This window comes from Scyliorhinus canicula, chromosome 1 (genome assembly GCF_902713615.1).
Source record: "Scyliorhinus canicula chromosome 1, sScyCan1.1, whole genome shotgun sequence".
Classification (NCBI taxonomy): Eukaryota; Metazoa; Chordata; class Chondrichthyes; order Carcharhiniformes; family Scyliorhinidae; genus Scyliorhinus; species Scyliorhinus canicula.
The window spans coordinates 3,285,797-3,357,885 of record NC_052146.1 but is presented as its reverse complement, the minus strand read 5'-3'; the positions used below and the strand labels follow the sequence as shown (position 1 = coordinate 3,357,885).

General features: G+C 51.6%; 1 protein-coding gene across 1 annotated transcript; it reads right to left on the bottom strand.

Annotated features, from left to right (window-relative positions):
• Positions 1 to 31,366: 31,366 nt before the first annotated feature.
• On the bottom strand, positions 31,367 to 67,638 carry zgc:113436 (uncharacterized protein LOC503528 homolog). Its single transcript, XM_038801528.1, has 8 exons — positions 67,440 to 67,638; positions 64,218 to 64,411; positions 63,274 to 63,385; positions 63,058 to 63,196; positions 53,176 to 53,230; positions 51,554 to 51,811; positions 34,523 to 34,639; positions 31,367 to 33,521 (listed from the first exon to the last, which is right to left on the bottom strand). Exons 1-8 carry the CDS (start codon positions 67,564 to 67,566, stop codon positions 33,312 to 33,314), a joined length of 1,212 nt encoding a protein of 403 aa, XP_038657456.1. The 5' UTR covers positions 67,567 to 67,638; the 3' UTR covers positions 31,367 to 33,311.
• Positions 67,639 to 72,089: the final 4,451 nt, after the last annotated feature.

The following is a 72,089-nucleotide window of genomic DNA, read 5'->3' as shown; positions in this document are numbered from 1 at the left end:
AATAAAGGGATCAAGGGTTATGGGGAAAAGGCAGGAGAATGGGGACAAGAAACAAAAAATAATCTTTTTATAATAATCTTTATTGTCACAAGTAGGCTTACATTAACACTGCAATAAAGTTACTGTGAAAAGCCTCTAGTCGCCACACTCCGGCGCCTGTTCAGGTACACAGAGGAAGAATTCAGAATATTCAATTAACCTAACAGCACATCTTTCGGGCATTATGGGAGGAAACCGGAGGAAACCCACGCAGACACGGGTAGAACGTGGGAACTCCACACAGACAGTGACCCAAGCCGGGAATCGAACGTGAGACCCTGGTACTGTGAAGCAACAGTGCTAACAACTGTGCTACCGTGCCGCCCGTACTGTGCTGCCATATCGTGCCGACACTATAGTTAAGAAATCCCACCAACGACTCTACTTTCTCAGAAGACTGAGGAAATTTGGTATGTCAGCTACGACCCTCACCAACTTCTACAGATGCACCATAGAAAGCATTCTTTCTGGTTGTATCACAGCTGGTATGGAGCCTGCTCTGCCCAAAACTGCAGGAAGCTACAAAAGGTCGTGAATGTAGCTCAGTCCATCACGCAAACCAGGCTCCCATCCATTGACTCGATCTATAATTCCCGCTGCCTCAGAAAGGCAGCCAGCATAATTAAGGACCCCACGCACCCCAGACATACTCTCTTCCACCTTCTTCCGTCAGGTAAAAGAAACTAAAGTTTGAGGTCACGTACCAACCGACTCAAGAACAGCTTCTTCCCTGCTGCCATCAGACTTTTGAATAGACCTACCTCGTATTAAGTTGATCTTTCCTCTGCACCTTGCTATAACTGTAACATTATATTCTGCAGTCTCTCCTTCCTTCCCTATGTACGGTATGCATTGTTTGTACAGCATGCAAGAAACAATACTTTTCACTGTATACTAATACATGTGACAATAATAAATCAAATCAAATGATCAAATGGCGGAGCAGACTTGATGGGCTGAATGGCCTAATTCTGCTCCTATATCTTCTGGTCTAAGAACCTGAAAAAGTCAGAGAAGGTAAAAAAAACACCTCTTTCCCCTCAACAAACCGCTTGCTGCTCACTATAATGGACCAGCCACACTCCATTTCAAATTTAAATTCCTTTTCTTTCATCATCATCAACCAGACAGTGGCCTTGTGACAATGCACTTACCTGCTTACTGTTTGGGTGTCATGTCTCAAATTACTTATCTCTACCATATCGCAAAATGTTAATTTATATCTGGCACTTGGCATTTCTCTAATGGAAGAACTGCCTGGAATGGAACATTTAAGTTATGTAGAGAGGTTGGATAGGTTTGGGTTGTTTACGCTGGAGCAGAGAAAACTGAGGGGCGACCTGATCGAGGTGTACAAGATTATGAGTGGCATGGACAGGGTGGATAGGAAGAAGCTGTTCCCTTTAGTTGAAGGATCAGATTCAAGGAGACACAAATTCAAGGTGAGAGGCTGGAGTTTAGGAAGGAAAACTGTTTTCACCCAGAGGGTGGTGACGGTCTGGAATGCACGGCCTGCGGGGTTGGTATAGGCAGATTGCCTCACATCCTTTAAAAAGTACCTGGGTGAGCACTTGGCACGTCTTAACATTCAAGGCTTTGGGCCAAGTGCTGGCAAATGGGATTAGGTGGGCAGGTCAGGGTCGTTCATGAGCTGGTGCAGACTCGCTGGGCCGTAGGGCCTTTTCTGCACCATATTATTCTGATTCTGTGCCATACCTTTCTCAGAAAGCTCATGGACCAGGTATCGTGCAACAGCGGGTTTCTCAAAACAATGTTGTAGTAATTTCCTCCTTTTTCAGATTGGATAATGGAGCAACGTTAACGAAGAAGAGTAACGGCCACTTTCTGTTTAGAACATAGAACATAGAACACTACAGCGCAGTACGGGCCCTTCGGCCCTCGATGTTGCGCCGACCTGTGAAACCATCTGAAGCCTATCTGACCTACACTATTCCATTTTCATCCATATGTCTATCCAGTGACCACTTAAATGCCCTTAAAGTTGGCGAGTCTACTACTGTTGCAGGCAGGGCGTTCCACACCCCTACTACTCTCTGAGTAAAGAAACTGCCTCTGACATCTGTCCTATATCTCTCACCCCTCAATTTAAAGCTATGTCCCCTCGTGTTGGTCATCACCATCCGAGGAAAAAGACTCTCACTGTCCACCCTATCTAACCCTCTGACTATCTTATATGTCTCTATTAAGTCACCTCTCAGCCTTCTCCTCTCTAACGAAAACAACCTCAATTCCCTGAGCCTTTCCTCGTAAGACCTTCCCTCCATACCAGGCAACATCCTAGTAAATCTCCTCTGAACCCTTTCCAAAGCTTCCACTTCCTTCCTATAATGTGGTGACCAGAACTGCACGCAGTACTCCAGGTGTGGCCGCACCAGAGTTATGTACAGCTGCAGCATGACCCTGTGGTTCCGAAACTCAATCCCCCTGCTTATAAAGGCTAGCACACCATATGCCTTCTTAACAGCCCTATTAACCTGGGTGGCAACTTTCAAGGATTTATGTACCTGGATGCCGAGATCTCTCTGTTCATCTACACTACCAAGAATCTTGCCATTAGCCCAGTACTCTGCATTCCTGTTACTCCTTCCAAAGTGAACCACCTCACACTTTTCCGCATTAAACTCCATCTGCCACCTCTCAGCCCAGCTCTGCAGCTTATCTATGTCCCTCTGTATCCTATAACATCCTTCAGCACTATCCACAACTCCACCGACCTTCGTGTCATCTGCAAATTTACTAACCCATCCTTCTACACCCTCTTCCAGGTCATTTATAAAAATGACAAACAGCAGTGGCCCCAAAACAGATCCTTGCGGTACACCACTAGTAACTGAACTCCAGGATGAACATTTGCCATCAACCACCACCCTCTGTCTTCTTTCAGCTAGCCAATTACTGATCCAAACCGCTAAATCACCTTCAATTCCATACTTCCTTATTTTCTGCAATAGCCTACCGTGGGGAACCTTATCAAACGCCTTACTGAAATCCATATACACCACATCAACAGCTTTACCCTGATCCACCTGTTTGGTCACCTTCTCAAAAAACTCAATAAGGTTTGTGAGACATGACCTACCCTTCACAAAACCGTGTTGAGTATCGCTAATCAACTTGTTCTTTTCAAGATGATTATAAACCCTATCTCTTATAACCTTTTCCAACATTTTACCCACAACCGAAGTAAGGCTCACAGGTCTATAATTACCAGGGTTGTCTCTACTCCCCTTCTTGAACAAGGGGACAACATTTGCTATCCTCCAGTCTTCCGGCACTATCCCTGTCGACAAAGACGACATAAATATCAAGGACAAAGGCTCTGCAATCTCCTCCCTGGCTTCCCAGAGAATCCTAGGATAAATCCCATCTGGCCCAGGGGACTTATCTATTTTGACATTTTCTAAAATTGCTAACACCTCCTCCTTTTGAACCTCAATTCCATCTAGCCTGGTCGACTGAACCTGAGTGTTCTCCTCGACAACATTGTCTTTCTCCAGTGTAAACACTGACGAAAAATATCCATTTAATGCTTCCCCTATCTCCTCTGATTCCACACACAACTTTCCACTACTATCCTTGATTGGCCCTAATCTTACTCGAGTCATTCTTTTGTTCCTGATATACCTATAGAAAGCCTTAGGGTTTTCCTTGATCCTATCCGCCAACGACTTTTCGTGTCCTCTCCTCGCTCTTCTTAACTCTCCCTTTAGGTCCTTCCTGGCTAACTTGTAACTCTCAAGTGCCCTAACTGAGCCTTCATGTCTCATCCTAACATAAGCCTTCTTCTTCCTCTTGACAAGTGCTTCAACTTCCTTAGTAAACCACGGCTCCCTTGCTCGACAACTTCCTCCCTGCCTGACAGGTACATACTTATCAAGGACACGCAGTAGCTGTTCCTTGAAAAAGCTCCACATTTCGATTGTACCCATCCCCTGCAGTTTCCTTCCCCATCCTATACCTCCTAAATCTTGCCGAATAGCATCATAATTGCCTTTCCCCCAGCTATAATTCTTGCCTTGCGGTATATACCTATCCCTGCCCATTGCTAAAGTAAACATAACCGAGTTGTGATCACTATCACCAAAGTGCTCACCTACATCTAAATCTAACACCTGGCCGGGTTCATTACCCAGTACCAAATCCAATGTGGCCTCGCCCCTTGTTGGTCTGTCTACATAAACATCTGTTTATCTCCCATTTCTACCCTGAGTGAGGTAAACTGGAAAAGCCATCACCCGGATCGTGGTCGGTAGTGAGAACAGGCTGACTTTCCTAGGTCAGGATCCTGAAGTTAATTGTTGGACCCTCTAACATTGTTCAAGTTGTCATTATATTGACATTAAGTTTCCAGTATTGATGAGATAATTCCATATAATCTGTATAATGTGTATCCACTCCTGACATTGCCCTTTTCTGTGGTGAACTCAGCCCAACGCATCACCCGAACTTACCACCCCCACGTTGATTCTGTATTCACCTCCCGCTGCCTCAGGAAGGCAGACAGCATTATCAGAGACCCCCTCCCACCCAGGCCTTGCCTTCTTCCAGACCCTTCCATCAGGCAGAAGGTACAGAAGTCTGAACACTCGCACATCCAGACATAGGAACAGCTTCTTCCCCACAGCTACAAGACTCCTCAATGACTCCCCCTCGGACTGATCTGTTCCCTGTAAGAACACTATTCACGACACCCTATGCGTATTTGCTTTGTTTGGCCCCTTGTTCCGCACTGTAACCAATCACAGTTTGTCAATGTACCATTAGTCAATGTTCTCTGTTGATTATTCTTGTGTCTACTATGTACGTATTGTGTACGTCCCTCGGCCACAGAAAAATACTTTTCACTGTACTTCGGTACATATGACAATAAATCAAATCAAATAAAATCACTCCTATCTGTTCTTAAAACATGGCTTGACCACCCAGTGAGAATCAGGCCTCAAGCCAGTTTGCCTGCTTACATGTTGCCTCTATCTGCCCCCACCCTTTGGAATTACCAATGAACCTGACCACACATTCAACTCTATGATATACTAACATACAAATTAGGAGCAGGAATAGACCATTCAGCCCCTCGAGCCTGCTCTACCATTCAATAAAATCATGGCTGATCTGTTTGTGTTTTGAGTGTCTCATTTAAAGAAAGGCAGGGTGGCATAGTGGTTAGCACTGCTGCCTCACAGCGCCAGGGGCCCCGTGTTCAATTCTGGCCTTGGAAGTTGGCACGCTCATGGGTTTCCTCCGGGCGCTCCGGTTTCCTCCCACAGTCCAAAGATGTGCAAATTAGGTGGATTGGCCATGATTAATGGGCAGGGTTACAGGGGTAGGGTGGAGGAGTGGGCCTAGGCCCCAGGGTTACAGGGATAGGGTGGAGGAGTGGGCCCAGGGTTACAGGGATAGGGTGGAGGAGTGGGCCTAGGGTTACAGGGATAGGGTGGAGGAGTGGGCCTAGGGCCCAGAGTTACAGGGATAGGGTGTAGGAGTGGGCCTAGGGCCCCAGGGTTACAGGGATAGGGTGGAGGAGTGGGCCTAGGCCCCAGGGGTAGGGTGGAGGAGTGGGCCCAGGCCCCAGGGGTAGGGTGGAGGAGTGGGCCTGGGTAGAGTGCTCTTTTGGAGGTTTGGTGCAGACCCGATGGGCATGTAGTGATACTATGGGTTTTTCCAGTAGCCGCTACTTCTGGCGATGCCGTGAGACCTGAGGAGTGCCCAGCCTTTGGGCTGGATGCTCCTTCCCATCCAGAGCCAGCTCAGGCACTTGTGGCCAGAGGATGCCAGTCAAGGTCATTGTGGCTACCAGGAGAGCTATTCACAACCTGTATTAATGATTTAAATGAGGGAACAAATTCTAATTGGCGCCATTGAATGGCCAAGCTGCGCCCGAAAGGCAGCGGTCCGCAGCACAACGTGGGCAGTAGAAGCCGGGAGACTCCACTCCCGGGATCTACCCGGCTCTCAGCACGATCTCGGGAGATGTTGCGATTGTGGTAAACCACTGTAATGTATAATACGTGTATTGTGGTAATAGCCACTGTATTATGTGTAAGATGGTAAACCACTGCCCGATGGCTCTGCCTCCCCTCGGGCTCGGTATAAAGGTGGCTGGTCTCCGCCTCTGATCCAGTTCGGGATCTGAGGCCAGGAGGCTTTCTGTTTAGTTTATTAAAGCCTCAGTTACATTCACCACTTGTCGTGTATTTATTGGTAGCATGTCAGCGATGTGAATCCCGCCCATTGTGGGGGATCACATTTTGGTAAATCTGCATATTACAGCGAGACAGCTAGTCTGACACGAATGTGCAGTTTACGGAGGCAGCAGAGGCGTTGGGATCTATCCCCTCTACCTCAGAGACATGGGCGACGCCATTCAGTACTGGTCCCTACAAATGGAGACTAGGCGGAACAGCATTCATGGGGGTCTCCCAGGGGATCGGAGGCCGCCAGGGGCTTGCCCTCTGGGTATCCTGGCATTGCTGGTGCCACTCTGGCACTGCCAGGGTACTAGGGTGGCACTGCCAAGCTGGCATTTTTCAGGCAGCGGCGATCGGGCTCGGTGTCCTGTGCGGGTATTGGGGGGCTGAGGAGGAGCCCAGGGTCTCCCTCATAGTGAGTTGGGCTTGGGAGGGTTGGGGTCGTGTCGGGGCCTCTAAACATTGGGAGGCCATTTAAAAATGGCATCCGATCTCTCATTACACTGAGGACTTCCAGCGAGTGGAGCTCCTGAGCAGAAAAAGCGATTATATGCGGCCTCGGCTGCACATTCCCCTCTGAGGCCCCGTAACTAACCTGAGTGACGTTTGATAGCTTTGTGTTTCTCTCATATAGTTAAATCGCGCCCAATATCTCCAAATTTGTAGATGACACAAAGTTGGGTGGGAGGGTGAGCTGTGAGGAGGATGCAGAGATGCTTCAGTGTGATTTGGACAAGTTGCAATCTGGTGTGGATAAAATGTGGCAAAAACAGGACAGCAGATTATCTGAATGACTATAGATTGAGAGAGGGGAATGTGCAACGAGACCTGGGTGTCCTTGTGCACCAGTCGCTGAAGGTAAGCATGCAGGTGCAGCAGGCGGTAAAGAAGGCTAATAGTATGTTGGCCTTCATTGCGAGAGGATTCGAGTACAGAAGCAGGGACTTTCGCTGCAATTATACAGGTGAGGCCACACCTGGGATATTGTGGGCAATTTTGGTCTCCTTCTCTGAGGAAGGATGTTCTTGCTCTCGAGGGAGCGCAGCGAAGGTTTACCAGACTGATTCCAGGGATGGTGGGACTGTCATATGAAGAGAGATTGAGGTGGTTAAGATTATATGTGCTGGAGTTCAGAAGAATGAGGGGGGATCTCATAGAAACCTATCAAATTGTAGCAGGATTGGATGGGGTAGATGCAGAAAGGATTTTCCAATGGCAGGGAGTCCAGAGCCAGGGTCACTGTCTGAGGATAGAATCAGAGAATCCCTACAGTGCAGAAGGAGGCCATTCGGCCCATTGTGTCTGCACCTTTGAAAGAGCACCCTACCGAGGCCACCCCCCCCCCCCCCCCCCCCCCCCCGCCCCCCCAAGCCCTGTACCACTAATATGGAGTAAACCATTTAGGACCGTGTTGAGGAGAAATTTCTTCACCCAGAGAGTGTGAGCCGTGGAATTCTCTACCACAGAAAGCAGTTGAGACCAAAACATGGCCGCGATTCAGGGGACTTGAGCTAAAGTTGGCTGAACGGCACGTTTAGCAGGATGTTTCTCTGTACCTGCAGCACTGAGACACATCCCATTATTCAACGGCACTTTGCCGTTTTTTCTTGGCCTCAGAGATTCGCTCCACTGAGGCCCCACATAGAGGGATTTCCTGCTGGTGAGCTTAAGGCAGCTGTGATCTTCCCCCCCCCCCCCCCATTTTCAGGCACACACCCCCCCCCCCCCCACCCTTTTTTGGCCCTCCCTCACACCCCTTCTCTACCTGGCAAGACCTCCCCTGGGCTGCCCCATCTGTCTGGTAGTTGATGAAAGCGCAGGCATGTTTGAAGATGGCATCAGTTACTAGTTTGACACAACTGTGTGCAGACACTGTACAAATCCCACATTGTGTCCTGAGCTGAACTGGAGGGGTAGGAATTCAGTGCCACTGTGACTTTCACCACCTCCAGTATGGGGTGACCGCAGTTGGGGGAAATTTCAGGACCGATAATTTTGCAAAGGGGTTTCACTGTGTCCCCCACTGAGGAGAGGGAGCCTCCTGCAGCACTGGACCTCAGACATTTGCAGGTAGTTGCTGTGCTGTGTGGGTAGTGCCCCTCTCGCCTTGACCGGCCCTGCACTAGCTGAACCCATACCTCGCCTCTTACAAGTCTCTACCTGGGTCGCTGGCCACGCTCACCTGGCCTCCCCTCCCTCCTGCCCCTCTCTTCCTCTTTAGCGGAGGTCCCATCCGCAGAGTAAACTATTGCCATTAGTGTGGGTGCGGAGGATCAGTGCTTTGCAAATTGTAGAATAATGTCCTCCATTCCTCAGGAAAATCTTCCAGAGGAATCTTGAAATGCTGAAATTCATACATCAAATGCTAAAGAATAACGAGGAAACTCCAATTAAATTCTATACTCACACAGCTATGAATTCTATCACAGAGCAACTGCTGCTGATCTATGACCTTTTATGAAAATTGCTTATTGTCAAGTCGGCTTCAATGAAGTTACTGTGAAAAGCCCCTAGTCGCCACATTCCGGCGCCTGTTCGGGGAGGCTGGTAAGGGAAGGCTGGCCTTGGATGAGTAAATGCAAAATCATAATGGACGCCCACCCATTTGCCCATGCTATGAGCTAAAAATAGCACAGGCAGTGTAAAATTCCTGCAGGTTGGACTTTTAATGGCCTTAATTGACCATTCGATTGCTTACGGGTGGCATTGATTTGCGCACATGCCCGCTGAACCCAAAACTGTGCATGTGCGTCATGACAGCAGTAAACGTCCTAGCACCTTGTCGCCAGATTCTGGGCCGGCGCCCGGTCCCGACACGTAAATCTCTGGCCTTAATAACCAAGGAAGTAAAGCATTCATAATGTTCAATAAACACTCACTCAACTCTACTTTCATTCTTATCATATTACCAACAAATGGTCAAAAATGTTGATGTTCACCATCATACTTTGTCAATGAGTATTGAGATCACAGACGCAACAATGGTGCCACTGATAATGCTGGCATTGTGCTGCATTTGAGTGCATTCTTTAAGTTGGTCACCAAGAGTAGTTGTTGCCAATTGGGATGGGGAAGTATTGGGGTTTCACTACAAGGAATAAACCGGTGTTCACACCGGGTGTTGGGGGTAATCGGCGGATTCTCTGTTTTTGGGGCTATGTCCCCACGCCGTCATAAAAACTGGACTTTCATGCCAAGGGCCGCATATTCCTAGCCTTGCAGGGGCATGGCGGCAGCCTCCAGCGACCGCGCTGTTCTCCATGGACCGCGGATCTGGACATTAAAAATAGACCCCCCCCACCCCCGATCGGCTGTGCGCCCGACCCTGACCGCCCGCCCAAATATTGCCCGGCCGCGTTTAAGGCCACCCCCTGCCCTCCAATTGGCCTGCCCCCGACCAGGGCGGCCGTAGCCTGAGTCCGCAGCCGCCACGCTACTTTCCCGACTGGCAGGACCATATTAGTTCCACGCCATCGGGACTCAGGCCGGCCAGGGGCGGAGAATGGCAGGGCGGGCCTCCAGCAATGGGTGCAGGTAGGCGATATGTGGCGCAGTGTACAGTACTCGGAGAGTACGCCGCCTTTCGGGGCCCGGAGAATCGCGGTCCCAATTCCGTGCAACAAAATGGATTCTCCGCCCTGCCGCCTGCCACGATTTCAGCGTCGGGGCGCAGAAAATCCAGCCCTGTGTCTTTACTCTACACATAAATCTGTCTTAAGGTACAGGCTGGCTTCAGACTCATTCTTTCCTCAATGCACAAATATTGGATTTAACACCGATTGCTGATTATTTATTTACATAGACATAGTGTTCTCTATAAAGGCACTTGGGAGAGTCAGCACCCACCACACTAGCAACAATTCCACAGACTCACTGTTCTCTGCGGAAGAAAGACATCCCCAACATCCAGTCCATATCTACTCCAACAATATTTAAACTCATGCCCCCTCTTCATCCCCAATCTGCTAAATTGTTATACTCTACCAGTACAAGAGGGACACTATCCAGCCCTTCCCATAACTTTCTGATTTCCCAGTGTCACATTTCGGGGTGCCCCTATGATGCGCTGGGACCTCTAGGAATTTACCATATAAGGGTTTACTTGTAAGTTGACCAAAAGTGTTAACTTCCCCTGGGCAATTGCTCTGGGCTGGGAACCATCCTCCAGAAGTGATTTAAATCACTAACTTCAGATAGTTCAGCCAGTTTTTCCCTAATAGTTACTCTGAAATAATTAGAGGAAAAATATTCACTTGTAACTAGAGATTAACTATTTGAAAAACCCAGATCCAGCCTCGCTTGAGACATCCCCAGACACACACAATCCCCCAAGGGACCCACCAGGCTACCTCCCCCGCTCCCGCTCCCGGGATTACCTGGTCTGATCCCACACTTGGTCCAATCCCCTCCATCTCCTGACTGATCCCCATCCTCCAGTCCAAACCCCCCCTCCCAGACTGATCCCCCCCCCTCCGCAGTCTGATACCCCACCCTCTCCAGTTCAACCTCGCCCCCTCCAGCCTGAATTCAATCCCCCTCTCTGGTCCGCAACCACCACGCCGAGTTCCCAACGGGTAGGGCCATGAGAGAACCACGTCGTCGGGAATACAGCCAGTTACACTTGGAGAATCGCTGTGGGGGCCTCTGTCAATGGCCCCCGACCCACAGCGCGTAGACCATGCGCGATTCGCGGCGATTCTCCGGGGACCGGAGAATCCCGGGAGCGGTGACGGGCTGGATTTCGGGTCTGACGCCCATTCTCCACCCCAGCTCCGATCGTGATTTCGGCGTGGAGGCTCGGAGAATCTCGACCAGGGTCTTCGGAATCCCGAAATGGGTAAATCCATCGAGAGTGGCAATCCAGCGGAGATTACCACTCTGAGGAAGTTATTATTATGTTATAAAAAACTATCAGGCCGCTTCTAAGTCTCTGCTAAATTGAAGGGTCGATGTGAGGAAAACAGTTTTCTCTAGTTGGGAAGTCCAGAACAAGCAAACAATAACCTTTGGAAGATGTGATTGATGGATCTCTGTGTCAGAGACTGTCATGCAGCTTCAGGCTGACAGAGCGGTCTGTCAGCAGATTTACACCCCTCTCCCACAAGTTTCACCAGTACACAGTTCAGCTACTGGACCCAAAGATAAGGTTTTCTGTTGGACTCTTGCTCTGAGATAGGAGTGTGTCAAATAACGGTCAAGCACAATGATCGTTGGCCATTGTGTAAACGTAACGTACGTTAGATCTTTGTCATTTCCATTCATTACAACATAATTTACAGAAAGAATGTTAATATATTCATAAATTTATGAACAACAAATGGAATAAACTGACCCCGATGCTTTGCAATATCAAAGGTGCTGTCTTTTTAAGGCCCATCTGAACTTTTGAGAAATAACAGAATTGTCTCAAGTTTTCTGGGTCATCTCTTTCCTTGAACAACATCAGCAAAACAGACTGTGATCATATTTTATGGGGGGCCTTGCTGTGTGGAGATTGCTTGCTGTATTTCTCTGCATAACAACAGTTGACTGCACTTCAAAAATGACTTATTGATTTCAAAGTGTTTTGGGCCATTCTGATGATGTTTAAGGTGCTGCATCAAAGCATGTTCTTCCTTTAAGTAGACTTTTAAACACACCTCAGGTAAATAAATGAATTGGATCCCCTCACATGCCAATTAGGCTATGTGTAACAGCCACCACAGAGGTCACAGGGTGTGGACCATCCGGTTCCGCGTGACCTCCGCGGAATACAAACTTCCCCGGTAATGGGGTGCAGATTCCCCTTGAACGGGGGGAGCCCTCGTAGTATAAAAACCATTTGGGGAGTGGAGAGAATTTGTGCATTGTGACTAAACTAGTATTTATTGCATCCTACCTACCATCTCAAGTGTGTTCACTCTGTCGGGATTGTACACTGGCGATGAGGGTTAAATGAAGCTGCCAACGGCGTCGAGTGCCGGGTACCCGGACCACTTTGTTTAGGCCTCAGGAGGTATAAACCCACCAACAGAGATGCTCCACATTGGCAAATTGGAGCCTTACGATTCAAGTACAGATGATTGGGGGCAGTACATCAAACACATGAAGTAATTTTTTCGGACCAATGCAATCATTGGAGACAAATGCCAAACGGTAATACCACTCACGGCTTATGGCAGGCCGACCTACAGTATCATAAAGAGTTTGACCTACCCAGAGGCACCAGAAACGTGATCTTTCACCACCTTATTGGCCCTTATAGGGGAACATTTAAACCCCAAGCCTCCTATAATCGTCTGCCATTTCAGGTTTCATACAGCCTCCCAGGCCCAGGGAGAACCTACTAACGATTTCCTGGTCTGATTGCGTAAACTGGTCGAAACCTGAGAGTTTGGGGTAACATTGAATGAAGCTCTGAGAGACCATTTGGTCTGTGGAATCCACGACACGACAACGCAGCGAAAACTCCGAGCGGAGACCCACCTGGATTTGCAGCAGGCAGTCAAGATGGGTATTTCCCATGAAAGTGTTGAACAAGGAGTCCAGAAACTCCAAGGCATGGCGCTCCGGAACCTGGGCTGCCTGACCAAACGTTGTTTGGCCCTGACGAGACTGAAAGTGACACGGCCCCCGATGGAGGGACCATTACCGCCGAGACACAGACCACCACAGCAGCTTCCCCCAACCAAGAGGACCCAGTAGTCGGGCACGGGTTAGCAGCAGCAGTAGGCTGCCCCATGACGCCCCACCCCCGTCCCCGACCCCCTCCCCGTGATTGGGCTGACTATATGGACAACAAAGACACATTCTACCAGCAGCTACACTGCGAGCAACACCACGGGTTGCTCTGATCCACGTTACACTGCAGACGCTGCAACAACAGATGAACGGACATCGCGCGACAATCGCCAGGCAGGAATGTTCCCTTCAGCCGCCCAGTTTCTATCACTAAGCTCGTCCCAAATTGTACCCGCCTCTACCACTGCCTCTGCCAGCCCGTTCCAGATGCTCACCACTCTCTGTGTGAAGAAACTTCCCCTCTGGTCTCTTTTGCATCTCTCCCCTCTCATCTTAAACCTATGCCCTCTCGTTGTAGACTCCTCTACCTTTGGGAAAAGATGTTGACTATCTACCTTATCGATGCTTCTCATTGCTCCCCCGTGCAATTCAAATGCACATACTCCTCAATCGCCTTCCCTATCTTGTCACAGAAGCTCCGATCCACGAATAACCCCACATCCATCCTTCACCCCGGCCTCTGGGCTGCCCCCTTCGCCAATACCACGTCCACCCGACGCGGAACGTGATCCGAAACCATAATTGCCGAATATTCGGCCCTCTTAACTCCAGCCAGCCAACAGTGCCTTTATCCACCACAATCACCCCCCCCCCCCCCCCACCCCCCCCCCCCCCTTCCCGGGCGATTCTCCGGGCGTCAATGGGCCGAGTGGCCGACGAGTTTAGCCGGGTCCCGCCGACGTGGATTACTCACCTCCCACACGGCGGGACCTGGAAGGTGAGTGTGCGGGGGCCGTCCTGGAGGGGGGACAGGGGAATCTGACCCGGGGGGAGGGGGGGGGGCCATGGTGGCCTGGCCCCCGATCAGGGCCTACCCATCGGCGGGCGGGCTGGTTCCATGGGGACCTACTTAATTCCACACCAGGCCCCTGTAGGGCTCCGCCGTATTGCCCGGGGGGCGGTGCGGAGAAGGGAACCCCTCCACGTGTGCGCGGAAATATGCCGTCCGTTCTGCGCATGCGCGGACTCCTGCAGGCCGTTCCGAGTCGGCTGGAGCTGCGGGGATCACTCCGGCCACAACTTCGCTCCCTAGAAAGGGGAGAATTCCTCACTTTCTGGGACTGTTGATGCCAGTGTCGTTGGTGCCAGTTTTCACGCCCCTTAGAGAATCCCGCCCCTTGTACACGGGAGAGAAACAAATACTGCCGATCCCTCAGTCTCTCGGGTGTAAAATTCTCCATGGGGCAACCCTGCCCCCCCCCCCCCCCAACCCCCCAACCCCCCATCTCCCTCATGAGCCCGGCCAATGCCTCCACCCCCCCCCCCCCCCCCCCCCGATGGGGTCAGTGGGCGCAGCTGGGACCTGTCCACCCTTGGTTCCAATAACCCCCCCCCCCCCCACAACATCCCAATTGGGGGCATATACACTTACCAACACCACCAATCTCATAGAACATAGAACAGACAGTGCAGAAGGAGGCCATTTGGCCCATTGAGTCTGCACCTTCCCACTTAAGCCCTCACTTTTCCCCGTGACCCAATAGCCCCTCCTAACCTTTTTTTGGACACTAAGGGCAATTTAACATGGCCAATCCACTTAACGTGCATGGCTTTGGACTGTGAGAGGAAACCGGAGCACCCGGAGGAAACCCACGCAGACACGGGGAGAACGTGCAGACTCTGCACAGACAGTGACCCAGCCGGGAATCGAACTTGGGACCCTGACGCTGTGAAGCAACAGTGCTAACCACTGTGCCACCGTTCTGCCCACCAAACATCTCCCCTCCAACATCTCAATCACGTACCTGTCCCCTTGATCTGCCACCACCTTCATCATCTGCAACCTCACCTGTTTACCCACCAATAGGGGCTGGTTTAGCTCACTGAGCTAAATCGCTGGCTTTTAAAGCAGACCAAGCAGGCCAGCAGCACGGTTCGATTCCCGTACCAGCCTCCCCGGACAGGCGCCGGAATGTGGCGACTAGGGGCGTTTCACAGTAACTTCATTGAAGCCTACTCGTGACAATAAACGATTTTCATTTTTCATTTTCATTTTCAATATCGTCAACCATCGAGTCCTACTGTCAAACCCCGAAAGAAGCACCTGGATCACCCACCCCTTCCTCAGCCTCATCTGGTCCTTCACCCTCAGGTGGGTCTCCTGCAGCATCACCACATCAACTTTTAAACTTTTCCGAACAGGCGCCGGAATGTGGCGACTAGGGGCTTTTCACAGTAACTTCATTTGAAGCCTACTTGTGACAAAAAGCAATTTTCATTTCAATTCATTTTTTCATTTAAAATGTGGAAAAACTCTCCGTCTCTTCACCAGTCCCGTCCTATCTGCCATCACCCTTACCCCAGGCCACGTCCATCTGGCCGGATCCATTCCACCCTTTTGTTACCATCGACCCCCCCCCCCCATCACAAGGTAGCTGTGGGAGTAGACTAGAACCGTCCTTGGCACGTTCGCTCGAATCTTCGGCCTGTGTGCCCTGTCCAACCCATAGTGGAAGGGTTCTCCCCCCTCACCCATAAACTCAACAAACATCTTTGCAAAGTCCTCGGTCGGCCTCGGGCCCTCCACTCCCTCAGGCAGGCCCACGATCCTCGCCCTGGTCTCCAGGTCCTCCACCTTAACTCTGAGCCCTTTGTTGACCTCCACCACCCTCGACAGCTCCTCACCCATTGTGGTGAACTGGTCACTGTACAGCGACCGTGCCTCCTCCAACCCTTCAACTTCTCTCCTTGCTCCCGCACCTCGACCGACGTCTTCATCACTACCAACTTTATCGGAGCAATCACCTCTTGCGCCCACTGTTTAAGTGAAGCCGTATCTCCCTCTAAAGCACCTCAAAATGTTTGGCAAACAGCCTCTCAAACTCCACCTACAACACCTCAGTCAGAGTTTCCATTGTGAGGGGAGTGGCCCCACCTGACGACCCAGCCCCCACCATCTTTCACCCTGTGGGACTCACAGCGATATTCACCGGCGGACTTTCGCTCGCCCCCTTCTTTCCAGCACCTTTCTTCTGGGACTTTGACATTCCCCAATCTCCGAATACCTTCCCACACCAACTGATCCAAAAACTACCCCTGAAACCTAGCACCAAAGTCATAGATTATACAATTTACAGTGCAGAAGGAGTCCATTTGGCCCATCGAGTCTGCACGGCCCATGGAAAGAGCACCCTAACTAAGCCCAATCCCCGCAATCCAGTAACTCCATCTAACCTTTTGTGGATATTAATGACAATTTAGCATGGCCAATCCACCTAACCTGCATATCTTTGGACTGTGGGAGGAAACCGGAGCACCCGGAGGAAACCAATGCAGACACAGTGAGAACGTGCAGACTCCACACAGACAGTGACCCAAGCCGGAAATCAAACCTGGTACCCTGGAGCTGTGGAGCAACAATGGTATCCACAATGCTACCGTGCTGCCCCAAACTCCAAAAACCAGAGACGCTCAGAGGAGCCACCAGACGTCCCCCCAAGATTAATCTATCAGATATGTATTTTAGATGAATAACTAAGAGAACCCATAACAGCCATACCCATATTACCCATTCCGTTAACAGCCTCCCCGAACAGGCGCCGGAATGTGGCGACTAGGAGCTTTTCACAGTAACTTCATTGAAGCCTACTCGTGACAATAAGCGATTTTCATTTCATTTCATTTTTCATTTTCGAATCTGTGCTGAGAATCTTAAAGTTAGAGAGGATTGTGTACACAATTTCTGCAGCGGGAATAAAATTATGTTGGAATCACACTGTGCCTCTGCTGGGTGTGGGAATCACACTGTGCTGGGTGTGGGAATCACACTGTGCTGGGTGTGGGAATCACACTGTGCTGGGTGTGGGAATCACACTGTGCTGGGTGTTGGAATCACATTGTGCTGGGTGTGGGAATCACACTGTGCTGGGTGTGAGAATCACACTGTGCTGGGTGTGGGAATCACACTGTGCTGGGTGTGGGAATCACACTGTGCTGGGTGTTGGAATCACACTGTGCTGGGTGTGGGAATCACACTGTGCTGGGTGTGGGAATCACACTGTGCTGGGTGTGGGAATCACACTGTGCTGGGTGTGGGAATCACACTGTGCTGGGTGTTGGAATCACACTGTGCTGGGTGTGGGAATCACACTGTGCTGGGTGTGAGAATCACACTGTGCTGGGTGTGGGAATCACACTGTGCTGGGTGTTGGAATCACACTGTGCTGGGTGTTGGAATCACACTGCGCTGGGTGTGGGAATCACACTGTGCTGGGTGTGGGAATCACACTGTGCTGGGTGTGGGAATCACACTGTGCTGGGTGTGGGAATCACACTGTGCTGGGTGTGGGAATCACACTGTGCTGGGTGTGGGAATCACACTGTCCTGGGTGTGGGAATCACACTGTGCTGGGTGTGGGAATCACACTGTGCTGGGTGTGGGAATCACACTGTGCTGGGTGTGGGAATCACAATGTGCTGGGTGTGGGAATCACACTGTGCTGGGTGTGGGAATCACACTGTCCTGGGTGTGGGAATCACACTGTGCTGGGTGTGAGAATCACACTGTGCTGGGTGTGGGAATCACACTGTCCTGGGTGTGGGAATCACACTGTGCTGGGTGTTGGAATCACACTGTGCTGGGTGTGGGAATCACACTGTCCTGGGTGTGGGAATCACACTGTGCTGGGTGTGGGAATCACACTGTGCTGGGTGTGGGAATCACACTGTGCTGGGTGTGGGAATCACACTGTGCTGGGTGTGGGAATCACACTGTGCTGGGTGTGGGAATCACACTGTGCTGGGTGTGGGAATCACACTGTGCTGGGTGTGGGAATCACACTGTGCTGGGTGTGGGAATCACACTGTGCTGGGTGTGGGAATCACACTGTGCTGGGTGTGGGAATCACAATGTGCTGGGTGTGGGAATCACACTGTGCTGGGTGTGGGAATCACACTGTGCTGGGTGTGGGAATCACACTGTGCTGGGTGTGGGAATCACACTGTGCTGGGTGTGGGAATCACACTGTGCTGGGTGTGGGAATCACACTGTGCTGGGTGTGGGAATCACACTGTGCTGGGTGTGGGAATCACACTGTCCTGGGTGTGGGAATCACACTGTGCTCAGTGTTGGAATGATAGATGCCCAGCTTTCATTCACAAATACACAACTGTTAAATTTGGAAACGTGCCCAGATACTGGGCGATACGTCGTGTGAAGTGTAAAGTGTCGTTTTCATCCGAGGAGTAAAGCCAATTGAAGGCTAGCTTGCCACATATTACAACTGCAGCTGCTGGTGGCCAACTGTGTCACAACCGCACTAGCAGCACATCAACCCCTCCTTGCTGTGGGGGAAACAATGAAATTAAAATGGATCAAACCGTGTTTGAAAATGCTTTGTTAGAGAAAGTAAAAGCAGTATCTTGCTCGAACCTTCTGATGAACGGTGAAATGAAAACACAGGTTTCTCTCTTTAATTTGTATGATTCGAGAATCAATCTGAACTGAGGCTGTGAGTTACTATGTTTTGCGGTGCTCACCCTGCAGATGATGCATACACTGAGTTGGCCGCATGTAATTGGATAATTCACTGATTCAGTGTGTATGTGGCTGTCAGAGGGTTTATTGTTCAGAGTTATTGCTGTACTGACTGACTGCTGCTCTCCTGTTGCTGCGGGCTGCATTCTCCCAAAATGGGACTATGTCCCCTCGCCGGCATAAAAACGCTGGCGTTTCACTCTCAAGACTCCGTGGAAAAAGAGGAGCCGATTCACTGACATGCAGAGGGCTAGCAGGGACCCAGAGTGATTCACGCAGCTTTAGATGTGGCTACGGGCCCCCTCACTTCCGGTTTTGAGTCCACGCAGGCGCACGGCGGTGGCCTCCAGCAGCAGAGTCGAGCGCCACGGCGGACTCGGACCGCAGAGGCAGATGGAGAATGTAGGCCCCACCCCCGCCAATCAGCCGCGCGCCCGAAGATCTGACCCCGCCGATCTGTCCCCCGGCCACCTATAATGTGTGTCATCCCCCCGCCCCCCACCAGGGCGGCCGCGGACTGAGTCCGCAGCTGCCACATTAGCTTCCCAAACGGTGATAGGTGGTTAGAACCACGCCGTCGGGAACTCGGCCGGTTGGGAGCAGAGGATCGCTGGGCAGGCCTCTGGCAATGGGGCCCCCAGCCGCGCGGAGTACTCCACAAACACGCTGATGCTCGGCTCCCGCAGAATCGCCGGACCGGCACTCGGCCCAATTTCGGCGTGAAATTCGATTCTCCGCCCCCCACGCCAAACGCAATTTTGGAGCGGGGCTGCGGAGAATCCAGCACACTGTGAATGATTCACAGTTAAATAGTCTTCCATCCAGGTGCCCTTCGTTGCACTAGCCTAATGTACAGGATTCCTTTCTTCGTTAATTGCCTGAGCATGTCTTGTTCCATCATTGTGCCATTGTCAAAGATGATTTGTTTCTGTGATTTTTCCACAGTGCTCAAATGGTGCACTGCTCTGTGGATGGCTCTGTGCTTCTTTACCTTGAATGCTGCTCACTGGACCTGGAGTATTGAAGGGATTAGCAGCACCTATAGTTCCTGCTCGTGCAGATTAGAGATGTGCTTTTTTTAATATTGTCCCTCTACACAGGCTGTTGCTAAAGGAAAAAGAAACAATCGTACTCAACATGGGACTAGATAAATATTTACAATGTCCATTTTCTGGAATCCATGTGGTCAGATGTTCCTTTGCTGTTTGGTTTGGGTGGTTGGAGGATCCCAATGTGACTCCATTCAGTGCAACATTACCACAGTTTGGATTAGTCTCGATCAGTCACCAGGAGACGGTGATTCAGGTTCTAGAACAAGGGGTCTCCATCTCGGGGTACGGGGTAGGGTGGGCCATTTCGAACTGAGATGAGGAGAAACGTCTTTACTCGGAGGGGGGTGAACCTGTGGAATTCTCCACCAAAGGAGGCTGTGGGGGCCGACTCACTTCATATATCGAAGAAGGAAATAGATTTCTAGACATGAAGGGCCTCGAAGACTATGGGGACAGCACCTGGCTTTGAGATATTTGATCATATTTGTCGTGTTCTTTGTGTTGCTTATACTCAGACACAAAGACCACAAAAAGCTATGTCAAATAAACAAAGCTACATTTATTCCACTATTTATCATACAGTTCAAACACTATTCCTAAAGCGAGCAATATTCTAACTAAACTACAATCCACACTATACTAACACTTGTCTCATGCACACTATCTTAAATTGTAATCTACTCTGCTCCTTGTCCCTCTAACCTGCTCTCACCTTCTCTACCCACTCTCTCCTAGAAGTCCCTTTTATAGGTCTGCTCCCCAGCTCCATCTGGTGGTAGAATACAGTATCACATTAACTCTTAATGTGCCAGACATTCCACATAATGTCACAATATTGAATGGTGGAGCAGGGTCCAAGGGCCTCATGGACTGCTCCTGCTTCTATACTCCACAGCCCTATGAAAGACGCTATATAAATATAGGTTGTTTTCTTTCCTCTACTGTCAGTGTTATCCGTGTGAGTTCTACTTAGAAACTGATCTGCAATCTTCAGTGTCCAAAAACAACTTTAATTTCAGATAATTGTATTTTGTGCGGAATACATTGAGTCTTACAGCATATCTCAGCTTCATGTGTTTGCTTATATTACATTTCATCATCCAGTGCACTCACTAGCTGGCTTTTAAAGCAGACCAAGGCAGGCCAGCAGCGCGGGTTCAATTCCCGTACCAGCCTCCCTGAACAGGCGCCGGAATGTGGCGACTAGGGGCTTTTCACAGTAACTTCATTTGAAGCCTACTTGTGGCAATAAGCGATTTTCATTTCAATCCAGGAGCTATAACAACCCTTCGCTTCTGGCCCTCTGACAGCTGCGCACTTTGCTGTCCAGCTTTGATAAGTTTGATAATTCACTGTATTACACGGGCAAAGCAGTACGGCACAAAATAGAGACCTGATTATACTCCTGAGGTGGCGTTCCAGCCACAAGTCTATTTGTTGCAAAATAACCACAATCTGAATAGTCATTCGGAGTTTAATTGACAGTGAATTCTGAGATTATGGGTGGCACAGTAGCACAGTGGTTAGCACTGCTGCCTCGCAGAGCCAGGGACCCGGGTTCAATTCTGCCCTTGGGTGACTGTGCGGAGTCTGCACGTTCTCCCCGTGCCTGTGTGGGTTTCCTCCGGGTGCTCCAGTTTGCTCCAGCAGTCCAAAGACGTGCAGGTTACGTGGATTGGCCACGCTAAGTTGCTCCAAAAGTTAGGTTAGGTGGTGCTATAGGGTTACGGGTGGGGATTGGGCCTGGGTAGGGTACTCTTTCGGAGGGTCGGTGCAGACTTGATGGGCCGAATGGCTTCCTTCTGCACTATAGGTATTCTCGGATTAGATTTACTAAACAGTTTTAGTCTTGGCTCAGGTTCCACCCAATATTTTAAGATTATTTGCTCTCAAGGTTGTAGATCAGAGCCCAGGGTGAGATTTCTAAATTGCTTAGTTTTATTTAAAAGCAGTTTGATTGTTCAGATTATTTTTAAAGTTGTAGAGTACAGGCACCATATATAAACTACGCTATTAATAATATTTATGTTGATCATAGAGTGTACAGTACAGTGCAGAAGGAGGCCATTTGGCCCATCGAGTCTGCACTAGCTCTTGGAAAGAGCACCCTACCCAAGGTCAACACCTCCACCCTATCCCCATTACCCAGTAACCCTACCCAACACTAAGGGCAATTTTGGACACTAAGGGCAATTTATCATGGCCAATTCACCTAACCTGCACATCTTTGGACTGTGGGAGGAAACCGGAGCACCCGGAGGAAACGCACGCACACACTGGGAGGATGTGCAGACTCCACACAGACAGTGACCCAAGCCGGAATCGAACCTGGGACCCTGGAGCTGTGAAGCAATTGCGCTATCCACAATGCTACCGTGCCTCCCCGTGCTGATGGGGAACTTGTAGAATTTATAGAATCGCTGTGAAGTGATTGTGCTATCCACAATGCTACCGTGCTGCCCTTATTTTGTTCATTTCAAATGACTGCCTTTCTTTCCCTGTCTTGTAAGAAATGTTGGAAGAAATTTGAACGAGGAAGTCAATTGTTGGAGTTTGCCTGTGTTTATGCGGCAGAACGTGTTTTTAAAATTTATTTACGGGATGTGGGCGTTGCTGGTTAGATCAGCATTTATTGCCCATCAGAAGGTGCCTTCCCTTCTTGAACCGCTGCAGTCCTTGAGGTGTAGGTACACCCATTCTGCTGTTAGGGAGGGAGTTCCAGGATGTTGCCCCAGTGACAGTGAAGGAACGGCCGATATATTTCCCAGTCAGGGTGGTGAGTGACTTGGAGGGGAACCTCCAGGTGGTGGGATTCCCAGGTATCTGCTGCTCTTGTCCATCTAGATGGTAGTGGCCGTGGGTTTGGAAGGTGCTGTCTAAGGAACCTTGGTGAGTTACTGCAGTGCATCTTGTAGATGGTACACACGGCTGCCACTGTTCATCGGTGGTGGAGGGTTCGAATGTTTTTGGAAGGAGAAGCAATCAAGTGGGGCTGCTTTGTCCTGGATGGTGTTGAACTTTTTGAGTGTTATTGGAGCTGCGCTCATCCAGGCAAGTGGAGTGTATTCCATTACACTCCTGACTTGTGCCTTGTAGATGGTGGACAGGCTTTGGGGAGTCAGGAGGTGAGTTACTCGCCGTACGATTCCGAGCCTTTGACCTGCCCTGGTAGCCACAGTATTAATGAAATGAAATGAAATGAAATTGCTTATTGTCACGCGTAGGCTTCAATGAAGTTACTGTGAAAAGCCCCTAGTCGCCACATTCCGACGCCTGTTCGGGGTGGCTGGTACGGGAATCGAACCGTGCTGCTGGCCTGCTTGGTCTGCTTTCAAAGCCAGCGATTTAGCCCAGTGTGCTAAACAGCCCCTGTGGCTGTTTATGGCTAGTGTGGCTAGTCCAGTTCAGTTTCTGATCAACGGTAACCCCCAGGATGTTGATTGTGGGGGATTCAGCGATGGTAGCGCCCATTGAATGTCAAGGGGCGATGGTTAGATCCTCTCTTGGAGGAGATGATCATTGCCTTTCACGTGTGTGGTGCGAATGTAACTTGCCACTTGTCAGCCCAAGCCTGGATATTGTCCAGGTCTTGCTGCGTTTGTGCATGGACTGCTTCAGTATCTGAGGAGTCATGAATGATGCTGAAATTTGTGTAGTCATCAGCGAACACTCCCAATTTTGACCGTATGCTGGAAGGGAGGTCCTTGATGAAGCAGCTGATGATGGTTGGGCCTAGGTCACCTTCCTGAGGAACTCCTGCAGTGATGTCCTGGAGCTGAGATGATTGACCTCCAACCACCACAGCCATCTCCCTTTGTGCCGGGTATGACTCCAATTAGCATAGAGTTTTCCCCCTGATTCTCATCGACTCCAGTTTACCTGGGGCTCCTTGATGCCACACTCGGTCAAATGCTGCCAATGTCAAGGTTAGTCACTCTCACTCCATCTCTGGCATTCAGCTCTTTTGTCCATGTTTGAACCAAGGCTGTAATGAGGTCAGGAACTGAGTGACCCTGGCGGAACCCAAACTGAGTGTCCGTGAGCAGGTTATTGCTGAGTAAGTGCCGCTTGATAACAATGCTGATGACCCCTTCCATCACTTTGCTGATGATGGAGAGTAGACTGATAGAGCAGTGATTGGCTGGGTTGGATTTGTTCTGTTTCTTGTGTACAGGACACACCTGGGTAATTCTCCACATTGCTGGGTAGATGCCAGTGTTATAGCTGTACTGGAACAGCTTGGCTAGGGGAGCAACAAGTTCTGGAGCACAAGTCTTCAGTATTATTGCTGGAATATTGTCAGGGCCCAGAGCCTTTGCAGTATCCAGTGTCTTCAGCTGCTTCCAAATAATGTGGAGTGAATCGTATTGGCTGAAGACTGACATCTGTGATGCTGGGACCTCCGGAGGAGACCGAGATGGATCATCCACTTGGCATTTCTGACTGAAGATTGTTGCAAATGCCTCAGCCTTGTCTTTTGCACAGATGTGCTGGATTCCTCCATCATTGAGGATGGGGATATTTGTGGAGCCTCCTCCTCCAGAGAGTTGTCCACCACCATTCGCAGCTGGATGTGGCAGGGCTGCAGAGCTTAGATCTGATCCATTGGTTGTGGAATTGCTTAGCTCTGTCTAAAACTTGTTGCTAATCCTGTTTGGCATGCAAGTAGACTTGAAATCCAATGGGGTTTTCCCATGCAAGTACAGGCCCTGCTCAGAGCGACGGTGATTCGAAATATTTGCTCAGCTGCCCAGAGAGGCCGCTGACTGGAGAACTAATTGCATTTGCTTTTAATAATCTTTATTAATAATCTTTATTAGTGTCACAAGTAGGCTTATGTTAACACTGCAATGAAGTTACTGTGAAAATCCCCTAGTCGCCACATTCCGGCGCCTGTTCGGGTCACAGAGGGAGAATTCAGAATGTCTAATTCACCTAACGGCACGTTTTTTGGGAATTTGTGGGAGGAAACAGGAGCACCCGGAGGAAACCCACACAGACACGGGGAGAACGTGCAGACTCCGCACACAGTGACCCAAGCCGGGAATCGAACCTGGGACCCTGGGGCTGTGAAGCAACAGTGCTAACCACTGTGCTACCGGCTTTTATGGGCAGCATGGTGTAAACGTTATGGTTCTCTACAGGAAGCATAGCAGAATCCCATTTAAAAATGAATTGAATAAATCATTTCCAAAGGAAGAATGTAAAAGTATATAGGGCTGGAGGGGGGAATGGGAATAGTGTGGAGGCAATAGCACAGGCAGGATGGCTGAATAGCCATCCTCTGTGCTGTGATATGATTCTATAATCATTGGATTAGAAGCGGCTCCAGTGTCAGGCGAGTATTTTTTTTTTTGGAAAGAGGTTTAATCTCACACAATCCAAGAGTAAAAGCTTCTCATTGTTGAAAGAGCGCTCCAGACAGCTATCCAATCTCGGTTCAGCATTTATGATCTGGAGCAGCACAGCTGTGTGAGCCGAACACAGCAATTCACCAAGCAAATAGCCTGAGTCTCTATCCATCTTACTGCTGTAATTGAAAGGGTTGCCATGGGAATAATAGACACATCTTCAAACTCTATCTGTCTCTCGGGTCTAACAAATTTTCTTTTACACTAACTGTAATTTGTTGCACTAGAGTCATGGAGGCACAGTGGTTAGCACTGCTGCCTCACAGCGTCAGGGACCCGGGTTCAATTCCAGCCTCGGGTGACTGTCTATGCAGAGTCTGCACGTTCTCCCCGTGTCTGCGTGGGTTTCCTCCGGGTGCTCCGGTTTCCTCCCACAGTCCAAAGATGTGCAGGTTAGGTGGATTGGCCATGATCAATTGTCCCTTAGTGTCCAAACGGTTGGGTGGGGTTATGGGGATAGGGTCGGGGTGTGCGTCTGGGTAGGGTGCTCATTCCGGGGGGTCTGTACAGACACGGTGGGCCGAATGGCCTCCTTCTGCATCTCTGTAGAGATTCTTCTGTGAACATACTCAAATGCTATTTTCTGTGTACTTAAAACACATTTATTTGTTATTTCATTTTAAATCAATAAAATGCTATGAATAGATGTTAATTAATACAGTTGTATCAAAGAACAAGGAAAAGTACAGCACAGGAACAGGCCCTTCAGCCCTCCAAGCCTGTGCCGACCATGCTGCCCGTCTAAACTAAAATCTTCTACACTTCCTGGATCCGTATCCCTCTGTTCCCATCCTATTCATATATTTGTCAAGATGCCCCTTAAAAGTCACTATCGTCCCTGCTTCCACCACCTCCTCCGGCAGCGAGTTCCAGGCACCCACTACCCTCTGTGTAAAAAACTTACCTCGTACATCTCCTTTAAACCTTGCCCCTTGCACTGTTAACCTATGCCCCTTAGTAACTGACCCCTCTACCTGAGAAAAACCCTCAACCTGACTATCCACTCTGTCAATGCCCCTCATAATTTTGTAGACCTCTATCAGGTCGCCCCTTGACCTCTGTCGTTCCAGTGAGAACAAACAGAGTTTATTCAACCTCTCCTCATAGCTAATGCCCTCCATACCAGGCAACATCCTGGGAAATCTATTCTTCACCCTCTCTAAAGCCTCCACATCCTTGTGGTAATGTGGCGACCAGAATTGAACAGTATACTCCAAGTGTGGCCTAACTAAGGTTTTATACAGCTGCAACATGACTTGCTAATTCTTATACTCAATGACCCAGCCAATGAAGGCAAGCATGCCGTATGCCTTCTTGACTACCTGCTCCACCTGTGTTGCCCCTTTCAGTGACCTGTGGACCTGTACACCTAGATCTCTCTGACTGTCAATACTCTTGAGGGTTCTACCATTCACTGTATATTCCCTACCTGCATTAGACCTTCCAAAATGCATTACCTCACATTTGTCCAGATTAAACTCTATCTGCCACCTTGCCGCCAAAGTCTCCAAACGATCTAAATCCTGCTGTATCCTCTGACAGTCCTCATCGCTATCCGCAATTCTACCAACCTTTGTGTCGTCCGCAAACTTACTAATCAGACCAGTTACATTTTCCTCCAAATCATTTATATATACTACGAACAGCAAAGGTCCCAGCACTGATCCCTGCGGAACACCACTACTCACAGCCCTCCAATCAGAAAAGCACCCTTCCATTGCTACTCCCTGCCTTCTATGACCTAGCCAGTTCTGTATCCATCTTGCCAGCTCACCCCTGATCCCGTGTGACTTCACCTTTTGTACCAGTCTGCCATGAGGGACCTTGTCGAAGGCCTTACTGAAGTCCATATAGACAACATCCACTGCCCTACCTGCATCAATCATCTTTGTGACCTCCTAAAAAACCTCTATCAAGTTAGTGAGACACCACCTCCCCTTCACAAAACCGTGCTGCCTCTCGCTAATGCGTCCATTTGCTTCCAAATGGGAGTAGATCCCGTCTCGAAGAATTCTCTCCAGTAATTTCCCTACCACTGACACAAGGCTCACCAGCCTGTAGTTCCCTGGATTATTCTTGCTACCCTTCTTAAAGGAACAACATTGGCTATTGTCCAGTCCGCCAGGACATCACCTGAAGATAGTGAGGATCTAAAGATTTCTGTCAAGGCCTCAGCAATTTCCTCTCTAGCCTCCTTCAGTATTCTGGGGTAGATTCAATCAGGCCCTGGGGACCTCGTCTTTTTGGATCTCAATGTGCCCCAGGCTATCTACACACCCCTCTCCAGACTCAACATCCACCAATTTCTTCTCTTTGGTGAATACTGATGCAAAGTATTCATTTAGTACCTCGCCCATTTCCTCTAGTTCCACACATGGATTCCCTTGCCTGTCCTTTAGTGGGCCAGCCCTTTCCCTGGCTACGCTCTTGCTTTTTATGCAAGTGTAAAAAGCCTTGGGATTTTCCTTAACCCTATTTCCCAATGACTTTTCGTGACCCCTTTTAGCCCTCCTGACTCCTTGCTTAAGTTCCTTCCTACTTTCCTTATATTCCACACAGGCTTCATCTGTTCCCAGCCTTCTAGCCCTGACAAATGCCTCCTTTTCCGTTTTGACGAGGGCTCTCTCGTTATCCAAGGTTCCCGAAATTTGCCGTATTTATCCTTCTTCCTCACAGGAACATGCCGGTCCTGAATTCCTTTCAACTGACATTTGAAAGCCTCCCACATGTCAGATGTTGATTTACCCTCAAACATCCTCCCACAATCTAGGTTCTTCAGTTCCTGCCTAATATTGTTATAATTAGCCTTCCCCCCAATTTAGCACATTCACCCTAGGTCCGCTCTTATCCTTGTCCACCAGCACTTTAAAAATTACTGAATTGTGGTCACTGTTCCTGAAATGCTCCCCTACTGAAACCTCTACCACCTGGCCGGGCTCATTCCCCAATACCAGGTCCAGTACAGCCCCTTCCCTAGTTGGATTATCTATATATAGTTTTAAGAAGCCCTCTTGGGTACTCCTTACAAACTCTGCCCCGTCCAAGCCCCGAGCACTAAGTGAGTCTCAGTTAATATTGGGGAAGTAAAGTCTCCCATCACAACAACCCTGTTGCTTTTACTCCTTTCCAAAATCTGTCTACCTATCTGCTCCTCTATCTCCTGCCGCTGGCTGTTGGGTGACCTGTACTAAACCCCAACATTGTGACTGCACCCTTCTTGTTCCGGATCTCTACCCTATAGCCTCGCTACCCTCCGAGGTGTCCTCCCGTAGTACAGCTGTGATATTCTCCCTAACCAGTAGCGCAACTCCTCCACCCCTTTTACACCCCCCTCTATCCCACCTGAAACATCTAAATCCTGGAACGTTTAGCTGCCAATCCTGTCCTTCCCTCAACCAGATCTCTGTAATTGCAACAACATCATAGTTCCAAGTACTAGTCCAAGCTCTAAGTTCACCTGGCTTACCTGTTATACTTCTTGCATTAAAACAAACGCACTTCAGGCCACCAGTCCCACTGTTTCAGCAACATCTCCCTGTCTGCTCTTCCTCAGAGCCATATTGGCCCTATTCCCTAGTTCTTCCTCAATCTTTTCACCTTCTGACCTATTGCTCCGGTACCCACCCCCCTGCCAGACTAGTTTAAACCCTCCCGTGTGGCACTAGCAAACCTCACGGCCAGGATATTTATGCCTCTCCAGTTTAGATGTAACCCGTCCTTCTTATACAGGTCACACCTGTCCCGGAAGAGCTCCCAGTGGTCCAGATAACTGAAACCATCCCTCCTACACCAGCAGTTTAGCCAAGTGTTTCGCTGCTCTATCTTCCTATTTCTAGCCTCACTAGCACATGGCACAGGGAGTAATCCCGAGATTACAACCCTAGAGATCCTGTCTTTTAACCTTCTGCCTAGCTCCCTGAACTCCTGCTCCAGGACCTCATCCCCCCTTCCTGCCTATGCCGTTAGTACCAATATGTACCACAACCTCTGTCTGTTTGCCCTCCCCCTTCAGGATGCCCGCTACCCGTTCTGAGACATCCTGGATCCTGGCACCAGGGAGGCAATATACCATCCTGGAGTCTTTCACATCCAAAAAAGTGCCTATCTGTGCCCCTGACTATCGAGTCCCCTATGACTATTGCTCTTCTGCGCTTTGACCCTCCCAGCTGAACATCAGAGCCAGCCGTGGTGCCACTGCTCTGGCTGCTGCTGTTTTCCCCTGATAGGCTATTCCCCCCCCGACAGTATCCAAAAGGGTATGCCTGTTCGAGAGGGGGACAACCACAGGGGATTCCTGCACTGACTGCCTGCCCCTTCTGGTGGTCACCCATTTCTCTGCCTGCACCTTGGGTGTGACCACATCTCTATAACTCCTATCTATGACACTTTCCGCCACGTGCATGCTCCTAAGTGCATCCAATTGTTGCTCCAACCAAACCACGAGGTCTGTGAGGAGCTGCCATTGGTCACACTTTTCTGCAGATGTAGTCGACCGGAACGCTGGAAGCGTCACAGATCTGCCACATCTCACAGTTGGAGCACTGCACCCCGTTGAGCGAGTTAAGCACTAATTAATTAAAATATTCTTAGATTGAGTTACAATTAACTATACAACCCTGACGCTAGATGGTTTTTACTGTAAAATTAAATGCTAAATATGATCACTGCCCTCAGGTTTAGTTACTCCGCTATCTAGTTAATCAATTAGATTTTCTTTTTGCAATATTATTTTTTTTCCCCAAATTTAACAGATTCCCAACCAGCCAATCAGGTCACAGCTTTACTGTGATGTTACTTACAGTCCCCCCTCCCTCAACAACACAATTTGAAAAGGTAATAAAAATCACTCACCGTCCCAGGGTGCTCTCTGGATCTCTCCCTGCAGATTAACAGTTACAGGCCAGAAGAAAACAAAAGTCGGGAAAAAGCACCTTCTCCCATTCTGCACCAAATTACCAATACTGTATTATTTTATGCAGATCCACCCCCTGGGGCAGCTCTCCACGCCACCTTCCCCAATCCACCCCCTGGGGCAGCTCTCCACCCCACCCTCCCCAATCCACCACCTGGAGCCGCCCTGCCCCCCCCCCCCCCCCCCCCCCAGCAGCTCTGCACCCTCTCCCCCCACCCCCCTCCCCAATACACACCCCTGGAGCAGCTCTGCACTCCACCCACCACATTCCCCCCCCCCCCCCCCCCGGAGCAGCTCTGCATCCCACCCCACCCCCAATACACCCCCTGGGATTTTCAACTCCCCAGTGACAGATCTATCCCCTAATTCTCAGGCTAATCAATCAGCAACAGTGGTGTGTAGTACTGGGAACCTGCCGATGACAGTACCCCATACCCACCAAATGAGGACACCCTGCTATGGGGTCATCCAATCTTCAGGCACCCCCCCCCCCCCCCCCCCCCCAAGCTCCTATACAGCACGCCCTCCCTTCTAGCATTCCCACCCATCGCTTCCAACCTCCTGGAGGCCCCTACTTACCTGCCCAGCACTCCCCCACTCTTCAAACCCCCCCCCCTTGTTTCATGGGCATGGCCCCCTCGCCCTTGACGGTGCCACCCTGGCAATGCCCAGGTGCCCATGTTCCAGGAGGAGGACTAGGGAGCCACCCTGCACTGACCCTGACCACCCAGGTGTGTCCGATGGCCCGGGAGACCCCCCAGGTGCCGTTCCGCCTGGTCCATGTTTGTGTGGACCCAGCACTGAGCTGCAGCCTCCCTGGGGAGGCCGGAGAATCGAGGGAGACCAGTGGATCCCGGGCAGGTAAGTCGTAAATAGGTTTACAACCGACTTCTGCCACGGTTATTTGGTCCCACCCGTTTGGAGCGGTGATCCGACTCTGACGTTTCGAGTGACTTCGGAAAATGCCGGGAGGCGCGGACGCTGTCGGAAGGCTCGCTGCAGGCTCTCACGGGATTCTCCGGCCGGAATGTGCTTTCGCTTGACTGGGGGAGGACTGAGGAAAGGATTTTCCTCGGTTTGTATTTTGCTTCTCTCTGCTGATTGGATGACTATGGACTGGGTGGGGTGGGGACTATGTGCTGGGTGGGGTGGGGAGTCATGTTATGCCACGATGGGACAGGCTTCATGGACTTTCTCAGTTATAGCTACAGCTATGTAAAATATCCCTTCCCAGAGGAACTGAATGGTGCAGCTGTTCAGAATACCGGCCTTTCCCCGAGGAGACGACTTTCCGTCCCCGTACCCCCCACCCAAGTTGGATGTATAGATTCAATGTGAAATACGTTTAGGAGGTTCCAAGTGGACATCAGTTAGAAGGAGTGCTTGTTGAATAGAAAATGCTGACTAACCCCAGGTGTGTTTCAGGAGACAACCGTTTTAGCCGCACCTACTAAATATTGAACACCTCAAACAAACTGCAGGCAACGTGTATTCCACAGACTGGTATTTACTGAACAAAAACATCTATCATTCAGGATCCAAGGAAATAAGACACTCAAAGATACAAAAATCTTCTCACTCTGCTTTTCATCTGATCATTTTACATACAAACATACTGACAGCTGACACATACACACGCATGTGAACAACACTGAAATCACATGACTAAATGACTGTCACTGAATCAGAAATACAATTAACCTGTGGTTGGTGACTAATAAATTGCACAATTCTGATTAAAACCCAGAACTGCAGCAAATACGATGGTAATTGTCAACCTTTATGCAGAGGGATCTCAGGGTAGCTGGTGTAGGAAATACACATCTTTAAGTTAGTAAAAGGTCCTGAGGCGCTTAGCAAAGAAAATCTGAAAGTGCCACGTGGAATATTAGAACAAATTATCAATATATTGGCCAAAGGAGTCGTAAAAGGGAATAGAGGGGTGGAGGGGTTTGGGGAAGGAATTTGAGAGCGGACAGCTCAGCTTCCAATTAAAAATGGGTCCATAAGAGGCCAGTACAGAGAGCTCAGCGGGTTGTTGGAGATTATAGAGGTAGAGAGGTGAGGCCACGGGGGAGATCTGAAAACAAGTCTGCAAATTTTTAAATCAAGACCAAAAGCCAGTGGAGGTTAGCGAGCACAGGATAGAAAGGAGAAGAGAGCATGCTGAGAGTTAGGAGCAGAGTTGTGGATGAGATTCCTGGAGGGTGGAAGATCAGAGTTTATTCTGGAGTGGCAAGATTAGAGATGACATAGGTGGCAAAAGCAGCAAATGAATGAGGCAGAGGCAGCGTTCGGCGGTGTTACAGAGGTGGATATAGTCTCAATGGTGGTACGGATATGTGGTCGGAGTCAAATATGATACCGAGGATGCCGGCAGTCTGCATTGATCTATACAGGTGCCATGGATGGAAACGTCATCTAGGTTTGTGGTAGGGATCAACAATGATAGTTTTACTATTCCCAATATTTAGTTGGGGGGAGGGGAATTTCTGCTCCTCAGTACTGGATGTCAGATAAGCAGTCTGATAGAGGCAATGGAGGATTCAGGGAAGGGTGTGGGGAGGTAGAGCTGGGTGTCATCGGTGTCCATGTGGGAACTGACCCTGTGCTTTCAGAGAATTTCAATTGGGGACAGTTGGTGGTTGAGAAATAAGAGGTTGACTAGGATAGATCCTGGGTGGGGCCAGGAGGGACAGGCACCAAGCTCCTACCCAGCACAATAGCAACATCTTTCTGAGGTTAGGACTGTATTCAGGGACCTTCACTCCCTACTGACGACCTGGATTGTTTGATGTCAAAAGTAAAGTTCAATTAACAGCACCATTATTCCTCAGTGAGGATGATTAAATAAATACTCCTTACAACCCGAGCTGCCTGGTCTCTGTGTCTTTTCCATCTTTTAAACACAGCAGAGTAAGATCAGATGATTTACAATGGTTGAGGTGGATCCGGACCATTCAGGATTCACATCGGAGGGTTTCAGTGCCATTTCTAAGCCAAGTCGGGCATCATTTCAGATCCTGAAGCAATTACGGGTAAATCTGCAAATTTACTGAACCACTTTTTAATCACACACCTCATAATTGTACAATGATGGAGTTGAACAGCTGTTAGATATTTACATGGTGCAAGTTGTAAAGCAAATTCAGCACAAACAATGAACAGCGCCCACGGGGGTTTTGCATCTGACGGTTAATGCTGTGTGTGTATCAAGTACTTTCGACGCAGGTTGATTTAATCGGATTCACAGTCAACTTCACAGCTGGCATTTTGACCGCTCTGTGCCAGACACACAGCGCTGGGGCGCAGTGCTGTGATTTCCTCGCCCTCATCTACATCGTTGATGAGATCACATTCCAAGGAGGATTCATTTGAACAATTTCTCTCCTTCAGTTCCTTGGCATTATTATACTTGGCAGAAAGGCCATTTCACACCATCCCACTGTTCACAGTGTGCTCAGAGGACAAAGTTGTTTCAATTTGGAAAGAAAGAAAGTGGCTTTTCTTGGGCTTTTTAGTTGTGGGGTCGATGTTGCCGGGAAATACCTCCTCTCCCGCAGAGAGCTCCATTCCTTTCCTGGCTTTCCTCTTTGCGTTCTTCTTTTCCCGTTTATGAGCGGCAGCTATGTTGGCGATCACCTGCAGAGACAAAACACAACTATTCACCAGGCTCAGATTTCATTTCCCCCTTTTGATATCTCCAACATTAAACCACCTCAGAGACCATAATGAAACACTATTGTGAAAAAACTTTCAAAACTCATGTCAAAATAAAGTGCAAGTTTATCTGTCAATGTTCAGCAAATAGCTAATGTGCAAATTTGGTGAATATTCTTTGACTCAGATGTATTTTGTACGCGGTGCGTAGATCAAATGGTTGGAGAGCAGCGGGAGGAAGGATGCATTAAATCAGTGTTTCAGTCAGTCTCCGACACAGAAAATCTTCAACCTATTTTACAGTCTTCAAATCCAAGTCATTAGGAAATCCACAGATGTAGAAGTTATTTATCTTGAAGAGATGCTGATCCACACATAGTCCCACCAAACAGGAAGATTTTCTTCAATATGACTTCACAAAACTTCATCAGCTAGTTGTTGAAGCAGTTATTTATAATAATCTTTATTATTGTCACAAGAAGGCTTACATTAATACTGCAATGAAGTTACTGTGAAAATCCCCTCGTCGCCACATTCGGGCGCCTGTTTGGGTACACAGAGGGAGAATTCAGAATGTCCAATTCACCTAACAGCCCGTCTTTTGGGGCTTGTGGGAGGAAACTGGAGCACCCGGAGGAAACCCACGCAGACACGGGGAGGATGTGCAGACTCCACACAAACGGTGACCCAAGCCGGGAAATCGAACCTGGGACCCTGGAGCTGATAAGCAACAGTGCTAACCATTGTGCTAACATGCTGCCTATTGGAAGTAACTTCCACTCGGCTCACTACCATAACAAATGATCAGCACTAACCCCTGGGTGAAACTACCACCAACGCTGGACGCAAAACTCAGGCTTTTCCAACGTCCAGTTCTATGAACTGATACCTACGATCAAATCTGACAAATCCCCGATTGGAAGTACATGATGTTAGCTATGCCTCACAGAGGAGAGCCATTTGTCAAGCTCCCTCACACTTACCATTTCTTGAACTGCATTCTGCTGCTCACTCACAGAATTGGTGAACTCATCTATGCTTTCAGTTTTGATGCCACAGCTTTCTGGTGATCTGTACTCGTGTGCAATTTCAAACTTTCCCTGGAATCACATGAATATTAACATTTCAACTGAATTCAATTTCACTTAATGATTCATACGGAAATTAATTGCGGGTAACAGTGCTCGTTTGTTAGAAAATTCACAGTCTCTCTCTGGTCAGCTGAAAATATCCAAGGTGTTAAGTCACTATTCTTATAAACTCTAGTAAATTCTCAACAACAGGTAGTAAACTAATAAGCTATAGTTGGGAGCTAAAGGTACTTTATTGTCATATATTTCATATTTGTTTTGGATTTGAGCGAGAAATTTGAACTAGACCAAAAGTAGAAACATTGTGCTCTCAAAGAATCTTTACTAAAGTAAAGAGTATCATGAACAATGAGACTCACCCCGTCTGATATTGCTATTGCATGCTGGCAGGGAAAAGGCTATACTCCCTCAGCTGTAGGACAAATCAGTTCCTGGACTCATTTTTACCTTTCTCTAAAAGACCTTTTAACAGGAGTTTGATGCATGGATGAGGATATGCACTCAAGCCAGGACTCACTGACTGATTATTTTTTAAGACATTACAGTAGTTTAGTATGGTGATTTATTTGTAGATAATCGGAGTTTTAGTCCATCGTGATTTGCGACGGTTTGGTTAAGCCTGACAAACACAACTAACATTTTTGAAGAGGTGATTAAATTAGTGGACAGGAATGATTTTTACATGGACTTTCAGAAGGCATTTGATAAAGTCCCTTACAAGAGGGACTGTTAAATAAGTTGAAGCTTTAAGGAATTGAGGGCAGATTATTGACCTGGTCAGGACATTGGCTATGTGGAAGAGGCAGAGTAGGATAATGGGCAGGTATTCGAACTGGCAGGATGTTACTAATGGTGACCCACAAAGATTTGTGTTCGACCTCAGCTATTCATTGTATTTATAAATGATATTGATGAGATAGAATCCAACAGCCAGATTTGTCAACAACACAAAGCCAGGTATTGCAAATGGAAGGGTATAATTACAAAGGAGATATTGATAATTAAGCGATTGGGTAAAACAGCGAGAAATGGATTTCAATGTGGACCAATTTGCGGTTTTCCCGTTTGGACCTAAAAAGGATCGAACAGGGGATTTACCAAACGGTAAAAAGCCAAAGAGAGTTGGGACTTCAGATACCTAAATCCTGATCAGGAAAATAAAATCATCAGAAAGTCAAATGGAATAGAAGATACAGTGCAGAAGGAGGCCATTCGGCCCGTCGAGTCTGTACTGACCCACTTAAACCCTCACTTCCACCCTATCCCCCTAACCCAATAACCCCTCCTAAACTTTTAAGTCACTAAGGGCAATTTGTCATGGCCAATCCACCTAACCTGCAGGTCTTTGGACTGTGAGAGGAAACTGGAGCACCCGGAGCAAACCCACGCAGACACAGGGAGAACGTGCAGATTCCGCACAGACAGTGACCCAGCGGGGAATCGAACCTGGGTCCCTAGCACTGTGAAGCCACAGTGCTAAGCACTGTGCTACTGTGCTGCCCTATGTTTTTTTTATCTCGAGGGTTAGAATACAAGTGGGTAGACGTCAAGGTTCAGCTACACAAAGTCCAGGAGTAACTGCGAGTAGTTCTGGACACCAATCCTTGGGAAGTATGTATTGCCTTGGAGGATGTGCAGTGTGGATTTACCTGAATCATCCCTGGGCCCCAAGGGTTAAATTATGAGGAGAGTTTAACACTGCTGCCTCATGGCGCCGAGGTCCCAGGTTCGATCCCGGCTCTGGGTCACTGTCCGTGTGGAGTTTGCACATTCTCCCTCTGTTTGTGTGGGTTTCACCCCCACAATCCAAAGATGTGCAGGATAGGTGGATTGGCCACGCTAAATTTCCCCTTAATTGGAAAAAATTAATTGGGTACTCTAAATTTTTTTTTTAAACTATGAGGGATTGCACAAAGTAGGGCTGTATCTCTGAAATTTATACGGTTAAGGAGTGATTTTGATGAGGTTTTCAAGATATAATGGGAACAGATGGGGTTTCTTTGACAGTGTCTGTTGGATCTTTGCCTGACGGGGCAGATGGGTCCTCAGATTAACATATAAAATAGGCAACATTTCCACTGGTTGTCTTATTCATTTACGGGATGGAGGGGGTCATCAATGTGAAGACCGGACTTTGTCTCCACAAGGGCTGTGCAGTGGTCACTCCTACCGACACTGGTTTAGCACAGGGGCTGGTTTAGCACACTGGGCTAAATCGCTGGCTTTGAAAGCAGACCAAGGCAGGCCAGCAGCACGGTTCAATTCCCGTACCAGCCTCCCCGAACAGGTGCCGGAATGTGGCGACTAGGGGCTTTTCACAGTAACTTCATTTGAAGCCTACTCGTGACAATAAGCGATTTTCATTTTGTTTCACCCTCATGGACAAACGCAGCAGACAGGTGGGGATGAGGTCTAGTAGGCTTTCCCTCTTGTTGGTTCCCTCACCTCCATCCTCAGTTCTTCTTCCAAGTGGTGTTCAACATGGAGGATTCATCTGCTGAAGGTAGTCTGCTGAATGTGGTAACGCAGCAGTTTCCTTGCCTATGTTTGACTGTCACGTTTGCCATTGTCGTTTCTGCTGCTCAGATCGATGCTGGGTGGTCTGTCCTTTTTGTTTTCTTTGTAGTGGTTGCACACGAGCGAGACAACAACATTGCTGTGGGTCTGGAGTCACATGTAGGCCAGACCGGGTGAGGACATTAATGAGCCATGTGGGTTTTTACAATAATGGTTTCATGATCATCTTTAGACTTTAAATTCCAGATGTTTTCACAGAATGGAATCCCTACAGTGCAGAAGGATGCCATTCGGCCCATCGAGTCTGCACCGACCCTTTGAAAGACCACCCTACCTAGGCCCAACCCCTGTCTTATTCCTGCAACCCCACCCTTCGGGGCAATTTAGCATGGCCAATCCACCTGACCTGCACATCTCTGGTCTGTGGGAGGAAACCCACACAGACACGAGAATGTACAAACTCCACACAGTCACCCAAGACCGGAATTGAACCCGAGTGACTGGCGCTGTAGGGCAGAGTGCGAACCACAGTACCACCATGCTGCCCCAAAATTTACATTCCGCCATCTGCCATGGTTACCAGAGCATTATCCTTAGCCTCTGGATTACTAGCCTAGCAACAATTCCACAGCGCCACTAATCCCCTGTCACTACTGATCCCGTCACGACTGATCCCCTGTCGCCATTGATCCCCTGTCGCCACTGATCCCCCGTCGCCACTGATCCCCTGTCGCCACTGATCCCCCGTCGCCACTGATCCCGTCGCCACTGATCCCCTGTCGCCACTGATCCCCTGTCGCCACTGATCCCCACTGATCCCCTGCCGCCACTGATCCCCACTGATCCCCTGCCGCCACTGATCCCCTGTCACCACTGATCCCCTGTCGCCACTGATCCCCTGTCGCCACTGATCCCCTGTCGCCACTGATCCCCTGTCGCCACTAATCCCCGGTAGCCAGTGATTCCCTGTCGCCACTGATCCCGACTGATCCCCTGTCGCCACTGATCCCCTGTCGCCACTGATCCCCTGTCGCCACTGATCCCCTGTCGCCACTGATCCCGTCGCCACTAATCCCTGTCGCCTCTGATCCCCACAGATCCCCTGTCCCCACAGATCCCCTGTCCCCACAGATCCCTGTCGCCACTGATCCCCTGTCGCCACTGATCCCGTCGCCACTGATCCCGTCGCCACTGATCCCCTGTCCCCACTGATCCCGTCCCCACTGATCCCCTGTCCCCACAGATCCCCTGTCGCCACTGATCCCTGTCGCCACTGATCCCCTGTCCCCACAGATCCCCTGTCCCCACAGATCCCCTGTCCCCACTGATCCCCTGTCCCCACTGATCCCCTGTCCCCACTGATCCCCTGTCCCCACTGATCCCCTGTCCCCACTGATCCCCTGTCCCCACTGATCCCCTGTCCCCACTGATCCCTGTCCCCACTGATCCCCTGTCCCCACTGATCCCCTGTCCCCACTGATCCCCTGTCCCCACTGATCCCCTGTCCCCACTGATCCCCTGTCCCCACTGATCCCCTGTCCCCACTGATCCCCTGTCCCCACTGATCCCCTGTCCCCACTGATCCCCTGTCCCCACTGATCCCCTGTCCCCACTGATCCCCTGTCCCCACTGATCCCCTGTCCCCACTGATCCCCTGTCGCCACTGATCCCCTGTCCCCACTGATCCCCTGTCCCCACTGATCCCCTGTCCCCACTGATCCCCTGTCCCCACTGATCCCCTGTCCCCACTGATCCCCTGTCCCCACTGATCCCTGTCCCCACTGATCCCCTGTCCCCACTGATCCCCTGTCCCCACTGATCCCCTGTCCCCACTGATCCCCTGTCCCCACTGATCCCCTGTCCCCACTGATCCCCTGTCCCCACTGATCCCCTGTCCCCACTGATCCCCTGTCCCCACTGATCCCCTGTCCCCACTGATCCCCTGTCCCCACTGATCCCCTGTCCCCACTGATCCCCTGTCCCCACTGATCCCCTGTCCCCACTGATCCCCTGTCCCCACTGATCCCCTGTCCCCACTGATCCCCTGTCCCCACTGATCCCCTGTCCCCACTGATCCCCTGTCCCCACTGATCCCCTGTCCCCACTGATCCCCTGTCCCCACTGATCCCCTGTCCCCACTGATCCCCTGTCCCCACTGATCCCCTGTCCCCACTGATCCCCTGTCCCCACTGATCCCCTGTCCCCACTGATCCCCTGTCCCCACTGATCCCCTGTCCCCACTGATCCCCTGTCCCCACTGATCCCCTGTCCCCACTGATCCCCTGTCCCCACTGATCCCCTGTCCCCACTGATCCCCTGTCCCACTGATCCCCTGTCCCCACTGATCCCCTGTCCCCACTGATCCCCTGTCCCCACTGATCCCCTGTCCCCACTGATCCCCTGTCCCCACTGATCCCCTGTCCCCACTGATCCCCTGTCCCCACTGATCCCCTGTCCCCACTGATCCCTGTCCCCACTGATCCCCTGTCCCCACTGATCCCCTGTCCCCACTGATCCCCTGTCCCCACTGATCCCCTGTCCCCACTGATCCCCTGTCCCCACTGATCCCCTGTCCCCACTGATCCCCTGTCCCCACTGATCCCCTGTCCCCACTGATCCCCTGTCCCCACTGATCCCCTGTCGCCACTGATCCCTGTCGCCACTGATCCCCTGTCCCCACTGATCCCCTGTCCCCACTGATCCCCTGTCCCCACTGATCCCCTGTCCCCACTGATCCCCTGTCCCCACTGATCCCCTGTCCCACTGATCCCCTGTCCCCACTGATCCCCTGTCCCCACTGATCCCCTGTCCCCACTGATCCCCTGTCCCCACTGATCCCCTGTCCCCACTGATCCCCTGTCCCCACTGATCCCCTGTCCCCACTGATCCCCTGTCCCCACTGATCCCCTGTCCCCACTGATCCCCTGTCCCCACTGATCCCCTGTCCCCACTGATCCCCTGTCCCCACTGATCCCCTGTCCCCACTGATCCCTGTCGCCACTGATCCCCTGTCCCCACTGATCCCCTGTCCCCACTGATCCCCTGTCCCCACTGATCCCCTGTCCCCACTGATCCCCTGTCCCCACTGATCCCTGTCCCCACTGATCCCCTGTCCCCACTGATCCCCTGTCCCCACTGATCCCCTGTCCCCACTGATCCCCTGTCCCCACTGATCCCCTGTCCCCACTGATCCCCTGTCCCCACTGATCCCCTGTCCCCACTGATCCCCTGTCCCCACTGATCCCCTGTCCCCACTGATCCCCTGTCCCCACTGATCCCCTGTCCCCACTGATCCCCTGTCCCCACTGATCCCCTGTCCCCACTGATCCCCTGTCCCCACTGATCCCCTGTCCCCACTGATCCCCTGTCCCCACTGATCCCCTGTCCCCACTGATCCCCTGTCCCCACTGATCCCCTGTCGCCACTGATCCCCTGTCGCCACTGATCCCCTGTCGCCACTGATCCCCTGCCGCCACTGATCCCCTGTCCCCACTGATCCCCTGTCCCCACTGATCCCCTGTCGCCACTGATCCCCTGTCGCCACTGATCCCCTGTCGCCACTGATCCCCTGTCGCCACTGATCCCCTGTCGCCACTGATCCCCACTGATCCCCTGTCGCCACTGATTCCCACTGATCCCCTGTCGCCACTGATCCCCTGTCGCCACTGATCCCTGTCGCCACTGATCCCTGTCGCCACTGATCCCCACTGATCCCCTGTCGCCACTGATCCCGTCGCCACTGATCCCCTGTCGCCACTGATCCCCCGTCGCCACTGATCCCCTGTCCCCACTGATCCCCTGTCCCCACTGATCCCCTGTCCCCACTGATCCCCTGTCCCCACTGATCCCCTGTCCCCACTGATCCCCTGTCCCCACTGATCCCCTGTCCCCACTGATCCCCTGTCCCCACTGATCCCCTGTCCCCACTGATCCCCTGTCCCCACTGATCCCCTGTCCCCACTGATCCCCTGTCCCCACTGATCCCCTGTCCCCACTGATCCCCTGTCCCCACTGATCCCCTGTCCCCACTGATCCCCTGTCCCCACTGATCCCCTGTCCCCACTGATCCCCTGTCCCCACTGATCCCCTGTCCCCACTGATCCCCTGTCCCCACTGATCCCCTGTCCCCACTGATCCCCTGTCCCCACTGATCCCCTGTCCCCACTGATCCCCTGTCCCCACTGATCCCCTGTCCCCACTGATCCCCTGTCCCCACTGATCCCCTGTCCCCACTGATCCCCTGTCCCCACTGATCCCCTGTCCCCACTGATCCCCTGTCCCCACTGATCCCCTGTCGCCACTGATCCCCTGTCGCCACTGATCCCCTGTCGCCACTGATCCCCTGCCGCCACTGATCCCCTGTCCCCACTGATCCCCTGTCCCCACTGATCCCCTGTCGCCACTGATCCCCTGTCGCCACTGATCCCCTGTCGCCACTGATCCCCTGTCGCCACTGATCCCCTGTCGCCACTGATCCCCACTGATCCCCTGTCGCCACTGATTCCCACTGATCCCCTGTCGCCACTGATCCCCTGTCGCCACTGATCCCTGTCGCCACTGATCCCTGTCGCCACTGATCCCCACTGATCCCCTGTCGCCACTGATCCCGTCGCCACTGATCCCCTGTCGCCACTGATCCCCCGTCGCCACTGATCCCCCGTCGCCACTGATCCCCCGTCGCCACTGATCCCCCGTCGCCACTGATCCCCCGTCGCCACTGATCCCCCGTCGCCACTGATCCCCCGTCGCCACTGATCCCCCGTCGCCACTGATCCCCCCTCGCCACTGATCCCCCGTCGCCACTGATCCCCCGTCGCCACTGATCCCCCGTCGCCACTGATCCCCCGTCGCCACTGATCCCCCGTCGCCACTGATCCCCCGTCGCCACTGATCCCCTGTCGCCACTGATCCCGTCACCACTGATCCCCTGTCGCCACTGATCCCCTGTCGCCACTGATCCCCACTGATCCCGTCGCCACTGATCCCCTGTCGCCACTGATCCCCTGTCGCCACTGATCCCCTGTCGCCACTGATCCCCTGTCGCCACTGATCCCCTGTCGCCACTGATCCCCTGTCGCCACTGATCCCCTGTCGCCACTGATCCCCTGTCGCCACTAATCCCCGGTAGCCAGTGATTCCCTGTCGCCACTTATCCCGACTGATCCCCTGTCCCCACTGATCCCTGTCGCCACTGATCCCCACTGATCCCTGTCGCCACTGATCCCCACTGATCCCCAGTCCCCACTGATCCCCTGTCCCCACTGATCCCCTGTCCCCACTGATCCCCTGTCCTCACTGATCCCCTGTCCTCACTGATCCCCTGTCCCCACTGATCCCCTGTCCCCACTGATCCCCTGTCCCCACTGATCCCCTGTCCCCACTGATCCCCTGTCCCCACTGATCCCCTGTCCCCACTGATCCCCTGTCCCCACTGATCCCCTGTCCCCACTGATCCCCTGTCCCCACTGATCCCCTGTCCCCACTGATCCCCTGTCCCCACTGATCCCCTGTCCCCACTGATCCCCTGTCCCCACTGATCCCCTGTCCCCACTGATCCCCTGTCCCCACTGATCCCCTGTCCCCACTGATCCCCTGTCCCCACTGATCCCCTGTCCCCACTGATCCCCTGTCCCCACTGATCCCCTGTCCCCACTGATCCCCTGTCCCCACTGATCCCCTGTCGCCACTGATCCCCAGTCGCCACTGATCCCCTGTCGCCACTGATCCCCTGTCGCCACTGATCCCGTCGCCACTGATCCCCACTGATCCCCTGTCGCCACTGATCCCGTTGCCACTGATCCCCTGTCGCCACTGATCCCTGTCGCCACTGATCCCGTCGCCACTGATCCCCACTGATCCCCTGTCGCCACTGATCCCGTCGCCACTGATCCCCTGTCGCCACTGATCCCCTGTCGCCACTGATCCCCCGTCGCCACTGATCCCCCTGTCGCCACTGATCCCCTGTCGCCACTGATCCCCTGTCGCCACTGATCGCCACTGATCCCCTGTCGCCACTGATCCTCTGTCGCCACTGATCGCCACTGATCCCGTCGCCACTGATCCCCTGTCACCACTGATCCCCTGTCGCCACTGATCGCCACTGATCCCCTGTCGCCACTGATCCCGTCACCACTGATCCCCTGTAGCCACTGATCCCCTGTCGCCACTGATCCCCTGTCGCCACTGATCCCCTGTCGCCACTGATCCCCTGTCGCCACTGATCTCCCACTGATCCCCTGTCGCCACTGATCCCCTGTCGCCACTGATCCCCTGTCGCCACTGATCCCCTGTCGCCACTGATCCCCTGTCGCCACTAATCCCCGGTAGCCAGTGATTCCCTGTCGCCACTGATCGCCACTGATCCCCAGTCGCCACTGATCCCCAGTCGCCACTGATCCCCAGTCGCCACTGATCCCCAGTCCCCACTGATCCCCTGTCCCCACTGATCCCCTGTCCCCACTGATCCCCTGTCCCCACTGATCCCCTGTCCCCACTGATCCCCTGTCCCCACTGATCCCCTGTCCCCACTGATCCCCTGTCCCCACTGATCCCCTGTCCCCACTGATCCCCTGTCCCCACTGATCCCCTGTCCCCACTGATCCCCTGTCCCCACTGATCCCCTGTCCCCACTGATCCCCTGTCCCCACTGATCCCCTGTCGCCACTGATCCCCTGTCCCCACTGATCCCCTGTCCCCACTGATCCCCTGTCCCCACTGATCCCCTGTCCCCACTGATCCCCTGTCCCCACTGATCCCCTGTCCCCACTGATCCCCTGTCCCCACTGATCCCCTGTCCCCACTGATCCCCTGTCCCCACTGATCCCCTGTCCCCACTGATCCCCTGTCCCCACTGATCCCCTGTCCCCACTGATCCCCTGTCCCCACTGATCCCCTGTCCCCACTGATCCCCTGTCCCCACTGATCCCCTGTCCCCACTGATCCCCTGTCCCCACTGATCCCCTGTCCCCACTGATCCCCTGTCCCCACTGATCCCCTGTCCCCACTGATCCCCTGTCCCCACTGATCCCCTGTCCCCACTGATCCCCTGTCCCCACTGATCCCCTGTCCCCACTGATCCCCTGTCCCCACTGATCCCCTGTCCCCACTGATCCCCTGTCCCCACTGATCCCCTGTCCCCACTGATCCCCTGTCCCCACTGATCCCCTGTCCCCACTGATCCCCTGTCCCCACTGATCCCCTGTCCCCACTGATCCCCTGTCCCCACTGATCCCCTGTCCCCACTGATCCCCTGTCCCCACTGATCCCCTGTCCCCACTGATCCCCTGTCCCCACTGATCCCCTGTCCCCACTGATCCCCTGTCCCCACTGATCCCCTGTCGCCACTGATCCCCTGCCGCCACTGATCCCCTGCCGCCACTGATCCCCTGTCCCCACTGATCCCCACTGATCCCCTGTCGCCACTGATCCCCTGTCGCCACTGATCCCCTGTCGCCACTGATCCCCTGTCGCCACTGATCCCCTGTCGCCACTGATCCCCACTGATCCCCTGTCGCCACTGATTCCCACTGATCCCCTGTTGCCACTGATCCCCTGTCGCCACTGATCCCTGTCGCCACTGATCCCTGTCGCCACTGATCCCCACTGATCCCCTGTCGCCACTGATCCCGTCGCCACTGATCCCCTGTCGCCACTGATCCCCCGTCGCCACTGATCCCCCGTCGCCACTGATCCCCCGTCGCCACTGATCCCCCGTCGCCACTGATCCCCCGTCGCCACTGATCCCCCGTCGCCACTGATCCCCCGTCGCCACTGATCCCCCGTCGCCACTGATCCCCCGTCGCCACTGATCCCCTGTCGCCACTGATCCCCTGTCGCCACTGATCCCCTGTCGCCACTGATCCCCTGTCGCCACTAATCCCCGGTAGCCAGTGATTCCCTGTCGCCACTGATCCCGACTGATCCCCTGTCCCCACTGATCCCTGTCGCCACTGATCCCCACTGATCCCTGTCGCCACTGATCCCCACTGATCCCCAGTCCCCACTGATCCCCTGTCCCCACTGATCCCCTGTCCCCACTGATCCCCTGTCCCCACTGATCCCCTGTCCCCACTGATCCCCTGTCCCCACTGATCCCCTGTCCCCACTGATCCCCTGTCCCCACTGATCCCCTGTCCCCACTGATCCCCTGTCCCCACTGATCCCCTGTCCCCACTGATCCCCTGTCCCCACTGATCCCCTGTCCCCACTGATCCCCTGTCCCCACTGATCCCCTGTCCCCACTGATCCCCTGTCCCCACTGATCCCCTGTCCCCACTGATCCCCTGTCCCCACTGATCCCCTGTCCCCACTGATCCCCTGTCCCCACTGATCCCCTGTCCCCACTGATCCCCTGTCCCCACTGATCCCCTGTCCCCACTGATCCCCTGTCCCCACTGATCCCCAGTCGCCACTGATCCCCAGTCGCCACTGATCCCCTGTCGCCACTGATCCCGTCGCCACTGATCCCCACTGATCCCCTGTCGCCACTGATCCCGTTGCCACTGATCCCCTGTCGCCACTGATCCCTGTCGCCACTGATCCCGTCGCCACTGATCCCCACTGATCCCCTGTCGCCACTGATCCCGTCGCCACTGATCCCCTGTCGCCACTGATCCCCTGTCGCCACTGATCCCCCGTCGCCACTGATCCCCCTGTCGCCACTGATCCCCTGTCGCCACTGATCCCCTGTCGCCACTGATCCCCTGTCGCCACTGATCGCCACTGATCCCCTGTCGCCACTGATCCCCTGTCGCCACTGATCGCCACTGATCCCGTCGCCACTGATCCCCTGTCACCACTGATCCCCTGTCGCCACTGATCGCCACTGATCCCCTGTCGCCACTGATCCCGTCACCACTGATCCCCTGTCGCCACTGATCCCCTGTCGCCACTGATCCCCTGTCGCCACTGATCCCCTGTCACCACTGATCTCCCACTGATCCCCTGTCGCCACTGATCCCCTGTCGCCACTGATCCCCTGTCGCCACTGATCCCCTGTCGCCACTGATCCCCTGTCGCCACTGATCCCCTGTCGCCACTGATCCCCTGTCGCCACTAATCCCCGGTAGCCAGTGATTCCCTGTCGCCACTGATCCCCAGTCGCCACTGATCCCCAGTCGCCACTGATCCCCAGTCGCCACTGATCCCCAGTCGCCACTGATCCCCAGTCGCCACTGATCCCCAGTCGCCACTGATCCCCAGTCGCCACTGATCCCCTGTCCCCACTGATCCCCTGTCCCCACTGATCCCCTGTCCCCACTGATCCCCTGTCCCCACTGATCCCCTGTCCCCACTGATCCCCTGTCCCCACTGATCCCCTGTCCCCACTGATCCCCTGTCCCCACTGATCCCCTGTCCCCACTGATCCCCTGTCCCCACTGACCCCCTGTCCCCACTGATCCCCTGTCCCCACTGATCCCCTGTCCCCACTGATCCCCTGTCCCCACTGATCCCCTGTCCCCACTGATCCCCTGTCCCCACTGATCCCCTGTCCCCACTGATCCCCTGTCCCCACTGATCCCCTGTCCCCACTGATCCCCTGTCCCCACTGATCCCCTGTCCCCACTGATCCCCTGTCCCCACTGATCCCCTGTCCCCACTGATCCCCTGTCCCCACTGATCCCCTGTCCCCACTGATCCCCTGTCCCCACTGATCCCCTGTCCCCACTGATCCCCTGTCCCCACTGATCCCCTGTCCCCACTGATCCCCTGTCCCCACTGATCCCCTGTCCCCACTGATCCCCTGTCCCCACTGATCCCCTGTCGCCACTGATCCCCTGTCGCCACTGATCCCCTGCCGCCACTGATCCCCACTGATCCCCTGTCGCCACTGATCCCCTGTCGCCACTGATCCCGTCGCCACTGATCCCCACTGATCCCCTGTCGCCACTGATCCCTGTCGCCACTGATCCCCTGTCGCCACTGATCCCTGTCGCCACTGATCCCCTGTCGCCACTGATCCCTGTCGCCACTGATCCCCTGTCGCCACTGATCCCCACTGATCCCCTGTCGCCACTGATACCGTCGCCACTGATCCCCACTGATCCCTGTCGCCACTGATCCCCTGTCGCCACTGATCCCCACTGATCCCCTGATCCCCACTGATCCCCTGTCGCCACTGATCCCCTGTCGCCACTGATCCCCTGTCGCCACTGATCCCCTGTCGCCACTGATCCCCTGTCGCCACTGATCCCGTCGCCACTGATCCCGTCGCCACTGATCCCGTCGCCACTGATCCCCACTGATCCCCTGTCGCCACTGATCCCTGTCGCCACTGATCCCTGTCGCCACTGATCCCTGTCGCCACTGATACCGTCGCCACTGATACCGTCGCCACTGATCCCCTGTCGCCACTGATCCCTGTCGCCACTGATCCCTGTCGCCACTGATACCGTCGCCACTGATCCCGTCGTCACTGATCCCCTGTCGCCACTGATCCCTGTCGCCACTGATCCCCTGTCGCCACTGATCCCCTGTCGCCACTGATCCCCTGTCGCCACTGATCCCCTGTCGCCACTGATCCCTGTCGCCACTGATCCCCTGTCGCCACTGATCCCCTGTCGCCACTGATCCCCTGTCGCCACTGATCCCCTGTCGCCACTGATCCCCTGTCGCCACTGATCCCCTGTCACCACTGATCCCCTGTCGCCACTGATCCCCTGTCGCCACTGATCCCCACTGATCCCCTGTCGCCACTGATCCCCTGTCGCCACTGATCCCGTCGCCACTGATCCCCTGTCGCCACTGATCCCCTATCGCCACTGATCCCGTCGCCACTGATCCCCACTGATCCCCTGTCGCCACTGATCCCCTGTCGCCACTGATCCCCTGTCGCCACTGATCCCCTGTCGCCACTGATCCCGTCGCCACTGATCCCCAGTCACCACTGATCCCCTGTCGCCACTGATCCCCACTGATCCCCCGTCGCCACTGATCCCCTGTCGCCACTGATCCCCTGTCGCCACTGATCCCCTGTCGCCACTGATCCCGTCACCACTGATCCCCACTGATCCCCTGTCGCCACTGATCCCCTGTCGCCACTGATCCCCTGTCGCCACTGATCCCCTGTCGCCACTGATCCCCTGTCGCCACTGATCCCCTGTCGCCACTGATCCCGTCGCCACTGATCCCCTGTCGCCACTGATCCCCTGTCGCCACTGATCCCCTGTCGCCACTGATCCCCTGTCGCCACTGATCCCCTGTCGCCACTGATCCCCTGTCGCCACTGATCCCCTGTCGCCACTGATCCCCTGTCGCCACTGATCCCCTGTCGCCACTGATCCCCTGTCGCCACTGATCCCCTGTCCCCACTGATCCCCTGTCGCCACTGATCCCCTGTCGCCACTGATCCCCTGTCGCCACTGATCCCCTGTCGCCACTGATCCCCTGTCGCCACTGATCCCCTGTCGCCACTGATCCCCTGTCGCCACTGATCCCCTGTCGCCACTGATCCCGTCGCCACTGATCCCCTGTCGCCACTGATCCCCTGTCGCCACTGATCCCCACTGATCCCCTGTCGCCACTGATCCCCTGTCGCCACTGATCCCCTGTCGCCACTGATCCCGTCGCCACTGATCCCGTCGCCACTGATCCCCAGTCGCCACTGATCCCCACTGATCCCCTGTCGCCACTGATCCCCTGTCGCCACTGATCCCCTGTCGCCACTGATCCCCTGTCGCCACTGATCCCCTGTCGCCACTGATCCCCTGTCGCCACTGATCCCCTGTCGCCACTGATCCCCTGTCGCCACTGATCCCCTGTCGCCACTGATCCCCTGTCGCCACTGATCCCCTGTCGCCACTGATCCCCACTGATCCCCTGTCGCCACTGATCCCCTGTCGCCACTGATCCCCACTGATCCCCTGTCGCCACTGATCCCCTGTCGCCACTGATCCCCTGTCGCCACTGATCCCCAGTCGCCACTGATCCCCAGTCGCCACTGATCCCCACTGATCCCCTGTCGCCACTGATCCCCTGTCGCCACTGATCCCCTGTCGCCACTGATCCCCTGTCGCCACTGATCCCCTGTCGCCACTGATCCCCTGTCGCCACTGATCCCCTGTCGCCACTGATCCCCTGTCGCCACTGATCCCCTGTCGCCACTGATCCCCTGTCGCCACTGATCCCCTGTCGCCACTGATCCCCTGTCGCCACTGATCCCCTGTCGCCACTGATCCCCTGTCGCCACTGATCCCCTGTCGCCACTGATCCCCTGTCGCCACTGATCCCCTGTCGCCACTGATCCCCTGTCGCCACTGATCCCCTGTCGCCACTGCTCCCCTGTCGCCACTGATCCCCTGTCGCCACTGATCCCCTGTCGCCACTGATCCCCTGTCGCCACTGATCCCCTGTCGCCACTGATCCCCTGTCGCCACTGATCCCCTGTCGCCACTGATCCCGTCGCCACTGATCCCCTGTCGCCACTGATCCCCTGTCGCCACTGATCCCCTGTCGCCACTGATCCCCTGTCGCCACTGATCCCCTGTCGCCACTGATCCCCTGTCGCCACTGATCCCCTGTCTCCACTGATCCCCTGTCTCCACTGATCCCCTGTCGCCACTGATCCCCTGTCGCCACTGATCCCCTGTCGCCACTGATCCCCTGTCGCCACTGATCCCCTGTCGCCACTGATCCCCTGTCGCCACTGATCCCCTGTTGCCAGTGATCCCCTGTCGCCACTGATCCCCTGTCGCCAGTGATCCCCTGTACTGGATCATCAGCTTAAACCTTTCTGCTTGGAGGTGGGTCAAGAACTAACAACTTTCTGGCTCAAGTTTTTTTGGGGCTAATACTCATTTACACACAGGTTAAACTCCCATCCAGCCATTTCTGGCTAGTGTTCGGGGACTCTGTGCTTATATTGACAACTGGTCGGAAGAATTGTTCACCTGGACGTTCTTAGGTTCTGGTACCTGGGGCAAGTTATCAAACTCAGCTTGGAGTGAGGCTTCCCAAAGCAGAACTAACACCAGCAACCTTATGCTGGGAACGGGCTAGAGATTGTCTCTTGATGGTCTCCACACACACATTCTAGTACAAACATACAAATTAGGAGTAGGCCACTTGGCCCCTCGAGCCTGGTACTGTCATTCAATAAGATTGTGACTGTAGGGTCAACCTACATTCCTGCCTACCCCCAATAACCTTTCACCCCCTTGCTCATCAATAATCTAATTACTTCTCCCTTATTGATATTCAAAGATTCTGCCTCAACCACCTTTTGAGGAAGAGTCTCACAATCCTCACTAAATGTTTTTTTTCGTCATCGCCGTCTTAAATGGGCAGCCCCCCTAGTTCTAGATCCCCACATCCAACTTGTCAAGACCCCTCAGGGTCTTGTATGTTTCAATCATGTTGCCTCTTACTCTTCTATACTCCACTGGATACAAGCCCAGCATGTCCAGCCTTTTCTCCCTCCTTCCTTGCGCTGTCTGGCTGGAAATCACATCCAGATAACAACTGGGACCCACTGTGGCAAATTACCCCACTACATTAGCTATAACAGAGCGCCACAAAACCAGAAAATGCTGGAAACTCTCAGCAGGTCAGGTAGGGTTAACATTTCAGATCAAAGACCTTCCATCAGAATCAGACACGGGTTCACCAAAGAAACATCACGGATTCGAATACAGGAGCAGGGATGTGTTGTTGCAATTATACAGTAAGAAGTTTTACAACACCCAGTTTGTAAAACTTCTTAATGTGCTCACCCCAGTCCAACGCCGGCATCTCCACATCACAGCAATTATACAGGGCCTTGGTGAGGCCGCACCTGGAATATTGTGGGCAATTTTGGTCACTTTATCGGAAGAAGGAAGTTCTTGCTATAGAGGGAGGGTAACAAAGGTTTACCAGACTGATTCCTGGGATGGCGGGACTGATGTATGACGGGAGGTTCGGATTATATACGCTCAAGTTTAGAAGAATGGTGGGGGAATCTCATAGAAACTTATAAAATGTTAACAGGACTGGACAGGGTAGATGCAGGAAAGATGTTCCCGGTGGTGGGGATGTCCAGAACCAGGGGGCACAGTCTGAGGATACAGATTTAGGACAGAGATGAGGAGAAATTTCTTCACCCAGAGAGTGGTCGGCCTGTGGAATTCGTTACCACAGAAAGCAGTTGAGGCCAAAACATTGTATGTTTTCAAGAAGCAGTTAGATATAGCACTTAGGGCAAAGGGGTTCCAAGGATATGGGGGAAAGCAGGATTAGGCTATTGAGTTGGATGATCAGCCATGATCGTGATGAATGGCGGAGCAGGCTCGAAGGGCTGAATGGCCTCCTCCTGCTTCTATTTTCTATGTTTCTTAGCAACACTATACACAACACGATACATAAATAATTGATCAACAATCCATATTTATTTGATAGTAACCACAGGACAACAGCAGATTGTAATCCTACCTCAGACGACAGCCGAGCTTCTCGATTATACAACAGGAAGAAGGGTGTAAACTTCGTGCTCGAATTTACTGACGTCCGAAACTCAAACAAGATGGGATCCAAGCAGTCGTCCCATTCTCTGTGTTTGCAGTTCACTGCATTCCTAATTGCTGTTTTCAATATTTCATTGGTCCTGTCGTCGAGTCCCGTGTGCTGCAAGTGTTCAGCGGGAGTCACTTTGTGATTAATATTCCATCTTTCAAACAGGTTTTTGCTCACCTAACGGAAAGTAAAAGCAGAACAGGAGCTTAGGAGGTAAAGCTAGAGAAACACAAATTCCACCCCTAACACAACATCAAACATTTCAGACACTGGAAAAGGGTCAACGATGAAATCAGAATATTTCAACTAAAAAAGAAATTGGCCCGTGAAATCTGCACAAAAACTGCCTGACCAGAAAGAAGGGACTTTTGGTCACTCTCTTCTCGGATTAGGAAACTAGGCTAAAAACCGGAGGACACCAGTTAATGATGTTGTGATCACAAATATGTGGTATGTGCAACAAATGTCAGGGGCCAAGATTCCACAAGGGGAGAAAGAATAAAATACCAATATGATGCATAGCGATATCTTACAATTATTAAATTGCAAAGTCCCACTGGACATTGGAACACGAGGTGGCCATTCAGCCCCTCGAGCCCATGCGACTATTCAATGTGATCATGGCTGATCTTCAACCCAATTCCATATACCTGCCCCATAACCCTTAATGCCTTAGTTAAATCTACCAATCACAATTTTAAAATTAACAATTAATCAACATCAATTGGCATTTGAGGAAGAGTTTGAAATGTTCCCAACCTTTTGTGTCAAGAAGTGTTGTTTAATTTTTACTCCTGCAAGTTTGAGACAATGTCCCCCCCCCGCCCCCCAATCCTGGAATTCCCAACCAGCTGAAATTGTTTCTCTCTCTCTCTCTACCCAACCCTCTCTCATAATAAATTGAAAACTTTCATCAAACCTTTAAATTCCAGGCAGCACAATCCTAGTTTGTGGAATCTCTCTCCATAATTTACCCTTGGGAGTCCAGGTCTCATAATACAATAATAATCTTCATTGTCACAAGACTGACATTAACACGGCAATGAAGTTAATGTGAAAAGCCCCTAGTCGCCACACTCCGGCGCCTGTTCGGGTGCACAGAGGGAGAATTCAGAATGTCCAATTCACCGAACATGCACGTCTTTCGGGACTTGTGGGAGGAAACTGGAGCACCCGGAGGAAACCCACACAGACACGGGGAGAACGTGCAGATTCCACACAGATAGTGACCCAAGCCGGGAATCGAACCAGGGACCCTGGCGATGTGAAGCAACAGTGCTAACCGGACTTTGCATAGCTCGAGACTATAAACGTGCCTCTCATTCTAATTAGCAGCGTAACAGTCACCACTGCCCATGGAGGGGTTGAGGGAGTGATCAGGTTCTGGAATGTACTCACATTGACAAACGGCAGGATTTAACACATTTTCTGCTGTTATCCAGTATGTGTATACACACACACACACACACACACACACACACACACACACACACAGACTCTCCCATGCAATATTCTTTCGAAAGTTTGAAAATACCCATTACCTCATCACAGAATATTCTGCTTTCATTGGAGAATATGTCTTTTGACGCCCCAAACCTGTGTCAAATAAATAACATTCATGAGGCTAACAATTGAGTGATGTAGGGATAAGAGAATGCTCCGAACAAACAACACCGCTTCATCAACACAAGTCCGAAGTGGATGCTGGAATCTGAAACCAAAAGAGAAAATGCTGAAAAATCTCAGCAGGTCTGGCAGCATCTGTAAGGAGAGAAAAGAGCTTTCGAGTCCAGATGAAGTTTTGCCAAAGGGTCATCTGGACTCCAAACGTTAGCTCTTTTCTCTCCCTACAGATGCTGCCAGACCTGTTGCGATTTTCCAGCATTTTCTCTTTTGTCTTCGATTTTGAAGCATGTATTGCAGAATGGATAAATGTTGCCATTACAGTTATGGCCCGTCAACACAAACCATCTCCAGTCACGTCCACAAGGAGGTTGTGGATTTACAGGACACAGTTTGAAAGCAAAGTCTCCATTGAAGATGGAGCTGAGCTGATGCTTCTCTGTGGGTTAAGCAGTGGAATTATTTTCCCCAGAAGGTGTTGGAGACAGAGGCCGGGATTCTCCAATCATACGCTTGGTCGGAGAATTGGCGGGGGGGGGGGGGGGGGGGGGGGGGGGGCAGAGAATCGCGCCACCCCGCCGATTCTCCGGTGACAGAAGAAACGGCGCCCCCGCAGCCGCGCCCGTCGGGGGCCGCTGAAAGCGCCCCCGACCCACAGCAATTCTCCGCGCCTCGACAGGCCGAGTTCGGCCGACTCTCACCGACGTGGGTTATGTATGGTCCTACCCGACGGTACATCGGAGTTCTGGCTGTGGGGGCCGTCCTGGTGGGGGATCCAACTCCGGGCCAGCCTCCATAGTGGCCAGGCCCACGATCGGGGCCGAACGATCGGCGGGCGGGCTAATTCCGTGGGGCCCTATGTTCCTCCGCTCCGGGCCCCTGTAGGGCTCCGCCATATTGCCCGGGGGTCGGCGCTCAGACGGCAACCCACGCGCATGCACGGACCCGCGCCTGCCGTGACGTGCGGACTTTCGAGCAGCGGACACCACTTCGCCCCTTTACTAGGCCCCTAGGAAGGGGTGAATGCCTGGGCCTGGAGACCCATTGACGCCGGAGTCGCTCGCGCCGGTTTTGACGCCAGCGTCAGAACGTGGCTGCGGGATCGGAGAATCACGGCCAGGATTATTGAATATTTTTAAGGCCGAATTGGACAGACTTAAAAAATATATTTTTATTAAGGTATTTGAAAGTTTTTACAATAATAACAGTAACAATGACATAAACATGGTATAATAAACATTTCTCCCCCATCCCAATCATCACACACCCCAACCATAAAACAACAATCCGTCCCCCTCCCCCCGGAATACTGCATTTTAATTTTCCCGAGAAAGTCGAGGAACGGCTGCCACCTCCGGGTGAACCTGACCATTGACCCTCTCAAGGCGAACTTTATCTTCGAGACTGAGAAACCCAGCCATGTCACTAACCCAGGTCTCGACACTCGGGGGCTTCGAGTCCCTCCACATTAACAAGATCCGTCTCCGGGCTACCAGGGAGGCAAAGGCCAAGACGTCGGCCTCTTTCGCCCCCTGAGCTCTGGATCTTCCAACACTCCAAAGATTGCTACCTCTGGACTCGGCAGCACCCGTGTTTTTAGTATCGTGGACGTTGCCTTAGCAAAACCCTGCCTAAAACCCTCTTAAGCTTCGGGCATGCCCAAAACATGTGGACATGATTTGCTGGGCTTCCCGCACACCTGTCCTGTACCCAGAAAAACTTGCTGATCCGGGCCACTATCCTGTATGCCCGGTGGGCTACCTTAAATTGAATCAGGCTGAGCCTGGCACATGATGAGGAGGTATTAACCCTGCTTAAGGCATCCGCCCACAGACCCGCCTCTATCTCTCCTCCTAGCTCGTCCTCCCACTTGCCCGTAAGCTCCTACACCGGAGTTTCCTCCGTCTCCGAAAGCTACTGGTAAATATCCGATACCTTCCCCTCTCCCACCCAGGTACTGGAGACTACTCTATCCTGTATCCCCCGTGGCAGCAGCAGCAGAAAGGCCGGAACCTGCTTTCTCAGGAACTCTCACACCTACCAATACCTAAACCCATTCCCTGCTGGCAATTCAAATTTATCCTCCAAGACTTTCAAGCTGGGAAAGGTCCCATCTATAAATAGATCCCCCATCCTTCTAATTCCTGCCCGCTGCCAACTCCTGAACCTGCCATCTAGACTACCCAGTACAAACCTGCGATTGTTATATATCGGGGTCCAAACCGATGCTCACTCCACTCTATCTTATATCTTCTCCATTGCCCCCAGATTCTCAGAACCGCCACCACCACCGGACTTGTGGAGTATCGGGCCGGTGAGAACGGAAGAGGTGCCGTTATCAGTGCTCCCAAACTGGTGCCTTTACATGACGCCGCCTCCATCTGCTCCCATGGCGACCCCTCCCTCACTACCCACTTCCTGATTATGGCTATATTAGCTGCCCAGTAGTAATTGCAGAAGTTCGGCAGCGCCAACCCACCCTCCCCCCGACTGCGCTCCAGCAACACTTTCTTCACTCGTGGGTTTTCCCCGCCCACACAAAGCCCAAAATGATCTTATTCACCCGCTTGAAAAAGGCCTTTGGGATGAAGATGGGGAGGCACTGAAAGACAAACAGAAATCTGGGGAGGACCATCATTTTCACAGTCTGTATCCACCCCGCCAGTGATAGCGGGAGCATGTCCCATATCTTAGTCCCCATTCATTTGTTCTACCAGGCGGAATAGGTTTAACTTGTGCAGTGCCTCCCAGTCCCGGGCCACCTGGATTCCCAGATACCGAAAGCTCTTCCCTACCATTCTAAGCGGCAGCTCTCCCAGTCTCTTCTCCTGTCCTCTTGCCTGGATCGCAAACATCCCGCTTTTCCCCAAGTTCAATTTACACCCCGGAAAATTGCCAAATTCCCCCAGGATTCGCACTGCTTCCCCCATCCCCTCCAACTGGTCTGAAATATACAAGAGCAGGTCAGCTGCGTAAAGCGAGACCCGGTGCTCCACCCCCTCCAGAACCAGCCCTTTCCTGTTCCTACAGGCTCTTAATGCCACGGCCAATGGCTCTACGGCCAGAGCAAACAGTAACGGGGAGAGGGGGCACCCTTGCCTCGCCCCTCGGTGTAGTTTAAAATACCCCGACCTCAGCCGGTTCGTACGCACACTCGCTACTGGTGCCTGATAGAGCAACCGCACCCAGTCAATAAAGCCCTCACCAAACCCAAGCCTTCCCAGCGCCTCCCACAGGTAATTCCACTCCACCCGATCAAAGGCCTTCTCCGCATCCATCGCTACCACCACCTCCACCTCCTCTCCCTCTGAGGGCATCATAATAACATTCAGAAGCCTTTGAACATTGGCCTTGAGTTGCCTGCCCTTTACAAATCCCGTCTGGTCTTCCCCTATCACCTCCGGGACACAGTCCTCTATCCTTGTGGCCAGTATCTTAGCCAGCAATTTGGCATCCACATTCGGTAGAGAAATTGGCCTGTATAACCCGCGTTGCTCCGGATCCTTCTCCCGTTTCAGGATCAATGAAATCGAGGCCTGTGACATTGTTGTGGGGAGGACTCCCTTCTCTCTTGCTTCATTAAATGTCCTCACCAGCAGTGGCCTCAATATACAAAGAACAAGGAAAAGTACAGCACAGGAACAGGCCCTTCGGCCCTCCAAGCCCGTGCCGACCATGCTTCCCGACTAAACTACAATCTTCTACGCTTCCTGGGTCCGTATCCCTCTATTCCCATCCTATTTATGCATTTTTCAAGATGCCCCTTAAGCATTACTATCGTCCCTGCTTCCACCACCTCCTCCGGCAGCGAGTTCCAGGCACCCACTACCCTCTGTGTAAGCCTCGGTGTAAAAAACTTGCCTCGCACATCTCCTCTAAACCTTGCCCCTCGCACCTTAAACCTATGCCCCGAGTAATTGACCTCTCTACCCTGGGAAAAAGTCTCTGACTATCCACTCTGTCTATGCCCCTCATAATTTTGTAGACCTCTATCAGTTCACACCTCAACCTCTGTCATTCCAGTGAGAACAAACCAAGTTTATTCAACCGCTCCTCATAGCTAATGCCCTCCATACCAGGCAACGTCCTGGGAAATCTCTTCTGCACCCTCTCTAAAGCCTCCACATCCTTCTGGTGGTGTGGCGACCAGAATTGAACACTATACTCCAAGTGTGGCCTAACTAAGATCTATGCAGCTGCAACATTACTTGCCAATTTTTATACTCAATGCCCCGGCCAATGAAGGCAAGCATGCTGTATGCCTTCTTGACTACCTTCTCCACCTGTGTTGCCCCTTTCAGTGACATGTACACCAAGATCTCCCTGACTGTCAATACTCATGAGGGTTCCACCATTCACTGTATGTTCCCCCCCTGTATTAGATCTTTGAAAATACATTACCTCACATTTGTCCGGATTAAACTCCATCTGCCATCTCTCTGCCCAAGTCTTCAAATGATCTAAATCCTGCTGTATCCTCTGACAGCCCTCATCGCTATCCACAATTCCACCTGCTGTATCCTCCGACAGCCCTCATCGCTATCCACAATTCCACCTGCTGTATCCTCTGACAGTCCCTCATCGCTATCCACAATTCCACCTGCTGCATCCTCCGACAGTCCCTCATCGCTATCCACAATTCCACCTGCTGTATCCTCCGACAGTCCTCATCGCTATCCACAATTCCACCTGCTGTATCCTCCGACAGCCCTTCATCGCTATCCACAATTCCACCTGCTGTATCCTCTGACAGCCCTCATCGCTATCCACAATTCCACCTGCTGTATCCTCTGACAGCCCTCATCGCTATCCACAATTCCACCTGCTGTATCCTCCGACAGTCCTCATCGCTATCCACAATTCCACCTGCTGCATCCTCCGACAGTCCCTCATCGCTATCCACAATTCCACCTGCTGTATCCTCTGACAGCCCTCATCGCTATCCACAATTCCACCTGCTGTATCCTCTGACAGCCCTCATCGCTATCCACAATTCCACCTGCTGTATCCTCCGACAGTCCCTCATCGCTATCCACAATTCCACCTGCTCTATCCTCTGACAGTCCCTCATCGCTATCCACAATTCCACCTGCTCTATCCTCTGACAGTCCCTCATCGCTATCCACAATTCCACCTGCTGCATCCTCCGACAGTCCCTCATCGCTATCCACAATTCCACCTGCTGTATCCTCTGACAGCCCTCATCGCTATCCACAATTCCACCTGCTGCATCCTCCGACAGTCCCTCATCGCTATCCACAATTCCACCTGCTGTATCCTCCGACAGTCCCTCATCGCTATCCACAATTCCACCTGCTGTATCCTCCGACAGCCCTTCATCGCTATCCACAATTCCACCTGCTGTATCCTCCGACAGCCCTCATCGCTATCCACAATTCCACCTGCTGTATCCTCTGACAGTCCCTCATCGCTATCCACAATTCCACCTGCTGCATCCTCCGACAGTCCCTCATCGCTATCCACAATTCCACCTGCTGTATCCTCCGACAGTCCCTCATCGCTATCCACAATTCCACCTGCTGCATCCTCTGACAGTCCTCATCGCTATCCACAATTCAAATATCTCTGAAAACTTCTGATATAATTCCACCGGGTAGCCGTCAGGCCCTGGTGCCTTGCCCGACTGCATGCCATCCAGCCCCTTGATTATTTCCTCAATCTCAATTGGGGCTCCCAGCCCTTCCACCAGGTCCTCATCTACCCTCGGAAACCTCAACTGATCCAAAATCTGCCGCATCCCCTCCACCCCAGCCGGGGGTTCTGACTCATATAATTTACCATAAAAGTCCTTAAACACCTCATTCACCCCCACTGGGTCCAGGACAGTATTCCTGCCTCTACTCTTTACTTTACCTATCTCCCTGGCTGCCTCCCTTTTCCCGAGCTGAAGCGCTAACATTCTGCTTCCCTTTTCCCCGTACTCATAAATCGCCCCCCTTGCCTTTCTCAACTGTTCCACCGCTTTCCCTGTGGTCAACAGCCCAAACTCCGCCTGTAACCTCTGCCGCTCCCTCAGTAGCCCTGAATCCGGGGCCTCCGAGTATCTCCTGTCCACCTGGAGTATCTCCTCCACTAACCTGTCCCTCTGAGCCCGTTCCACCTTTTCTCTGTGGGCCCAAACCGTAGCTGCAGAGACCTCCTCCGTATCATTTGTTTCCAGGTAGCTCTGGATGGACTTGTTAACCCGCCCACAGACCGCCTCGTCCGCTAGCAACTCCACATCCAGTCTCCACAGCGGGCATTGCCCTCTCTCCACACTAACCCGTAGATCCACCCAGTGCGGGGCGTGATCCGACACTGCGATTGCCGAGTACTCAGTATCAACCACCTCCGGTATTAGTGCCCTGCTCAGAACAGAAAAGTCAATACGAGAGTAAACCTTGTGGACATGTGAGAAAAAGGAAAACTCCTTGGTCCTCAGCCATGCAAACCTCCATGGGTCCATTCCCCCATCTGCTCCATAAACCCCTTCAATTCCTTTGCCGCAGTCGACCTCCTCCCTGTCCTGGATTTTGACCGGTCCAATTCCGGATCAATGACTGTGTTAAAATCTCCCCCCACGATCAGGTTATGTGACTTGAAATCTGGGATCTTACCTAAAACCCGCCTCAAATTCCACACCGTCCCAATTCGGAGCATATATGTTCACGAGTGCCACCTGCACTCCCTCCAGCTTCCCACTCACCAATATGTACCAACATCCCTTGTCTGACACGATTCTCCCTGCCTCGAATGCCACTCGTTTGCAGATCATTATCGCTACTCTCCTGGTCTTTGAGGCCAGCCCTGAGTGGAATACTTGGCTAACCCATCCCTTTCTCAATCTAGTCTGGTCTGTAACCTTTAGATGCGTCTCTTGTAGCATTGCCACGTCCACCTTCAGCCCCCTCAAATGCGCAAACAGGCGAGCCCTCTTGACCGGCCCATTCAACCCTCTGACACTCCATGTAATCAGCCTGGTTGGGGGTGCTTCTCTCTTCTCCCCCCCTCCCTTCCGACTCACCATCACCCTTTTGAGGCCAGCCTCTAGCTTGTGCCCTCCACCTCCTCAAGCCCACCCTTGGGCATTCGCCGTACCCGATTTCCCATTTGTCCCCTAGTAACAGTTCCTCCCCTGTCAGCAAAGCAGCTACCCCCCCCCCCCCCCCCCCAAAGCAACACTAGAAGCCCAACCTCCCCAAGTCAAGCTCCAGCTTAACACCTGCTCACCCCCCATTGGGTGTCCGTGAATCAGCTGACCCATGCTGACTTGACAGCGCCCGTCCCTGGCACCAAGCAGTCTGTCTCCCCATTGTTCTCTCCCCCCGCCCCCTCTCCCCCCACTTGGACAAACATATTAAAAGCATCACATTCCCCAGGAAACAAACATCAGAAAAAAAGTGAAGAAACAGGCACTTTAGAAAAAAACACACCCAAAAATAGAACCAGCCCCAAAGACCAACCCCCCCCCCCCCCCCCCCCGCCTAACCAGCTCCCTGCAAGACAAAGTTACCGTTAGCCATCCAAACAGCCCCTTATTACACACAGCACTACTTATACTGATACAGCCCAGCACAACAAATCACCACCACAGTAATTCTTCAAGGCTTCAATGTCTTTTCATTCGCCTCCAGCCTTTTTTCTTTAATAAAAGTCCATACTTCGTCTGGCGTTTCAAAGTGGAAGTCCCGTTCCTCATGTGTGACCCACAGACAGGCTGGGTACAACATCCCGAAACTTCACCCCCTTCTTAAAGAGGGCCTTTTTGCCCGATTTAAACCCAGCCCACCTCTTGGCCAAATCCGCGCCCAGGTCCTAGTAAATGCGCAGCTCACAATTCTCCCATTTGCTGCTCCGTTCCTTCTTGCCCCACAGTGTTCCTTGTCCAGGAATCAGTGAAAGCGTACCACCATCGCCCTCGGCGGCTCGTTCACTCGGGGCTTCTTCACGAGGGCTCTGTCCACTTCCAGGGGCCGAGAGAATGCCTCAGCCCCCATCAACTTCTCCAACATGTCCATCACATAAGCCCTTGCATCCGATCCCTCGCTGCCTTCAGGGAGGCCGACAATTCTAAGATTCTTCCTCCTGGACATGTTCTACAGCTTCTCCTGCATTCTTTTCTGGCGGTCGTTCATCATCTCCACCTTGGTCTCCAGCACGGTTAGGTATTCCTCGTGCTCGGACACCTTTTTCTCCACCTCCAGGATCGCTTTTCCGTGGGTCTCCTGATTTTGCACAACTTGATCAATCGAAGCCTTAAATCGGGTCCAGTGTGTCCTTCTCCATCTTGGCGAAGCAATCTTCAAAAAAACTTTCCCAGCTGCTCCGTCGACCACTGTGCCGTCTCCCCGCGGCCCTTACTCTCCGCCATGGTGTCCAGCTCTGCTTGCGTCTTCCTGATAGGACTTTGTCTTCTCACACGGCCACTTCTGGTCCAATTATCCATACACCAGAGGGGGATTTCTCCTTACTGTCTCACTCTTCGCCAATTTATCCCATAAAATCCGCACAAAAAGGGGGGAAAAAGGTTCAAAGTCTGTAACAGGTGGGAGCTATCAAATGTGCGACCTACTCCTCCATGGCCGCCACCAGAGGTCGTTGGATAGATTCTTGATTAACAGGAAAGTAGAGTTGAGGCCATAATCAGATCAGCCATGATACAGAGCAGGATAGAGGAGCCAGACGGCCTAGTCCTGCTCTTCACTCATATGTTTTAAAGGAATATGAGTGATTGCAGGGCATTCACTGATGTCAGTGTTAATATTATGCATTTTAAAATATTTTATGGAAAATTTGAACTGCAAGACAAATGAGAAAAAACATCTCTGAAGGTGCCGTGTGCGATGGGCTTCAAAAAAAAAAACAAAGACAGCATTCAGCCTGCTAAAGGTTGATTTTACAATATGTGAAAGAGCACCCTACTCAAGCCCACACCTCCACCCTATCCCCGTAATCCCACCTAACCTTTTTGGACGCTAAGGGTAATTTAACATGGCCAATCCACCTAACCTGCACATCTTTGGACTGTGGGAGGAAACCGGAGCACCCGGAGGAAACCCACACAGACACGGGGAGAACGTGCAGACTCCGCACAGACAGTGACCCAGGCCAGGAATCGAACCTGGGACCCTGGCGCTGTGAAGCAACAGTGCCAACCACTGTGCTACCGTGCCGTCCTGAATATATTCAATGATGGGATATCCACAGTATTTGTTTATAGAATTCTTACAGTACAGAAGGAGGCCATTTGGTAGAGAATTCCAACAGTACACTATCCCTCTGAGAAAATTTCTCTTCATCTCGGTCTTAAATGGCTGAGCCCTTATCTCGAGATTGTGTTCCTGCCAGGGGAAATGGTCTTTCAGCGCACACCACGTCAGGCTCCTTTTAAAAGTTTTATATGTTTCAATTAGATTGCCTCTCATTCCTCAAAACTCTTGGGAATATAAATAGGTCCAGTCTACTCAATCCTTCCGCATACAACAACCTGACAATCTGGGATTTTGCGGGTCTGGAGGTTTGGAAAAGACTTCTGCCCCAAAGCTGGATAAATTCTAAAATCAGAACTTCAGGATCTGTATATGTGCCATATATATCTAAAACTCAACGGGTGCACGGAATGAAACTTTATACCTAACTCTGAGTTTCCAGATGGGCCACACATCTTGGACACTCCTTTAAATGCAAATTTTCATCATTCCTACTTACAACAAGGAATTTACCCTATAAAAAGGAACAAATAACTGATGTCCAGAACATGAGAAATGGCAGAACATGGCAATACATTTTACAGGGTGTACCTATAAAAGGTGGCAGCCAATCCCTTGGCTACTGACAAAGCATCTTTCTTCATTATTGGAATGGCTTCAACCCACTTCGTAAAATAGTCAGTGACTGTCAGTACATAGGTATTTCCGCAGGTTGTTTCCGGAAAAGGGCCTGAGAAGACACAGATACAATCAGATTTTCTAGAAACTAAATATTAGATAACAGCCCCCAGTGAAAAGCTGCCTCACCGATCAAATCGAAGCCAAGAATTTCCCACGGTCTGGTCACTTTCAAGGGTGGGAACTTGCGAGACATATTCTTGTAGTGTTCTGCATGTTGGCAGGTCTCGCACATTTTAATCTGCAGTGTCAACGCAAAGATAAGAAACGGTCCTTTAGAAAATCACTTTTCAACCAACCAGCATTTGAACATCACCACTTCAGGCAAATATTCTCCAAATGATAAAGCTTGTTTCAGACAGTAATGTCAAGGGACTTAAGAAGGTAGGTCTCCTACTAACACTGGACAAGTTTTAGAGCAGACAAGATTCAGGTGAGATTTAGGAACATGGGAATTAGGAGTAGAAGTCAGCAATTCAGCCCTTCGAGCCTGCTCCGCCATTCAATCAGATCATGGCTGATCTCTTCCTGGTCTCAAATCCACCTCCCTTTCCTGTTCCCAATATCCCTTTTACCCGTTTTATTATCAGAAACATATCGATCTCCTTCTTGAAACCATTTAATGACTCAGACTCCACCGCACTATGGGGCAACAAGTTCCACAAATTCCCCACCCTCTGCGAGAAGTAGTTCCTCCTCATCTCAGTTCTAAATCTACCGCCTCTCAGCTCTATCCATGACCTCTCGTTCTAGATTGTCCCACATAGGGAAAAGTTGGTCTACATTTACTTTATCAATCCCTTTTAGTATTTTATATACCTCGATCAGATCCCCTCTCATCCTTTCTAAACTCCAGCGAGTACAAGCCCAAACTGTTCAATCCCTCCTCAGACGTCAACCCTTTCATCCCCGGAATCAATTTAAATTCATGTGTTCAAATTTATGACAGGTTTAGGTGGGGTGAATAAGCAGAAATTGTTTTTTTGAGCTGAAAGATTTTATGGAGTTAACTTGATTTTAAAAAACCTGTCAGTTGTTATTTGATGAGTTTTTTTGTGTGGTTTCTTTCTTACCCAATCAACGACATCCTTCACAATTCCCAGCCAATAGTATCGGCTTTGGATCCTGTGCACAGTTTTTTTCTGTCCCAGGTGGCTGCCGATGTCAGAGAAGTGACACTCCAGGAATATCTGTCTTCGCTTCTCTCGATCTGCCACCACTTCTCTCTTCTCGTCCTTCTTTGGACCCACATAGTACAAACAACCACCTTAAAAAAAATAACACAACATGTATCAAAACAACATGAGAGCCGCAAGATTGCTAATCAAGAAATAACATTGATATCCTGCTGAGGCATTATCCTGCAATAGGCCTTTTGGTCAGGATATCAGTCAAAACTCTAAACTTTTACCACAAATATTTATAGAAGTGGTGTTACAGTAAAATGTTAAACATTCATCTCCTCCCTAAATGGTTTGGTAAATACATACGCCATATAGCCAGTGGTCTGTGCCGAGCCCGCGATCGAGGGCAATCAACCAAAATGATCTGTATCAGCAAAAAAGAAAAATACTGCAAATGTTGGAACTCAAATTAAAACAGAAAATGTTGGAAATAGTCGGATAGGGAAAGGTTAAAAATCCTAAACATTAACTCTATTTCACTCTCCACAGGTGCTGTCAGAATTGTCAGCGGCCCTGGCAACACAGCAGGATTGTTGGTTAAACTAGAAGTAGAACCCACTTCACAGGGTGGTTGCGGTGAATAATGTAGCTGGATTGAAGGGGAAGCTGGATAAACATTTTAAGGAGAAAGGAACTGAAGGGTATCCTGATCACGTGAGATAAGGAGTGGGAGGGGGCTGTGTGGAGCATAAACACCAGCATGGATCACTCGGGCCGAAAGGCCAGTTTCAAGAACAAAATAGCACAGGAACAGGCCCTTCGGTCCTCCAAGCCTGTGCCGATCACGAATCCCATCTAGACTGTGCAGTAAATAATAAGGAAGTCCTGGTGGACTCATTTTTTAAATTTAACATGGGGAGAGAGTGTGTTTAACACGCAGGCTGCTCTCTCATCAAATCTCAAAATGGAAGTTGGGAAATACTTAGTTTGCATTAACAGGGCTAGACCCATTAATCAGTAAATTAGTTCAGTTAAAGGGTGCCGCGATCTGGACAGCACGGTAGCGCAGTGGATGAGCTCAGCTGTCTCACGGCGCTGAGGTCCCAGGTGCGACCCCAGCTGAAATGAAATGAAAATCGCTTATTGTCACAAGTAGGCTTCAAATGAAGTTACTGTGAAAAGCCCCTAGTCGCCACATTCCGGCGCCTGGAAGCCGTTCGGGAAGGCTGGTACAGGAATTGAACCGTGCTGCTGGCCTGCCTTGGTCTGCTTTCAAAGCCAGCGATTTAGCCGTGTGCTAAATCAGCCCCTCTGGGTCACTGTCCATGTGGAGTTTGCACATTCTCCCCGTGTTTGCGTGGGTTTCGCCCCCACAACCCAAACGTTGTGCAGGGTGGGTGGATTGGCCACGTTAAATTGCCCCTTAATTGGAAAAAATGAATTGGGTACTCTAATTTTTTTTAGAAAGGTACCGTGATCCAAGAATGAATTGAATTATACATTCAGATAATTGGAACCCAGGCAATGTTTGTTTAACTTCACATAGGTCAGAGGAACATAGGACTTAGGAGCCATAGTCAGTTGTTCAGTCCTTCAAGCCTGTTCTGCCATTCAAAACGATCACCGCTAATCTGGTTGTGTCTCAATTTGTCATCTGCTGTACATAACCCTTGACCCCATTGTCTGTCAAAAATCTGGCTAACTCTCTGTGGAATAAATTCAGTCAGTCTCCGCTGTTTTCTCGGCATAAGAATTCCACAGACTAAACACCCTGTGCGAGAATTGTTTTTTCTTCATCTCCGTCTAAACGGCAGAGCTATTTCCAGTCTGTCCCTCAAGTGGAATCATCTTATTGGTATCTAACTCTATCAAATCCCCTCAGGATCTTGTATGTTTCAATAAGATCATTTCTCATTCTTCTAAACTACAATGGGTATCAGCCAACCTTCCTCTGTGAACCTTCTCTGATCTGTTTCTCATGCAATTATACATCTATTCAAGTAAGGAGACCAAATCTGTACACAGTATTCCAAATATGGTCTCAGTAAGGCCTGTACAGCTGCAGTAAAACTTTCTGATTTTTATATTTCATTCCTCTTCCAACTGCACGGGGTGGCAAGGTGGCACATTGGTTAGTACTGCTGCCTCACGGTGCCATCGTCCGGGTTCAATTCTGGCCTTGGGTGACTATGAGTGGCTGGTTTAGCACAGTGGGCTAAATAGCTGGCTTGTAAAATAGACCAAGGCCAGCAGTGCGGGTTCAATCCCTGTACCAGCCTCCCCGAACAGGTGATGGAATGTGCGACTAGGGGCTTTTCACAGTAACTTCACTTGAAGCCTATTCATGACAATAAGCAATTTTCATTCTGAGTGGAGTTTGCACATTCTCCCAATGTATGCGTAGGCTTCCTCCCACAGTTCAAAGATGTGCAGGTTAGGTGGATTGGCCGAACTAAATTACCCTTAGTGTCCAAAAAGGTGAGGTGGGGTTGCAGGGATAGGGCTGAGGATTGGGCTCTTTCGGATGGTCGGTGCAGACTCGATGGGCCAAATGCCTCCGTCTCCACCATAGATATTCTATGGGCATGAAGTAACTAAATGGTACGAAGTCCCAAAGCGAGCATGTTTAGCTGCGTGTTTCCCGGCGCTCGCAACGTGACTCACGTTTGACAAGGGGCCTCAACGGGGAACCCGCAGGCCGCACAGAGTCCCGATTTGCACACAGAATTTCCATTCACCGGAACTGCTCAGTGTAGCGCGAGGTCGGGACACCATTCCCAATCTCTGAGGCCCCGAAAGCGCCCCTGATTCCCCCACCCCACCTGCACTAAAAACAGCACCTTGGCAGCGCCAACCTGAGAGAGCCCCTCCCAGCTGGCAGGGCACCCCCCCCCCCCCCCTGCCAAGGGGCTGGAGGCCTCCAATCCCCTTTGGGGGGGGGGGGGACCTGCCCTCTGTGTCTACCCCCCTCCCTCCCTCTCCTCCCCCTTTCTCTCTCCCTCCCTCTCCTCCCCCTTTCTCTCTCTCTCTCCCTCCCTCTCCTCCCCCTTTCTCTCTCCCTCCCTCTCCTCCCCCTTTCTCTCTCCCTCCCTCTCCTCTCCTCTCCTCTCCTCCCTCCCTCTCCTCCTTTCCCTCTCCTCCTTTCCCTCTCCCTCTCCCTCTCACTCTCACCTTCCAGCTGGAATTTCTGCGCGTACCGCTTCAGGTTCTTCTTTCGGGCCGGGCAGAAGGTGGCGGGGAAGCGGCCGTCGGCCAAATACCGCTGGATGTCGCTGAATTTATCCCCAGGCTCAGCCATGGCGGCGGGATTCCCGGGGACTAGCGGGCGGGATTCCCGGGGCCGGGCGGCGGGGTTCTCCTCCCTGGGACGGACCGGAAGTGCCCGGGATGGTTTCACGGTGGCACAGACCGGAAGCGGTGGGCGGAGGCGTCACCATGGTGACGGGCAGGAGCTCCCAGAGAATGGAGAGAGTGTGAGAATGGAGAGTGGGTCAGAGTGGAGAGAGAGAGTGTGAGAATGGAGAGAGAGTGGGTCAGAGTGGAGAGAGTGTGCGAGTGGAGAAAGGGAATGGAGAGTGTGGGAGAGAGTGTGAGAATGGAGAGAGAGTGAGAATGGAGAGAGAGAGTGAGAATGGAGAGAGTGTGAGAATGGAGAGAGTGTGAGAATGGAGAGAGTGTGAGAATGGAGAGTGGCGCAGAGTGGAGAGAGAGTAGGGAGGGTGTGAGAATGGAGAGAGTGTGAGAATGGTGAGAGTGGAGAGAGTGTGAGAGTGGAGAATGGAGAGAGTGTGAGAGTGGAGAATGGAGAGAGTGTGAGAGTGGAGAATGGAGAGAGTGGAGGATGGAGAGAGTGTGAGAGTGGAGAATGGAGAGAGTGTGAGAGTGGAGAGAGTGGAGAATGGAGAGAGTGTGAGAGTAGAGAATGGAGAGAGTGTGGGAATGGAGAGAGTGTGGGAATGGAGAGAGAGAGTGTGGGAATGGAGAGAGAGAGTGTGAGAATGGAGAGAGTGTGGGAATGGAGAGAGTGTGAGAGTGGAGAATGGAGAGAGTGTGAGAGTGGAGAATGGAGAGAGTGTGAGAATGGAGAATGGAGAGAGTGTGAGAATGGAGAATGGAGAGAGTGGAGAATGGAGAGAGTGTGAGAGTGGAGAATGGAGAGAGTGTGAGAATGGAGAGAGTGTGAGAGTGGAGAATGGAGAGAGTGTGAGAGTGGAGAATGGAGAGAGTGTGAGAGTGGAGAATGGAGAGACTGAGAATGGAGAATGAAGAGTGTGAGAGTGGAGAAAGGAGAGAGTGTGAGAGTGGAGAATGGAGAGAGTGTGAGAGTGGAGAATGGAAAGAGTGTGAGAGTGGAGAATGGAGAGAGTGTGAGAGTGGAGAAAGGAGAGAGTGTGAGAATGGAGAGAGTGTGAGAGTGGAGAATGGAGAGAGTGTGAGACTGGAGAGAGTGTGAGAATGGGGAGAATGGAGAGAGTGTGAGAGTGGAGAATGGAGAGAGTGTGAGAATGGAGAGAGTGTGAGAATGGGGAGAATGGAGAGAGTGTGAGAGTGGAGAGAGTGTGAGAGTGGAGAATGGAGAGAGTGTGAGAGTGGAGAATGGAGAGAATGTGAGAGTGGAGAATGGAGAGAGTGTGATAGTTGTTGCTGTATTTATCTGGTTCTAAATACAGCGGTCAATATGGTCGCCTTCCTTAATCCTGATTATGTTTGCTCTAGAGTCGTCAGGTATCTTTCGATACCGCCACAAGGTTCAAACCCGAATACTGATCAAAGAACCAATACACCAGTTAGTTAGTTCAAAGTCAATACTATTTATTTACACACACAATAATATCTACTCGCAGCCTGTGCGATCTACCATCCCAGTGTTCGAGGATGTAAATAGCACTTCGAAGCAACCTAAGGGTCGCCATAAACAAACAGAAGAGCTTTGAACTAAAAGTGCCAAAATGGGGTGCATATGGGCCGCGGCGGGTAAGAATTGGTGGAATCCCCGGGTAGGACGGTGACCAGTGCCGTATGTGCTCTACCCGAGCGTAGCTGACCAGGGGTCCTCAGGCACGGCGGGGACCAGTGCCGTTACTCCAATCCTGAGTGACCAACAAGAACGGGTAAGAGTGTGGTGGTCGCAGTTATGCTATCTCCTGCCTTCGAAGAGGAAGAGCAGTTATGAACGGTTGTTGGAGGACAAAATTGTTTCTTTAACTGGCAGTGGGCGTCAAAGGAGTGATGGCGTGGGGCCATGAAAACATTAAGTGAACATTCAACATTGGCAGTAACAAACATTTAAACAACAAACTACATAACAAAATCGTGCAGGTTCCATCAGAAAGGATACCGTAAATCTCCATCGGTTCCTTTTTACCATCATCTGGACACCTCATTGCAAAGGGATTCGTTTGGTGGGAGTCAGACTCTACATCATCATCTTCTCCCGGTTGCCATACTCTTGACTGGAGTAGTCGTGCCAAAGCTGCGTGGGGCGAATTGGGGTCCATCTCATCATTCCAGATGAGCCTGAACGAATTGTCTCGGTGCCAGTACTTAGTATCGAGGTTGGAGGTGCTAGGGGTCAATCCATAATCGTCGGGCGGTGGGTTGGCATCAGGGGCTTTATTGTACGTAATTTCAAAGGGGTCGCTGGAATCATGTTTGGAGTCACTGGGAGTGGGACCTCGTGCAGGGGTGTAATCGTGGTGTGTGCTGGGGCTATCGCTATCGCTGTCGCTATTGGTTGGGGGAGGGGAGAGGCGGAGTCGTGCCTCAGGGGGTGGAGTCGAAGTCGTGTCTGAGGATGGGCTGGACAAGCTGGGGGTAGGGTAGGAAAAGGTCGTTCGTGGGCAGAGCGTGTTCATCTGCTGCTGCGAGCGAGATGTGGTGTGAATGGTTGTTCTGCGAGCCATAAGCCTTAAGCTGGTTTATGTGGAACCACGCAGACTTGCCTTTGGGATAGGTGATTTTATAAACAGAGGGGCTGACTTTATCAGAAATGGAGTATGGTCCGGCACATTTGGCGGAGCGGAATGAACTGGGGTTGTATAGGGCTAACAAGACTTGCTGCCCTACTACAAACTCGGTGGCATGCACTGTCTTATCAAAGCAAACTTTGATTTGCTTCTTGCGGGTTCCAAGTCTGACAGCTGCTGCAAGCTGGGCTGCCTTTACATTGTCAATAATCTGTTGTACAGCTTTCTCATGCGTGAGGGCGGTGACTGCGGGGCTGGCCAAATCCAGTCCTAATAAATATTCTGTCCCTTTCATGGGGCGTCCGGTCATGAGGGTGTGGGGGGTGTATCCTGTGGACGTGGATACCGTGTTTCGTATGAACATTAAAGCAAATGGGAGAACTGTGGCCGAGGTGCTGTTGTGCTGTTGGACCATTTTTCTGAGGGTTGCTTTTAAAGTTCTGTTCATCCTTTCTACTATGCCGCTTGATTGGGAGTGGTATGCGATATGGAACGTTTGTTTTATTCCGAAAATTGTAAGGACATTTTTCATCACTTGTCCTGTAAAATGGGAGCCTTGATCGGACTCTATACTGCGGGGAAGTCCCCATCTTGTAAAGATGTGCTGAGTGAGGATTTTAGCTGTCGTTTTGGCTGCGTTTGTCCTGGATGGAAAGGCTTCCACCCATTTTGGAGAATGGAGAGAGTGTGAGAGTGGAGAATGGAGAGAGTGTGAGAGTGGAGAATGGAGAGAGTGTGAGAGTGGAGAATGGAGAGAGTGTGAGAGTGGAGAATGGAGAGAGTGTGAGAGTGGAGAATGGAGAGAGTGTGAGAGTGGAGAATGGAGAGAGTGTGAGAGTGGAGAATGGAAAGAGTGTGAGAATGGAGAATGGAGAGAGTATGAGAGTGGAGAATGGAGAGAGTGTGAGAGTGGAGAATGGAGAGAGTGGAGAATGGTGAATGGAGAGAGTGAGAATGGAGAATGGAGAGAGTGTGAGAATGGAGAGAGTGTGAGAGTGGAGAATGGAGAGAGTGTGAGAGTGGAGAATGGAGAGAGTGTGAGAGTGGAGAATGGAGAGAGTGTGAGAGTGGAGAATGGAGAGAGTGAGAGTGTGGGAATGGAGAGAGTGTGGGAGTGGAGAATGGAGAGAGTGTGAGAGTGGAGAATGGAGAGAGTGTGAGAGTGGAGAATGGAGAGAGTGTGAGAATGGAGAGAGTGTGAGAGTGGAGAATGGAGAGAGTGTGAGAGTGGAGAATGGAGAGAGTGTGAGAATGGAGAATGGAGAGAGTGGAGAATGGAGAGAGTGTGAGAGTGAGAATGGAGAGAGTGTGAGAATGGAGAGAGTGTGAGAGTGGAGAATGGAGAGAGTGTGAGAGTGGAGAATGGAGAGAGTGTGAGAGTGGAGAATGGAGAGACTGAGAATGGAGAATGAAGAGTGTGAGAGTGGAGAAAGGAGAGAGTGTGAGAGTGGAGAATGGAGAGAGTGTGAGAGTGGAGAATGGAAAGAGTGTGAGAGTGGAGAATGGAGAGAGTGTGAGAGTGGAGAAAGGAGAGAGTGTGAGAATGGAGAGAGTGTGAGAGTGGAGAATGGAGAGAGTGTGGGAATGGAGAGAGTGTGAGAATGGGGAGAATGGAGAGAGTGTGAGAGTGGAGAATGGAGAGAGTGTGAGAATGGAGAGAGTGGAGAATGGAGAGAGTGTGAGAATGGAGAATGGAGAGAGTGTGAGAGTGGAGAATGGAGAGAGTGTGAAAATGGAGAATGGAGAGAGTGTGAGAATGGAGAATGAAGAGAGACTGAGAATGGAGAGAGTGTTAGAGTGGAGAAGCCAGTTTAGTATCCATCTTGCCAGCTCACCTCTGATCCCGTGTGACTTC

Bases quoted from the DNA above. Each gene is read 5' to 3' on its own strand.
- zgc:113436 (XM_038801528.1), bottom strand. From the start codon at position 67,566: ATGGCTGAGCCTGGGGATAAATTCAGCGACATCCAGCGGTATTTGGCC. The intron at 63,197-63,273 runs GTGAGGCAGCTT...GTGTCTTCTCAG, and splicing joins TCTTGGCTTCGATTTGATCG to GCCCTTTTCCGGAAACAACC. The intron at 53,231-63,057 runs GTACACCCTGTA...TATTTGACACAG, and splicing joins TTGGCTGCCACCTTTTATAG to GTTTGGGGCGTCAAAAGACA.